We start from the raw sequence: 62,616 nt of genomic DNA on the forward strand, positions 1-62,616 counted from the left end.
GACTTAGACAATGTATATAACCAATCTAATTGACTTAGACAATGTTAAAGTTAGATATGAAAAGTGGTAGAACCATTAAATAGAATTGTATGATTCTTGTGTGAGCCATTTTGGCTAGATTCTTAGAGTGCTTGTGTGATTGACAATTAGTTATTAACAACGACCAATTCAAAGGATGAACCAGTGGATCGTGGATCTCGAGGTAGGCGTGGCTTGTCATCAAAAGAGGTGGGAATTTATTTTAACTCTTTTGTGATTATTGTTGTTTTCATTTACAAAAGTTTTTTTTTTAACAAATTCATGCATTATCGGATTGTGTATTCCTTGCATTGTTTTATTTAAATTCCGAAAGTATATAGAATACGCTCCTTCTTTTTGGTGTGTAAGGAATTGGTCGACACCAACATTGATGTGTAAGGAATTGATCGACATTAATGTATAATATTGGATGTGTAAGGAAGTGATCGACATCCAATATATTTCATTGTCAATGTATACAATTGGATGTGTAAGAAATTGATCGACATCCAATAAGTCATTGTTTTGTCGAAGGAGTTAGTTTCATATACCATGGTTGTTTATTTATGTGAATTGGTTGTTTTTTAGTGGTTTGGGAAAACATGAATTGTTTTCCAAATCATTCCAATGATTACTTGAAACTTAGATGTTATTTTCCTACTGGGCACCGCTTTTAGGGATGATGTGCTCACCCATTCCCACTTTCAGTTTCAGAGTCAGATCAGAGTTGCGCAGCGAAAGCTTTAAGGGTTGAGTTCGCTAGTTGATTAACTTCTGCTATGTTTATTATATTGCATATTGTATTTGTAAACCAAATGACTGTTATATATGTATCATTTGAGAGGAGTTCTTGTATATTCGTATATTCCATAGCGGGGATAGTTTTTGGGTTAATCCTTTGTAGTAGTTTTTCTTAATTGAATGCTTAAGGATTAGTTTTTGGGATCATTAGTGCCTTTTTATTTAATTAATCTCTTGGATTAGTCAGCCGCTAGCTTTGGGGGCGCTACACTATCAAAGAAACAAATAATCCCAAACTCAAGTACTCGAAATTCCTTATCTTTTTAATAATGATTTATACAGTTATGTGTCATGTACCTCATACTTGGATGCCTTTACCTAAATAAGAGTACTGTTGAGTTTAGGGTCACTGAGTAATTGTGTGTCTTCCTTAATAAGGGCCAGGTAGTTTAATGATTGGAAATTAATATCCTAGTAGATCGTCGGCAGGTGTACGACTAGGACTATTACTTCTATAGGGTTTCCTTTCAATTCCTGTTGCATTTATGTTGTAAGAGAAACCTTGTTTTCGGGATAAGTTATGAATTAATGAAATTGTAGTTGGCTGCTCCGGCAGAGTTACTTAAAATCCGTTCTATTTCCGTTCAAATTAATCCTCAACCATACTAGAACAATATAATTGGAATTCAGAGATGTTCTTTCCTACCTCTACCATGGTTGTTCCCACTTGCAAAGAGCTACAGGATACTAACAACAAACATCAAACTGAGATCGATTCTCTACATGTTAAGGTCAAAATCTAGCTCTGCAACTCAGCAATACATCAACAAAGGATGAATTACAATCGCAAAAGGAGAACTATAGAGTATGATGCATAAAAAAATTTCTTCTCGAGAAAATAACATAGAAAATTCAAATGGAGCTCAGGGATCTAACCAGGGGTTTGTTTATGAAGCCAGTGGATATATTTTTCAATCTCATTCAGGGGGTAGAGATTTTCATTCTCACTGTCGTATTCCTAAACTTGATTTCCCATGCTTTGACGGAGAGAATCCAAAGGGCTAGATCCAAAAGTGTAACTACTACTTCCATATGCACAGTACTCTGTAATACAACAAAACCACGATAGCAGTGATCCATCTTGATGGTAAAGTGAGCAAACAGTATGACAATTTTCTCTTAAATAGAACTCAAATTCCTAGGCAACTGCTGCGTGAAAATGTTTATTCACGCTTCGAAAATCCTTCTCATGATAATATTGTGGGATTATTTAAAAAGTTGATGCAACTTACTACAGTTGATGAATTTTCTGAAGAATTTGAGTATTTGAAGGCCTTGTTATTAAGTGTTCATAAAGATTTCCCTAAACAATAATTTATATTCATATTCATTGGAGGGTTGAAGGAGGAAATTAGAGGGTCAGTGTTAATGTTTAATCATAGCACTTTGCTTAATGCTTTTCCTCTGGCTAGAATGCAATAGAGAACACTAGCCATCTAACAAAAAACCACTAAGCTTACTCATAGATCATTAACTCACTCCTTTTGAACTACAATAGACGGTATCTTTATGTATTGATAGGTGAGGAAGCTGAAGAAATTCCTAAGGAAGGGGGTGAAACTGAACAAGAAACAGAGGAGGACTCTCCTGTTGAGAGTGATATGGAAATCTCCTTACATGCTGTTACTGGTACTATCTCAGGGGAAAATCCCACTTCTGGCATTATTTTTGTGACTTTAGTTTTGTATTGCAAGCTATCAAAAACCCAGATTTGGTTCCTTGGTCTCTTTCTACTCACTGGAAAAACTGCTTAAAATTTGTTTCTTCTATTCAGTTTGAGTGCACTCATATATACCGTGAAGGCAACTCGGTGGAAGACCTCTTAGCTAAACATGGTGCGGCGATTGTTTCTTGCTGGTGGAGTGATCCTCCAAACTTCATAAGGCGGAAACTTCTCATTGATAACTCTTTTCTCCCGGTTTACCGCTTTCGAAATATGTAACTTGGTTATTTTAGTCTTTTACTTTTATTTTTTGTTCCTTTCTTGTGGGAGGTAAGGCCTAGCCCTCCTCTTTATTTCTTTCTGATTTTTAATAAATTTCACTACCTAGTGTGCCTTTGCCATGGGTAGTTTCCTAAAAAAAAGGTACTATCTCAGGGGAGACTATTAGGATACTAGGATTTATTAAAATACAAGCCATCTCAATCCTCATAGACACTGGTAGCACCCACAACTTTATTGATTTTGAACTAGCAAAGAGTTTACACACTGCCTCATTGAACAAACTGCTAGTCTATTAGTCACTGTGGATAATGGTGAGAAAGCATTCATCTCTGGAATTTTTTCTAAACTTAATTATTCTATGCAGGGTCACAAATTTTGTGGTGATATCAGATTTTTTCCATTAGGTAGGTGTGTTATGGTTTTGGGTGCAGATTGGTTAAGAAAGTTGGGTGATGTCTTATTCAACTTTTATAAGCTATGTATATCCTTCAGGCACAAAGGAAAGAAGATCACCTTAACTGGTATTCAGCATAAACCTTCTCTTAGTAAGATGAGTGGAACTGCAGTTAAGAAATTTCTTCAGAAGCATACTCATGGACTGATGGGACAACTCTTCTCCATATCCACCACCACTATCCAGTCACCAACACACCCCCAAATCACTAACCTTCTTGACCAGTTTTCTGATGTCTTTTCTGAGTCATATACTCTACCACCCCCAAGAAGTTTGGATCACAAAATACCCCACAAACCAAACAGTGAATTTGTGAACCTTAGACCCTACAAATGTCCTTACTTACAAAATTTAGTTGTTGAGGGTTTGGTAAAAGAAATGATTCACTCTGGTATTATCCAACCAAGCAATAGTCCTTTACTTCCCCTATACTTCTTGTCAAGAAAAAATACAATTCTTGGAGGTTTTGTGTAGACTACAAGAAGCTCAACAACCTCACTGAAAAAGCGGGGGTCTAACAACACCACCCAATATTTCTCTTAGCAATCTGTATGGACAAACTCGAATATAATTTTAAGAGAATCAACAAGACTCAATCAATTAAAAGTATATCAACGAGTTTATATCTCTCTTCTTGATTTGATTTACTCAAGCAAGTACTGCGAGTTCTAATCAAATACAAGGAATAACTTGGATGGTACCAAATACCAATATCCAAGGATCAATCAACAACAGAAGGTCGGATTTCCAATTGATTGATTCAAACGCACAACCTGTATTATTTCAATTACATAAACAAATATAATGCGGAAATAGAAATAACATAGATACCAGAAATTTTGTTAACGAGAAAACCGCAAATGCAGAAAAAGCCCGGGACCTAGTCCAGATTGAACACACACTGTATTAAGCCGCTACAGACACTAGCCTACTTCAAGCTAACTTCGGACTGGACTGTAGTTGAACCCAAATCAGTCTCCCACTGATCCAAGGTACAGTTGTACTCCCTACGCCTCTGATCCCAGAAGGATACTGCGCACTTGATTCCTTAGTTGATCTCACCCACAACTAAGAGTTGCTACGACCCAAAGTCGAAGATTTGACAATAAACAAATATGTCTCACACAGACAAGTCTATCAAAGGATCAATCTATCTCCCACAAATAAACCCTAAAAGGTTTTTGTTCCCTCTTTTGATAAATCAAGGTGAACAGGAACCAATTGATAATCCGGTCTTATATTCCCGAAGAACAGCCTAGAGTTATCAATCACCTCACAACAATCTTAATCGTATGGTAGCGAAACAAGATGTTGCGGAATCACAAACAATGAGACAAAGATGTTTGTGATTACTTTTTATATCTTGCCTATCGGAGATATCAATCTCAAGCCAATCAATCTGATTGTACTCGTACAATAGAAGATACAAGATCAGACCACACAACTACGATAAAAGTAGTACCGGTCTTGCTTCACAATCCCAATGAAATCTTTAAGTCGTTAAATTGGTTTTAGAAGAAGAAAACCAAAGGTTAAAGGATAACCGACTCTAGTATGCAAACTAGTATCACTGATGAGGTGTGGGGATTAGTTTTGCACAGATACTAGAATTCCCCTTATATAGTCTTTCAAATCAGGGTTTGCAATTAAGTTACCTTGGTAACGAAGCAATCAATATCGACCTTTAGATGAAAACCTGATTTAGATTCAAGATAATATTTCTCAACCGTTAGATGGAAAACTTAGCTTGTTACACACACTTGACAATGCACGCTTCTAGGTTTATTAACCGTACCCAAACGTATGCACTTGTTGGTTCAACAATAGTTAACCAAAAAGGTTATCCATATGAGCATTCCATATCAACCACATTCTTATTCACCATAACTAGTTCAAATGACTTCACATGAACTAGTTAGAGAGTTGTTCAATTGCAAGGAAATATTATGTATCTACATAAGACACAATTGAAGCAAAGATGATTTGATTCACTTGAATCGGTTCATGAACTTTTATAGCCACGGTTTGCAAACTGCATTCCTTAGTCGTCTTTAAGTTTAAGTTCAGAAATCATCTTCAGATATATAACCTTCTCAAGTTCGCATACTAGGTTCGCGGACTTAAGTTACCGGGCAGAGTTTACAAACTTCAGCAGAAATTCTCGGGTATGAAAACTTCGCCGGTTCGCGGACTGAGTTCGCGGACTTTGTTTCACGCAAGTAGTTTGTCAAATCCAGCAAAAATTCTCGGGTTTGAGAACTTCGGCAATTCGCGGACTTGGCTCACACCATTCTTCCGGTTCTCTTGATCAACAAAGTTCGCAAACTTTGGTTCATAGAATAGGACTTATACATAAATGTGTTTCCACAACAATGCTTATGTCCACCATCGGTTATGTAATCTAAACTCTCATTTCAATCATTGAAACATTCTTAGAGGACGTTATACAGTTGTTACACAATTTCTCGTCAAAGCAATTTTCAAGATGATTGAAACATATCATGACTTTCGTCACATGGTAAATATAAATTTGGTTAAAGCGAAAAGCTTACCAACTCATATTTCGAGATATAGATAGGCGAGGTATACTCGGCTCGAAATACCAAATGTGTATAATCAAAGTCTATATATATATAGCATACGACTTCTTGTCTCAAAGAGTAGGAGATAGAATAGATAGACTTTTGAGTGATAGATAAGTTCAAGTCTTCACATACCTTTTTTTCGGGAAGTTCCACCGGTTCCTTGAGTAGTTCTTCTACTTGTATGATAAATCGCCATGAAGTCCTTGAGCTCAACTACGCTTTCTATCCTAGTCCGAGACTTAGCTACAATAGACTAGAAATCAAGACTTATATTTTTGATCACTAACATTGACAAACATGCTTGAGATAGCAACGCATGCGAGTTCGACCGAGCAATGCTCTAACACTCACCATTAAAGATAAGTTTCCAATACCAGTAATAGATGAGATTTTATATGATTTACATGGATGTAATTTTTTTTACCAAAATTGATTTGAAGTTTGGATATCACCAAATAAAAATCTATCCTGCTGATATTCATAAAACTGCATTCAGAACTCATCATGGGAATTTTGAATTTAAGGTAATGCCATTTGGCCTCATAAATGCTCCGGCTACATTTTAAGCTCTTATGAATGATATTTTTCAAGACCATCTTAGTAAGTTCATTCTTGTATTCTTTGATGATATATTAATTTATAGCTCATCTTTATATGACCACTTACACCACTTACAAACTACTCTAGAGATACTCAGGGAACATCAAATTTTTGCGAACTTTTCTAAATGTTGTTTTGGAAAATTTGAGATTGAGTATTTGGGTCACATCGTTTCAGCTAATGGAGTTAAGGATGATCCTGCAAAAGTTTCTTCCATGGTAGAATTCCTTTACCAAAAAACATTAAAGGCCTTAGAGGTTTTTTAGGCCTCACTGGTAATTACAGGAAGTTTGTGAAGGACTATGGATTAATTAGTAGGCCTTCAACTGAACTCTTGAAAAAATATGCTTTTTTATGGTCTACTGCTGCAACTGAGGATTTCACTCAACTTAAGACAGCTATGTCCACTACTCCTGTATTGGCCATACCAGATTTTACAAAGCAATTCATTCTTGAGATAGATGCTTGTGATATGGGTATTGGAGCTGTGGTCATGCAAGAGGGAAGAGTTATTACATTCTACAACAATCCATTGGGTCTAAGAGCTGCTGCCTTTTCCACATATGAGAAGGAATTACTGGCAATTATACAAGTTGTGTCCAGGTGAAGACATTACTTACAAGGCTAAAAATGCATCATAAAACAGATCATTAGAGTATAAACTACTTCTTGGAACAAAAAATATCTACTGTTTTACAACAGAAATGGCTCATGAAGTTGCTTGGATTTGATTATAAAATCAATTACAAAAAGGGTTCAGAAAACAAGGTGGATGATTCTAAGGCCTCATGCACCTGCTACATGCAATTTCATTTCCTTGTCATAGCCTGCTTGGTCCAAGGAGCTCATTGACAGTTATGCTGATGATGCTAAAGCAAAAGATCTTACTGCTCAACTTACGCTCACCCCATATACTGCTCCTCAATTTTCTTACATAAATGACATCCTAAGATATAAAGGTTTACTATATGTAGGATCTTCAACAACCATCAAAGCATAAATCTTAGATTACATTCACTCTTCATCTGTTGGGGGACACTATGGGATGCAAGCCACTTACATGAGGGCCAAAACATACTTCTTTTGTCCTTCAATGAAGAAAGATATTATATTATATGTCTCACCTTGTAAGAATATAAGATTTTTAAGATTAACAAATGTGAGCACACTTCTCCTTCTGATTACTTCGTCCCTTTCCCATTCCCGGTCATGCTTGGAAATACATTTTAATGGACTGCAGTGAACGTTTACCAATTAATGAGTGAGAGAACATATGTTATTCTGGTGGATGGGCAGAGTAACTAAATATATCCACTTCATTGGACTTCATCATCCACACATAACTTCTTCTATGGCTAGAGAATTTATCCAGCATGTCTTCAATCTTCATGGTCTACCTGCTTTAATTGTCTCTGACAGAGATAAAGTATTCACCAGCAACATTTGGCAGGATCTTTTCAATGAAATAGGCACTCAACTGAACGTGAGCACAGCCTACCATCCACAGACTGATGGCCAAACTGAAAGAGTCAACCATTTCCTTGAAAACTACTTGAGATGCATGTGTGGTCACCAACCAAAAAATGGCATCTCTGACTTCCACTTGCAGAATGGTGGTACAACACCAACTACCACACTAGCTTGAAAATGATCCCTTTTCAGGCTCTTTATGGCTATACTCCCCCACACATGGAATTTCCATCTACTGCCACAACCTCAGTTGCTGTTGTTGAGGAGTATTTAAGACAAAAGGATGCAATGATTTCTATTTTGATAGACACCCTCCATCACTCTCAAGAGATGATGAAATTTTTTGTTGTGACAGAATCTTTGAAGTGGGTGATAGAGTATACTTAAAACTCCAACCATTCATGAAAGCTTTTGTAGATTTAAGGAAAACTTTTAAGCTTGCAGCTAAGTACTAAGGACCATTTACTATCCTACAAAAGATTGGACAGGAAGCATACAAGTTACACCTCCCATCTGAAGCAAGAATCCATCCTGTATTTCATGTATCCCAACTGAAGAAAAAATTGATGTTCATACTTCTCCATCTCCTACACTTCCGGTTCTTGACACTGATGGACATGTACTTTTCATTCCTGCAGATGCTTTAAACTCCAGAACCATCTCTAGAAATGGCACCTCTGCACCTCAGTTACTCATCCATTGGAAAAATGCATCAGCAGAGGATGCTACTTGGGAAGATGCCAGCTATATTACACACCACTTCCCCAAATTTCATCCTTGAGGATAAGGATTTGGTGATGGGAGGGTATTTTCATGTACCTCCTACTTGGTTGCCTTTACCTTTACAAGAGTGTTGAGTTTAGGGTGCCCTGAGTAGTCATGTGTATGTCTTAAAGGACGCCAGGTAGTTTAATGATTAGTAATTAATTTCCTAGTAGATCGTCGGTAGGTGTACGACTAGGATTAATTACTTATTTTAATTCCTGTTACATTTATGTCGTAGGAGAAACCCTGTTTTGGTGATAGTTTATGAATTAATGAAATTATAGTTGGATGCTCCGGCAGAGTTACTTAAAATACGTTCTATTTCCGTTCAAATTCATCCTCAACCGTATTAGAACAGTACATTACACCGTTTCTCTTCATCTAAAAATGCCTTTTTTTTAGGTCTTGATCTTTCTGATTTACGCTTTGGTTCGTACTGAACAATGTCCTTGATTAGATGAAGATATTCGTTTTCAGACGCACACTTTAATACCCACGAATAAGATATTTAGTTGGTGTATATCAGAGAGGTAAAAATGGATAATTTAAGCATCTCTAATTGAGTATGCTTTCTAAAAATACAATGTCACCTAAGGTTTTAGATCACTCTGAAGGATAAAAAATCTCTGCGGTGGTTGTTGGATAACTAAAAGTTAATTTGATATATATCAAAGTCTTAGTTTTTATTTTTGTTTTCATTTTCTTCTTAGATTTTCTAAATTAATTTTCCTACAAAGAAGTGACGATTATATCGGAATAAACAGGGATACAACTACCAGTGGAGATTGTTATGTAGAGATTGTTATAAAAAATGATGCAGGCGAGACCCGACTATTTTAAAACAGCCAGACGGGTGTCTATTTTGATGGGAAACGTCCCAATAATCACGACAAGGAGGTCTATGACTGCCTTGGTCTTCAAAATTTAGCCATATTCCATTGTCTCGAGCATCTAAGACCCATTTTTCCCATTTTAGGAAACTTCTGTTTTGCTAATAACTTCTTTGTTTGGATTGCGTTTGAGTCTCCATTTATGACCCGTAGTTTCTTTTGATAAATAGTTTCATTATTTAGGAAAATCTCAAATTTTCCAAAAATAGCAAATCTCAAATTTGAGTCGGTTTTGGGTTGTTTTCATCCTCTCTTGTCGCACAAGTTAGGGTTTTCTCCCAGGCATATTTAAGAGTCTTTTGGTTATTATTTTAGTCAGTTGATTTCCCTATTAAAATTATTTTTATTGAACTTGTTCAAATTTAATTCTGATTTTTAGTTATAGTCGGGAAACCGAGGTCTAAATAATTATCTTTGTTCATAGTCATTATTCCTAGGAATAATTCGAGGTCTGAACAAGTTGTCCCCTTTCTTTGTTTTCAATATATCCGCTGCATTAAAAATAATTTTTTTTTATTATCTTTTTGTATTATGTGTTATTAAATACACAAAATTGGTTAAAAAGACCAAAATCAACAATTCCTGGGTGAAAAGAACACTTAGATTTTGATACTGTTTAAATGGAAAAAATTGTAAAAATAGCCAGGATGTAAACAGTTTCATCCTACCCATTTTCAAATACTTTTTTTTTTATTTTTAATTTACATCAGGATGCATCCAGTTTCATCCTTGCTATTTTTTAAGTTAAAGACAGGATGAATCCAGTTTCATCCTTGCTATTTTTTTGGTGTCCATTTTACCCATACTAATTTTAACTCGTCCATTTGAACCATATTGTAAAAGTGAAATATCGCACATGTTAGTAAGCATGCGAAGTGAAGACTATATAACTTAAACGAGAGGAGATCGCACACAACGAGGTTGAGATGACGCACCGGATGATGTCATCAAAGTCACGAGTAAAGTGTGAAGATCTATTCGAAGTATATTCTGTGCGAGAACGAGTGATTGTATATGAGCGAGTGTATCGCATAGAGATTCCGAAAATAAAGGATCTCTTAGCTATCATCCACTACGTAAACACCTATATAAAGAGAAAGGTACGAGAGAGAAAGTATGATCAAGAAAGGGGACACACTTTTTAGACACAATTGTAGAGAGAGAAAACAATATTTTGTATTATTATTATCTCATTCTTCTTCTTTCATCAACTTAGAACTCCAAATACTCATTAATGAAGTCTCCATGTAATCCTTATGTAATTTTAATAATCATAGTGAACCCTAACCTTGTGGATGTAGATCACATTGATCGAACCACGTAAATCTTGTGTCTTATTTTACAATTCTAGCACTTTAATCTTTATTTTGATTGTGATCATAGACTTAGATCTAGAAAATATCATAAGGGGTGTGTTGTGGGATTTCCTGCAACTACACATATTTTAAAAATATTTGGACAAATGACCCATTTTCCGAATTAAATACCTTTTTTTAGGTCTCCACATAGGATATATGTGTATACAGTACCATTAAGGATGCTCTTAGAGCATCTCCAACAGTGGGTGTGCTAAAAATCCTACGTGGAGTTTTTATTTAGGTCCTTATTTATGGGGTTTTATATATGTGGAAAAAATATCAATATTTTGCTCGTGTACCATCTCCAATGGTGCAGGGTCTTATTTTTATGATTAGTTTTTTTGATGAAAATAAAAGTGATTTCTTTTTTCCTATTGGTTTAGAAAATTTATTTGAAAATAATAATTAAAAAAGTTGTTAAATTGATGACATGGAGGTTATTCTCAAGGTCTAAATAAGACTTTCTACAAGACCTTCTTATTTATTTTGACACCCTTCCTTATTCGTAGGACCTACTATTGGAGATGGATTTATGGAAAATGGGGTGTAAAATCCTACATGTCATGAAAAATAAATAACTTCACCCTCTATTGGAGATGTTCTTATGATGTTAATTTTATATTTGTGATTTATTTATTGAAAAGAATATTTTGTTAATTTTTTATGCAACAAAAAATTCTCCGTAAGATCCTGGGAACCCTTCTTTTCAAATTTATACCAGTTAATTAAATAATTGAAGAAGATATCATGGATTTCAAATTAACTTGAAACGCGACATTCAGAATATGATTTTCAATTCCACGCAACAAAAGAAAAATCAAATTTTTTAGAACTGGTTTGATTTTTTAATAATAATAAAATTTCCCCTTTGCCTTTCGACTCGCGGATTCATTTTGATGAGTTTATCCTTGGATTTCTCCGCGAGACGGAGAAATTCTTTTGGCCATCGACCTACATAGTGACTTCGGACAATTTCGATCTTCATGACCAAAATTATTACATTGGAAGGATATATTCTACTTATCTTATATGATTGAGAGTATTCTACTTATCTAACATGGCTGAGAGAATTATGTTTTCATCCCTAGTTTGAGACCTAGGTATTTTATTTGAGACCTGCCACTACGTACGAGACAAGAACAAACGTATAGAAGTAAAACTGAGAAACCGCTTATCCAACTATTTTACTTAATGGCTAATTTATTCATGATTAATTAGTATTAATTCAGGTGATTAATTGATGTTTAATCACGTTAATCTACAAATCAATTAATCTGAAATCATCATCAAAACATGTAAAAACTTTGATTTTTTTTTTTAAATCTCAACTCAGAATCGGTATATGTTCATGCACTTGTAAACCGATCCGAAGAATCGGTTTATAAGACTTAGAACATAAACCAATTGTAAAATTCAAGAGTTTTTCTGTGATTTTTTTCGCTAAAATCGGTTTACCTAAATGCCCACATAAACCGATTATAAATCTGGGCATTTCTTCGACTGTTTTGCTTATAACTTTTTCGTCCGATGTCGGAATGATCTCATTCTTTTGCGTTCAACTCGTATTTCATACTCTATAATATAAAAATAAAAATTTCAAGGTTTGTGCAAAAATTCAAACACGGTTGATATATGCATTAACCTATACTGATTGTTGTTGATGTTCATCGCGCACGAAGAACATCAAAACCATAATCGGTTTAGATCCACGGATTATGGGAAACGTTCTTCGTGTTTGATGAAGATCAACAACCATCGGTATACGTACATATAACAACGGATTGTGGTTGATTTTAGAAAAAATTGATGAGAAAGTTTTAGAGTTTGATACTTCAGTAGTTGATGAATCTCTCTTCAAAGGAACGGATTAAAGAGAATTAACTAAATCAATTGAATTGTTTTTCGCCGAAAATATTGTGTGAAAAACAAAAATCAAAAAATTGAATTATTATTTAAGACTAAGTTTTAGTTTTTGATTTTGATGGATTGGGTTTTAGTTCTATTAAAGATTGTTAATAGAAATGATTTAGGTTTTTGTATTTGTTTTAGATAACTAGAACACCGCTGGCACGGTGGGGAGGGCCAACCGAAAAAAAATGAGACACCGATGATTGCATAATGCATTATACATCGATTTTTTTTTTTGCAATGTTATTTTTGAGGCATATACATCGTTATTTAGTGGTTGCTTAACCGAATTAGTGGATGCATGATCCAAAAGATGACTGCGTAAAATTTTATGCATCCTTTGTGGTGGCTCCATAATTCGTTATGTATCTTTTTTTGTTGAGATAATATTTTTAGGCATGCAATGCCTTTGTTTAGAAAAAAAAAAGAGATATTTTCACAGTTTCATTTTTGCCTACACATGCCAAATTCAAAAAGTGAAAGTACCACTTTTCCTGAAACGGGGTGAAAGTATCACTTTTCCTGATACGGGGTGAAAGTATCAGTTTTCCTGACACGGTGTGAAATAGGGTGAAAGTATCAGTTTTCCTAAAACGGGGTGAAAGAATGACTGGTGAAAATATCACTTTTCCTAAAACATGATGAAAATGTCACTTTTCCTGACAAGGACTGAAGTATCATTTTTCCTGACTACATAATGAAAGGGTATCATCATCAAGTAAAGAAAAATAGGATATATAAGAAATTACGTGAAAAATAGGATAATAAAGAGTTTTTAATACTTGAACCAAAAGAGAGGTGTATTTTCGATTTTTAATAGTAACCATTTCCAATTGCATATTTGGGTTCGGTTTTATTTTACAAAAATGCGGCCACAAAACAAATTTCCTTCTTTCCTTCAGTCAATTGGCCCAATTACAATTACTAAGTTTATGTAAACAATAATTTAGTATTTTAAGATATTTCAGATATCATTTACTTTTTTCTATTGGGTTTAGAAAAAATCATAGACCTCAAAAGGTAGATGAAGAAATTCATAGGACTCAAACAAAAGCCTTGGACCTCGGGGAGGTATATTTTCATAAGAGAAATGTGGAAGTGAACATGAATTTCACCCCGGTATAAATAAAGAAAAATGCTGCTTCAAAATAATAAAAAAATAATAAAGAAAAATGCTAGTTTGAAAACTCCAACCAACCATGACGCAACGTGTTCAATCCACTTTCATTGAACAGTGAACATTTGACTTTGATAGACCAGTTAGTACATGTAGCCGACCATACTCAACAGCTACCCACCAGGCACTAGCCATCAACATAAAATATGTCACCACTTGCCACGAAACAGCTTCACTTTGATAAAATACAAGAAACTGTGAATTGGCACACCTAGATTAAACATTATCCTGCCTATCTCAACAAGTTAAACCTTATATTTATGCTCTCATGTGGAATCTTTTATCCGTCGTCTCATCATTTATATCGGATAACCATTGAGGACCTTTAGTTGGTCAATAATGGTTAGCAAGTATGACAATTAACATGTATTCCTCATATTAATTATTCAAGATATGAAACCCCTAATGAGTTTCTAGGCAAAGTGTTCAAGACGTTGAAAACTATAAATATAATGAACCACAATTGAAGCCTAAAACTTTCACAATCAAACTCTGCAAGATCTGAAAAATCCTTCCAAACTTACTAATCAGTCGTAAATCACAATCACAACTACTTCAGACAATATGCGCGGCCACGTAACCAACGAGATGGATGTCGTAGGAGCATCAGCTGATGAGATTTGGGCAGTCTACGGTTCCAAAGATCTTCCTAAGCTCATCATCACCCTTTCACCAGGTGTTTTCGAGAAAATCGATTACATCGAAGGTGATGGAGGACAGGGTACCATCTTACATATCGTTATGGCTCAAGGTAAATTAGCACACCTACATTCTCTGTCTCCTGCTAAATACATTTTCTTGGTTTTATATAAGCTTTTCTTTATCAATAAAGAACGGCACCGGAAAACTTCAAATTCAGGTCTGATACAATTACCAGAGTTCATGGACTTTCCTAAATTCGCTATATGATTGACAAATTTTAATATTGTGATTTGACACAGGAATTCCAGAGCCACGTGAATGGAGAGAAAAGTTTGTGAGAATTGATAACTGTAGAAGGGTGAAGCAGCTTCAACAGATTCAAGGAGGATATCTTGATATGGGATTTTCTTTGTACAAAGTTACATATGAAATCCTACCCAAGGACAAGAATTCTTGCATCATTAGGTCAACTGTCCAGATTGATCTTGATGACAAGAATTTCGAAGCAAATGCTCGTCTTATCACCGTTGATGCTATGTGGGGTATGGCAAAAGCAATCGTCAAATACGTACTTGACAACAAAGCTAAGCAGCAGTAAAATCTTTAATGGAATTTATGGTCGCCGTTTTGGTGTTTATCATGTATTAAAATGGAGTATGTTATGTTTGGGGCATGTGCCCCTTCCAAACATCTTTCTTTTTTGTTGTATTATTATTTTTTCCTGTTAAATAGTGAAAAATGTAATTTCTATGCTGTTGTTGTTAATGCGAATCGGCTTCAGGTAATTGCATTTTGCTTGTGCATTCTTGGATATAATTTAACAACACTACGAGAAACCACGCTATAATAATATTTGGAAAAAATAACTATAAAATGAAATGTTTGTCGAAATTTATTTGATTGATTAAATGATGTTCCCGTTTCACCGTGGTGATGCTGCCGGATCAAACACACTTGCAAAAATCGTATACATATATACATGCAGAGCTCAAAAGATGGCATGCCTGCGTTCGCAAGTGGCTATTATTTTAGTAATTTACTCCATATTCCCACATAAATAGAGGCTCCCTGTCTGCTGAATAATCTATTATTTGTCTGCACAAAATTGATTTAATAACGTGAAAGTTCGAGGCTTTCGATGAGCATTCCTCGTGAAATACGCCTTGGCGAGCATCCGTCCAAGACGGGTTTGAGCTCTAGTTGAGAGGTGTATACCGTCTGGTCCCAAAGGGAGTCCATCCGCATCAACCGTCAAGACATTTGGTAAATCCATCTCCAGCTGAGGTTTCCTTACAATTCCTTCATACGGCCCTTCTGTTGATGCCAAAGCAACCTGAAATAAGACGAGCTCCGTTCAAACTAGTGCAATGGTCACCGAGTTAGCTTCATACTCATATTAGCCTGAATTGCAATACCTACCTGAATGAAAGGGAGCAAGGGACGATGAAGATCTGCGCGAAAATTCGATATAAATTTCTTCAAATTATCTCCATAAGATTCAGCATCTACTGGACTAACTGTATCACTCTCCCCTTGATACCAAAGAACAGCCAATATCCTTCCACCTTCCATCAGCGATAATAGAGATCTCGTTATCAACATATTATAGAGTTGACGGCCCACTCGCTAATCCATGTTCCACCAATAGCACAGGGAACCAAACCGATGGTTCTGGAATCCATCATCGGTAGTAGTGTATTTGCAAATGCCATACCAGGACCAACACCACAAGTCTTGTTGAAATCGATATCTATGTGTAATGGTTCTTGTGCTTCAAGCCATTTATGATGTGAATTGAATCTCATAATCGACGGGTTTGGTTTACATTTGGATGGAATTATCCCGTCCCAAACATCATTAAAAACACCTCCACGGCCTGCCATATTACTTTGTCCGGCTAAAATGAATATATTCTTGTCCTGGAACGATCTCGATCTGTAGGAAACTAATAGTTCCGCCGATGACTTTGACAAATTAAATCCAGTGCAGAAAGCCAAAAGAAGAAGCAGAGGAGAGTACCAAAGAGAGAACATGCTTTCAATTCTCTCCCTCTCCCTCACCCTCACCCTCACCCTTTCTGTCTGTTGGTGAGAATGAGAGTAGCTAGTTTTGAATGATTAAATTGTTCGTTGAATGTTTATGAACTACTCCATTAAAATAACCAGGAAGTTTAGCTGCAGATGGTTGAAAGCAACGTATTTTTTAATTCTTTTTTTTGTTTTGTTTCTGATACATAGCATAAAATTGGTTGATTTTCGGGACAGGTATATAAATAAATTTTTGCGCAGCTGGACTTTGGAAAGGGAACCGGAATCATAATGACATTGTATAAACGGTAACATATAGAGATCTAGAATCTGTATGTTATTGTTGTGCGTAAAGACTCCAACGTGGTTGATCTACCGGCAAGTGAAGGTGTTTACTGTTTAGATATATACTTTGCAAAGTTGTTTCCGCGGAAAGCTTTTTCTGAGATTATAATCATCCTGATAGGCCAAACTCAGCAACTTATTTCATTTCAAAAAAACAAAAAAAAAAAGAAAAAGAAAAACTCAGCAACTCCCCACCGCCACTTGCCATTTAAAATATGTCACCAGCAGCCACGAAATAAAAGTAGTTTGGTAAAATACTGAAATAGTGAATCGGCACCCCAAAATTAAGACTTTACCGCCTATCTCGATTACTTAATTAGACCTAAACTATATTCATTTTTGCAAAAAATTACGTCAAAGACCTTTTGTACTACGTTACTTGATTTATAATATTACATCTTTTCATTAAAAAATAAAATAAAAAACACTATATTCACATTTGGAATCTTATCATCTCTCTATACACGGTTAAGGACAAATAGTAGGTCAATAGTGGATAGCAAGAATGACAATTGACAGGTCTTCCTAGTATTAACATTGAAGTTATTAGGAAAGGCTTTTAAAGGTGTTGAACAACTATAAAAGAAGCACAATTGCAGCCTAAAACATTCGCACTCAAAATCAGCAAGATCGGAAAAATCCTTAACATATTTGCTAAACAGTCATAAATTACCTACAATCATATATACTCTGGAGAAAATGCGCGGCCACGTAACTAACGAGATGGATGTCGTAGGAGCATCAGCCGATGAGATTTGGGCTGTTTACGGTTCAAAAGATCTTCCTAAGCTCATCATCACACTCCAACCCGGTGTTTTCGAGAAAATCGATTATGTCGAAGGTGATGGAGGTCAGGGAACTATCTTACATATCGTCATGGCTCAAGGTACGCTATATCTGCTTCAGTTAATTAGTACTTCTACTTCTCTTTCCCTCCTTCAAAATATATTGGCTTGACAAATCTTGATGTCTGTGGGATTGAAACAGGAATACCAGGGCCACATGAATGGAGAGAAAAATTTGTAACAATCGATAATCGAAGAAGGGTGAAACAGCTTCAACAGATTCAAAATGGATATCTTGATCTTGGATTTTCTTTGTACAAAGTCACGTATGAAATCTTACCAAAGGACAAGAATTCTTGCATCATTAGGTCAACTGTCCAGATTGATCTTGATGACAAGAATTTCGAAGCAAATGCTCGTCTTATCACTGTTGATTCTATGTGGGGTATGGCAAAATCAATTGTCAAATTTGTACTTGACAACAAAGCTAAACAGTAGAAAGATTTAATGGGATTAATGGTCACCCTTTTGGTGTTTTTCATGTAATAAAATGGAGCATGTGCCTCCTTCTAAACATCCTTCTTTCGTTATTTCTATTAATTAATCAAGAACGTATTTCTAGATTATTGTCAATTAAACTTTTCAAGTTTTAGTGACTGTTTGGGTACTAGAGTCTGAAGAAAAGCATAAATCAACCTCAAAATCAAGTCAAAAAGAATCTGCTTTATAAAATGTTCATTTTCTTAATTTTAAAAGCCATTTTGGAGAGTAACTAATTTTTCTTATCTGCATCACAAATGGTGCCAAATAGATACAAAATACTTTGACTTTAGTCAATGATGATTGAAAAATCTGGTCAATGATGATTGAAAGATAACTACAACCTCCACTCATTCATGTTCTACATTAAATCTCATCTCCCTCGCTTTAAGCTCATCCAAAGTTGAGCAATAGTCATGGCTATGGGATCCAATACAGAGATGAGTAATAGAAACAAGCAGTAGAACTTTGATACTTCCTCTGTTCTTTTCTAATAGGCCAGTTTCTATAAATAAAGGTTTCAAAAAAATAGGTCAGTTTCTTAATTGGGAAAGTTAAATGTTATTTTAATTTTTGGGACAACTTTTTTCTTAACTTCTTTTGGTGACAAGTGTCATGTGGACCACTTCACTTTACTTCTTTTGCTAACAAGTGTCATGGGGACCATTTCACTTCACTTTTTTTATTGACAAGTGTCATGAGGACCACTTTCAATGATTAGTTCTCTTAATTTCCTTAAATTTCGCTAAAAATAAACGGAAAATGGGTCATTTGTCCAAATATTTTTAAATCACGGTTCAAATGGACGAGTAAAAAATAGTTTGGGTGAAATGGCCAAAAAAATAGTAAGGATGAAACTGGTTTCATCGTAGCTTAAATTTAAAAAATAGCAAGGATGAAACTGGATACATCTTGTGTAAATTAAAAATAAGAAAAAATATTTGAAAATCGGCACGATGAAACTAGTTACATCCTGCCTATTTTTATATTTTTGTCCATTTAAACAGTATCAAAATCTAACTGTCCATTTCATCCAGGAATTGTTGATTTTGGTCTTTTTAACCAATTTTGTGAAAAATAAAAGTGGCCTATTAAGAAGAACGGAGGGAGTATAAAAGTTGGTCACAAAAACATTTATTTATAGAGTTTCAATGGTATGTCTCACCAGCCGCCGAATAAAACCTTGGCTTGGTAAAATACAAAAAATCAATTAGACTTTAGCGCCGACCTCAATTACTTGAACCTAAACAACTAAATTCACATATATGAAACATTATCATCTCTTTGTACCCGGTTAAGGACCAACAGGAGGTCAATAGTGGATAGCAAGAATGACCATTGAGATGTCTTCCTAGTTTTTTTTATTTTTGATTGAGAAAAGAGAATTTTATTAAAAAGATGGGAAAGAATTACAAGTAAAAATTACAAACATAAAGGAAAACTGAAGTACGAAAAGAGATAACAATGGGATACATTCCAACCAGAGATGGGATGGACGTGAGAGGAACAATAGTATTACAACTATGTGTTAACGAAAATGCTATCCCAAGAAAAGATGCAGTGGTCTAACCTGAAGTTAAAGTTTCTTTTGAAGGCTAAACTCCATGCAAGAAGAGACGCTTTGACATCGACACTTACTTGAAAATAAGACTGGGATTTTTCCTGAAAAATTCTTGCGTTACACTCATTCCAAATTTCCCAGAGCACGACCGCAAGAACCGAGTCCCAAATCAGTTTAACGGGTCATGTGATGGTTCTTGACCAGGTTTGCGCCAATTGCATAATTGATAATGGTGGGATCCAAGGCAAATGGCTAGGGAGAATAAGGGACCACAGCTTGCGAGAAAATTGACAGCTAAAGAGCAAGTGTTCAGTGGAATCACATTGAGAGAGACAAAGAGGGCATCAACTGGCTAGTTTGAAGTTCCTTCGCTGAAGAGAGTCTTGAGTGATAATTTTATTAAGGGATGCAGTCCAAAAGAATAGGTTGATTTTTGGGGGATATGAGGATTCCATATTGTCTTGTATGTGAAATTAGGAATGAGTGGGGATTGAACAGGTTCCATTAGGTAGTTGTAGGTGGATTTGACGGAAAATATACCTGTAGGTGTAGGCTTCCAAGTTCCATTGTCGGGCTGATCCGAGAGCAGTGGTGGAAAGTCACCAATGACTGCCAACATAGATGCGAGATGATTTACTTCAGCTTCTTTGAGGAGTCTCTTAAAGTGAAAAGATCAGCTAGATCCATCTAGTGATACATGATCTTTGAAGGAACCATGTTTCAGGCCAGCAATTTTGTATAAGGCAGGAAACATGTCTTTCAAGCATTCAACCGTACCCCAGCTATCAAGCCAAAATGAGATTGTGAAGCCATCGCCAATAAATATCTGGGATAGAGATGCTACCAAATGTGCATGAGAGGTGATATGTTTCCACAAGGAACAACCGTAAGGAGAAGAAGGAATCTGGGGAGTCCATACGGATTGAGGTCCGCCATACTTGTCTCGAATAATACGATGTCATAGAGTGTGCGACTCTTCACCAAATCTCCAAACCCATTTTGCCAGCATAGCTTTGTTCATCATCCCTAAACTTTTGATTCCTAGCCCGCCTAGTTTAAGAGGCTTGCACAATTCCTCCCAGTTAACCAATTGTATCCGCTTAGTTCCGCCACTGTCCCATATAAAGTTTCGCATGATCTTCTCCAATGACTTTATTACTGAAACAGGAGCAAGGAATAATGAGAAGTAAAATACAACGAGACTGGAGAGTACCGATTTAACTATGGTGATTCTCCCAGCCCTTATGAGAAAACCTTTCTTCCACGAGGCCAACATGGAGTCAAATTTTTCGACAACAGGGGCTCAAAGTGACTTTGCTTTTCCTTTATACCCAAGAGGCATCCCTAGGTATGTGAAAGGAAGTGCTTCAGTTGTGCATCCAATATTAGAAGCCCACTGATGCAAGTCTGGAACTTGATCTACTTGAATTAACTTGGTTTTCGAAGGGTTTACTCGAAGTCGAGAGACTGCTTGAATGCACTTAAGTATGCTCATTAGATTGCATAATTCCTCCCATGAGGGGTTGATGAAGAATACCGAGTCGTCATCATAGTGTAAATGCGAAATATGGGGAGATCCTGGTTTCACCGAAAATCCACTGAATAGGCCATTGTCCACAGCCTTGTCAATTATCCTCGAGAGACCTTCCATGGCAAGAACAAAAAGAAGAGGGGAGAGTGGGTCTCCTTGTCGTAGCCCGCGAGAAGCCGTGAAATTTCCAAAAGGACAACCATTTAGGAGGATTGAGAAAGTTGGAGAGCCATGGCAATATCTCAGCCAACTTAACCATTTTTCTTTGAAGCCTATTTTCCGTAGTACATCCTCAAGAAAAGACCAGCTCACTCTATCGAACGCTTTTTCTAAATCCACCTTGCAAATTAGTCTGGGAGCTTTATCCTTGATTCGAGAATCTACCAGTTCGTTCGCAATTAAAATTCCTTCGATGATTTGTCTTTCAGCTATGAAGCCAGATTGACTTGAATCAACTAATTGAGTCATTAATGGTTGCAGACGAGATGATAATATCTTCGCGATGACTTTGTATGCACTGGAAAGGAGGCTAATAGGCCTAAAATCTTTGACTGTCTCCACATGATTCTTCTTTGGGATCAATTCGATGAATGTGTAGTTGTGCCTCGTATCCATGTAGCTAGTACTAATGTGGAATCTCCTATCACGGAAAATGAGATCTTAATTGCCTTAAAAAGCTTGTCAAATGATAATGTGTTCCTAGTATTAACAATGACTTGGCAAAGCTTTTCAAGATTCTGAAAACTATAAAAGAAGCACATTGCAGCCTAAAACATTCACAACAAAAATCAACAAGATCTAAAATAATCCTTTCATATATATCTGTTAATCAGTCATATATACTTGAGACAATATGCGCGGCCACGTAACAAACGAGATGGATGTTGTTGGAGCATCCGCCGATGAAATTTGGGCCGTGTACGGTTCGAAAGATCTTCCTAAGCTCATCGTCACTCTCCAACCTGATGTCTTCGAGAAAATCGATTACATCAAAAGTGATGGAGGTCAGGGTACTATCTTGCATATCGTTATGGCTCAAGGTATTGCAGCTACTATTGCTTCCTTGGTTTATATAAAAAGAAATTTTGATGCATATATTTTTTTGGTGCTAACAAGCTTCACATTCAGGTCATTGTTACCTTTCTCGAAACAAAACTACTCATAAAAATCCAAGGTGACCAAACTTGTGATACAAAAACCCCACTCAAATGTTGGGATTCATTAAAACTCCATCTTAAACTAAATTGATACAAAAACTCCAAATTTTACAAAATTGATACAAAATCCCAAAATTCAAAATTGGTTTCATCAAATTTTATGATGAAACCAAAAATTGGTTTCGTCAAATTCTATGAGGTTTCATCAAAATCTTTGGAGTTTTTGTGTTACTTTTGTTTTTTGAGGTTTTTGTGTTACTTTTATTTTGACGGGTTTTTTGTGGATATATAATGACACATTTGGGGTTATAACTCGCGGACTGTTCTCGAGTATTTTCGGGTATTATCCAAACCCCCATCTGCTTTTCTGTTAATCTTAACCAAGAATGTATTTTTAAGTTTTTTTAGTGAGAAATTGATTTTCCTGCATTTTATTCTTAGGACGGACCTATTTTAAAATCAAGTTTATTAAAACCATTATTATTTAAATCTATAATCCCAAAACCTGCTAATTTAATCAAGTTCTAGAAAGTGTTTGCATACCAGAATAAAAATCAATTCAAACAATTATTAGAAAAAAAGATAAAATTATTTTTTATTTATTTTTAAAAGTCCTTATGAAATAGTTTTCCCAAAATAACTGCCATCTCTTTTCTATGTCACAAGTGATGTAAGAAATACTCCAGTCTCAGTGAAGCAATTCTTAATCAAGAAAAAAAACTATCAAATGATCAGATTATCCCTCGAAGACCATCCCTTGTTTAATTTAATCAGGTCTATCATACTTGTTTAAGGTAGGTCTTTTGATTTTCCTTCTCCTTAGCTTGAATTATTTCAATAAATACTATATATTTAAGTCAAGTTTTTTGATGTCAGTGGCTTATTGGGTGGGCTTGAGTTTTTTATAGGCCTGGCATAAAAAATCTCGTTTTTTGGGTACCACTCTTTTTTTTGGAGGGGACCATCATTTTATTTTGGGCAAGTTACTTGAAGTAGTATGAGAACATCCCTTATCCATATATTTATTTAAATACCAAAACTACCATCTTGATTATTTTTGTGTAATGATTAGTATAATTAACCATTGATTAAGGTTAAATTAATAAATGATTTTTTTTTAAAAATAAGTAGAATTGTTGAGTGATTAAAGTAGTAGCAGAAGAAGATGGAGATTTTTTTTTTCTTTTGAGATCGGTGAATATGGAGAAAAAACATCCTTTTGGTATTGAGGTATGCTTTTAACTTAGTTAATGTTGCTATAAATGGCCCAAAATATCTTCAAAATGAAAATCGTAAGAAAAAATTTCAACTAGGTCAACATAGTTCGGTTATATTATATGAAGAACATGTAACCGAACTTTCTGCAGACGTAGTTCGGTTAATAAATCCAAAATACACAGGAAGCCGAACTCGCTTTTAATGGAGGTTTTGATGAGTTCGATTAACAGGTTCCGTGTTAGGTAACTGAACAATTATTCCAGAGTATACAGAGTAATGTTCGGTTTCCAACATTAATTTTCTACTGAACCGAACTCAATATTAGAGTGAAGTTCGGTTAGAAAACTTTTTATTTGCAAACTAACCAAAATCAACATATTAATTTGGGCTTTTTGATAAAGTACCTCTACTTTTCACATTACACTAAAAAAGTGTCCCCGTTTTTTTATAAATTTGTTAAAGTGCCCTTCCCTTGACCGTTTTATTCAAAAAATGGTAAACAGCAGTTAACAGACGTTAATGCTTAGGTGGCAGCGTCCAAAAGTATAAAAAGCCCTTCCTACGACTAGGTAGAGCTGAATCGCCGAGTCGAATCAAGGCCATGCAGTATAACTTCCTAGATGAGCTCCACTTGCATTCTACCTGTCTAATCATTCCAACACAGACCCATACTGAATAATCAACAGCAACAGTAACACCTCCACTTCTTTCTTATAATCTTGAATCAGTACTAACCCTAAAATTCCCTTCTTCTTCCACGAGCTCAAACATCATCAATTCAATACTGGAAGATGAAATCGACCTAGATTCTTCTTCTAAGAACCTTAAATTGTCATAAATTGCTCCAATTTCATTCACCATCATCACAATCATCACAACCCCATGAAGTTCTGCTCAAATCAAATCAGACCCCAACTCTGTAGTTCTGCTCAATTCAAATCCTCAAATTGAATTATACAAACCCTAATTAAACAATTGTTTCAATTCAGGTTTAAAACAAACATTCACACACAAATTAATACAAACCCATATTTTAAATTGAATTAATTTAATCAAATCAGAAAAGAAAAAAGGAACTTAAATACATAGAATCAAGATGCTCTTCAATCAACTCAAAATCAGAATGAATGAATAGAATAAAATCAAAACAATTAATATCTCATGAAGAACACAAGAACCTAATTTAAAAAATTCCCAAATTAAATCATTAGAAATCATCCATTCATGATTTTGTCTTCTTCTTCCTGTTGTTGTGGACTATCTCTTCATACGCTGCTTCAACTCATCAAGGCCTACAAACATGTTGCATCGACAGTTTCAGAGAACCTCATCTTCCAACAAACCCTAGAATCATAATACCTGTATCAGAACAGTACCCCCAACAACGACGACAACAACACCTTCATTCACTAATTTTATCCAATCGATTTCAATGCCAATTAAACTAAAACCATCATATCCTTAATCATACTAAAATCAAAAACAACAAAAGGCAACAAATTTTTTTTTTCACTGCTTCTGAAAGAGGAAGAGACTGAAGGAATGAATAGAGAGGCGTGTTGTATTAGGGTAGTTAAATATGATAGGATAGTGAGGTAATTTCACTCGTTTTTTTGACTTGGTAAACGCCAATTGACTCAAATGTGGGCCCAAGCCGTGAAAGTTAACTGTAAGGAAATTTTAACAAGTTTTAAAAAAACGGGGGCATTAATTATATGGGTATCAAAAAACGGGAGTACTTTATCAAAATTTCCTATTAATTTTCATAGAAGGGTTCGGTTAGCAATTTTTCTTTTTTATTGCGAACCAACAGAACTCAACATATTGATTTTCAGAGAAGGGTTCGGTTCGGTTAGCATTTTTTTTTTTTTGCGAACCAGCCGAACACAACATTTGTTGTTCGAATACAAGTGTTCGGTTAAAGGAAAAAAATCCAATTAACCTAACCAACCGAACACAATATATTGGTTTTAAATGAGGAGTTCGGTTAAAACTAGGGGTGTACAAAATGCCCGGAAGCCGGCGACCTGCCACGTACCGCCCGGGTCCGAAGGAGCCCATGGGCGCCCGACAATCTGTCATGGCCTTGACCGGCCTGCCCGATAATTGGAGTCCGGCCTGTTAGCCTGCCTGATAGCCTTTTTAGTTACCGGCTTTTCTGACTGCTGATAGCCTGAAATAAAGTTTTCTAATAGTGTGATGGATTTTTCAAGAACTTAAATTTCAAATTTGGATAACGTATTAGGGTTAGAAATTTTTTTTAATTACATCTCACTGTAATGAATATGAATTGCTTGAACTATCATTTGAACGAGATACAGATATATCATCATTCATCAAGCCAAAAAAACAAACCTATGTACTTATAAACTTTTGAATTATTTCTTGGACCCGAGGCCTTCCCGGCCAGACCTGGCCTGGCCTGTATTGTTTCACGGGTATGGACGGGCCATGGACATTAAATTTTTGCTACTTTCTGGCCCGGCCTGGCATGTTAAACTTAATGGGTAGTAAGGACTATAAGCCCGTCCGGCCCGGTTTGGGCTGGCCCGCCCGGCCCGATGTACACCCCTAGTTAAAACAATTTTTTGCATGCGAACCAACCGAACTCGGAGTTCGTTATGAGAAAATTAAATTCGTGATAACCAAAGTGTTCTCCGTGTTCTTGGTTTCAGAATGTTCGGTTACGAAACTAGTTTTTTTTAACCAATCCTAACCGAACATGCCACTATAACTTCCATTTAAACCATATTTTGATGATTTCTACTCAATTTTCTCAATCAAAAAACGAATTAAAAAGATTGATGGGTTTTTCAATCGAACGAGGAACGTCAAGGAAAGAGAGAAGAAGAAGAGAATAATTTTTTTTTCAAAACTATTTTTTTTTATTCCCCTCCTGTTTTTGTTTTTGATTTCGGTTAATAGATTCATTTAGATTACATGTATATAATTAGATTTATATAGTTATTAGGTTAGTTTTAATTTAAATTAAAATAAAGGATAAATATGTATTTACCTAATTTTAGGACACCCCTTATAAATATAGGGAGGTTGACCTAATAAGATCATGGTCCTCCAAAAAAAACCATGGTCCCTAGAAAATGGGTTTTCATCTTGTTGGGACTGGCTTAAACCCTAGACATAGTATAGTTTCGACCCTGCTTGATATACATGGTTTCTATGTAACATTTATCTGAGATTATTAATAGAAAATGGAGATTATCTATTAAAAAAAGATATAGAAAAAAAATAAAATAAATAATCATGCGAAACTATATCAAATTTTTCATTTTTGACTGTGGTCAATGATGATTGAAAAATCTGGTCCGATGAATATCAAAATTTGTCCCCCTTATAGCAGCTACCACAGTACAAATAATTGAGTAGTCTATGAAAACACGTGGTTGTGCGTAGTCCTCATCAAGTTAGGTCCATTGTTGAAATCAGAATTCATCATTATATACTTCTCTTTCTAATGTGTTAGACTAGTAGTATAAGCACTCATAAGAAACCAAAATCAACTTGGAAAAATTTCCTCCATAGTTTCTTCCTTGTCACATTCATCATGACTTATTTTAGTTTTAATTACAGTCAAAGAAGACTACTACAACCTCCAATCAATATCCATCTTCTATATTAGATCTCATCTCCCTCACTCTAAGCTCATCATCAAAAGTGAGCAGTAGTCATGGCAGTGGGGTTCAATACAGAGATGAGTAGTGAGTACAGAAACAAGCAATATAATGGGAGAGTCACAAAATATGTGATACTGTCATGTATCATGGCTTCCATGGGTGGAGTTCTCTTTGGTTATGATATTGGAATTTCAGGTATGTTTGTATATAGACATGAATTTATCAATTTTTTCTTGCTTGATGATTCTTATTTCTTAATAGAGTTCTCATGTTTTATCTTGAAAAATGGCGAAATTTCGTGCTGTTGATTGAAATTGACACAAATTATTTTAGGTGGAGTGACATCAATGGAGCCATTTCTAAGGAAATTCTTCCCAAAGGTGTTTAGAAGAATGAAAGAAGATAAAGATATCAGCAATTACTGCAAATTTGATAGTCAACTCTTGACTTCATTTACATCATCTTTATACATAGCCGGTCTTGTGGCTTCTTTCTTTGCTTCATCAATTACACGAACCTATGGCCGAAAGCCTTCAATACTTATTGGTGGGGCTGCTTTCCTGATCGGCACAGCCTTTGGTGGCGCTGCTGCAAACATTTTTATGCTCATACTCGGCCGAGTCTTGCTTGGTGTGGGCGTTGGATTTGCGATTCAGGTAAATAAAATCCTCATAGTTATCCGACCATCTTTTGTACCTTGGAAATGCTTGCCAAATCTTACCTTATTCTATATTGGTACAGGCAGTCCCGCTATATCTATCAGAAATGGCGCCGGCTAGATACAGAGGAGCAATTAGCAATGGTTTTCAGTTAAGCATTAGTCTCGGAGTTTTATCTGCTAATCTCATCAACTTTGGGACAGAAACAATTAAAGGTGGTTTAGGATGGAGAATTTCACTTGCCATGGCGGCAGTTCCAGCATCAATTTTAACCCTTGGATCATTTTTCCTGCCTGAAACCCCAAACAGTTTGATTCATCGTGGGAGTGACCAAAAAGCAAAATTGGTACTGCAGAAAGTAAGAGGAACTATTGATGTCCAAGCAGAGCTAGACGATTTGATAAATGCTAGTTCTACGACAAAGGAACCAAATCATCTTCCATTTCAACAAATCCTGCAGAAAAAATTCCGGCCTCAGCTCGTAATGGCAATTGCCTTACCATTCTTCCAGCAGGTAATTGAAATTCGGCACAACAACTTTTGACACACAGAATAAATCATAGAAAACTGTGGTTATATCAGTTCTTTCAATGTTGTCATGCAGGTAACTGGAATCAATGTGATTGCGTTTTACGCTCCACTGCTGTTTCGAACAATTGGCTTAGGAGAAAGCGCGTCACTCATGTCAGCTGTATTGACAGGTCTCGTTGGGACATGTTCGACCTTCGTATCAATGTTTATAGTCGATAGATTGGGACGACGAGTACTCTTCATATTTGGAGGCATTCAAATGTTCATATCACAACTTATAGTTGGAGGCATAATGGCATATAAACTTGGCGATCATACTGAATTACTGACTAAAGGATATGCATACTTAGTACTAGTTTTCATCTGCGTTTATGTTTGTGGCTTCGCGTTCTCTTGGGGTCCATTAGGTTGGTTGGTTCCAAGTGAAATTTTTCCGTTAGAAATTCGGTCCATCGGGCAAAGTATAACTGTGGCAGTGAATTTCATACTCACTTTTATAATTGCTCAAACATTTTTATCAATGCTTTGTCATCTCAAAGCTGGGATCTTCTTCTTTTTTGGTGGTTGGGTATTTGTAATGACAGTTTTTGTATACTTGTTCTTGCCGGAAACTAAGAATGTACCTATCGAAAAGATGGACGAGATTTGGAGGGAGCATTGGTTTTGGAAGAGAATTGTTGGAGAAGAACTTGGAGAGTAAATATGTATAGCAGAATGTATTGGAGATGAGAGAAGTGATATGTAATCATGAAAACTCATTTATTTATATAGTAATTGAAATTCCTCATGGAAGTCTCTGTTCCAAGCAAGCAAACACGAGCTTTACTTGTCCTCTTAGTATAGTTGTAAAGTCATTGAATGACGTAATCATGATTTGATTTCCAATAAAATATTTAAAAGAGCATAATAATGATATAATAATGATTTGATTTCGAACAAAATATAACTAAAAAAGCGTAATTATGAAAATCCTCAACCTTAAACCGGAGATTTTTTTCTTTCTTTTCCTTCTTAAACAACCCTTTTTAATAGACCGTGCAAAAAAATTGTGTGAAAACCGTCACTCACAGAGAAGTGGATCCCTGGAACCGAGGCCATTTTAGGACCTCACCTTTGAAAGATTATGACAACGACAATTTTCTTTTAGTTTAATTTGGCGGTCATGTTTATAATTTATGTTTCTTAAATCCCACTAAACCTCTTTTTTTCCAAGGACCCACCGTTGTACTACAGTAACGTGGTGGCTCGTGGGCCCGTCTTTGGGTCCGGCCCTTCCCGGAAGGGCTTTGTCCATAAAAAATTTAGGATGGGGAACTCAACTTAGAAAATGTTCTTTCGGGATTCCAAAAATAGTCAGTTTCCAAGTAGGAGTGTGGTCATGTATTATTCACCGACCATCTCTTTCCATAATTAGTTTCTCTGTATTGCTTATAAAGAGATTCAAGGATTTTCAAGAGAACATATTACACTACAGGAAAACAGAAAAGATATTGTACTACAGGAAAAAGAGAAGAATATCATCAAGTATTATAAATCATACAGAAGAAGATGACAACTACTTCAGATCTTTCTTATGAAGATCGACTCAAAGATCTTTCTAATGAAGATCTACTCAAAGTAGCAGACAGACTCCTACAGATAAAAAACATCTCTGAATTTAGTTGTAACCAAAAAAGAAACAGACTGTTGATTCAGTTTAGTAGGTTGTTAGGTAATACGTACAAGAGATGTTTTTTTGAGAAGAAGAAGCTTCCTTTGGTTCTTGACTTGGATCACACCTTACTCCACTCCGTGAGAATTTGTACTGTATTAAAGGATGATCAAGATTATCTCAACAAGAAAGCAATTGTTGTTTCGTCCGACAATGATATCAAAGGTCTCGGTAGCAGTGGAGATAATTTGTATAATTACAGGGGAATGTACACAAAATTGAGGCCTCACACGAGAGATTTTCTTAAACAACTCAGTGATAGGTTTGAAGTATTCGTGTACACGTTAGGCACAAGGGCTTATGCACGAAATATGTGTAGATTGCTTGATCCAGAAGGTGTATTCTTTAAGTCAATAAAATCAAGGGATGACTCCACTTTTGAAGACAGAAAAAATCTGGATATATTGGCTGGACCTGACGAGAAGAACACAATCATAATCGATGATAACAAGTATGTCTGGGAAGAGCACAACAATAACCTGATAGAGATTGATGAGTATAAATTCTTTACTAATGATAAAGGTCACATATTAAAAAAGGGTGAAGAAGAAGTTGGTTTTGATGATAAAGATGAAGCCCTAAAATCAATCTCCGAAGTTCTTCAAGGTGTTCACAAGAATTTTTTTGAGTTGTTCCCCGTTCCACAGACTGATGTTGAGCTTCAAGAATATACCAAGTCTGTAGATGTAAGGCCAATATTAAAGGCGTATCGTAAATAGAAGTCTGGTAGAAAAGTGGAAGAGTCAAGGAAAATTCAACCGGATAAAATTGCAGGTTCAGATATCAGTGAAGTTCCACAGGATAACAGAGTGGAAGACTGACGCAGTATCTTGATACCTTTCCTAATTTTGGCCTTTTTTTTAGATTTCCTTTTCTTTTATGATTTCCTTTTTTAGATGCTCGACTTTTAGGAAAGTTAGGTTATTATAAATACGGGATTGTAAGATAGTTTTTGTCATTCAGTTTTTAAGAGATAATAAACTAGAGTTTTTCTCTAAAGCCTTGCATTGATTTGATTCTGTCATCAACTCGAGAGTCTTGCATCGAATCTGATTCAATTCTTCGATTCAAGAAGTCAGGTCTCTGGAAATTTTAACCTAAATTTCAAGATTGAGCTGAGTTACCGTTGATACGCTGCGCCAGGTTGGTATCAGAGACAACTACGTTCCTTGTTTGATAACACGATGCCAAGACCTCGTCGTGCACCATTGCGTACTGAAACAGAAATCACCCGAGATGCAATTGCTGAGCTACAAGCCCAGATGGCCACGATAACTACCACTCTCCAAGCCCTTGCTGTTCAGCAACAACAACCACCAGTTCGATAAAATATTGAACATGAAAATAATAATGACAGTAACGATGGTGACAACGAAGAAAACCCGTTTCAGAAATAGATAACCCCTTTGCAAATCTATGCAAGTCCCCTGACACAAGACAACGTCCAAATTGCAGCAACAGATAATCATTGGGAAACATGATTCAAAACCGAGATACCAGAGTTTCATGGAAATTCTTCGGCTGAAGAACTGCTCGATTGGATAGTCACGGTGGAAGAAATTCTGGAGTTCAAACGAGCTCCAATGGATCGATGTGTTCCTGTTTTAACGATGCGTTTTCGTGGAAGAGCAGCTGCATGGTGGACACAATTGAAGACAACTCGTGCACGTCTCGGAAAACCGAAGGTCATGTCATGGGATAAACTTACATCGAAACTTAAGAAAACATTCTTGCCTTACAATTATGACCAGCTTATGTTTCAGCGTCTCCATACCATCCGCCAAGGCACCCGATCTGCGGCTGATTACTCCACTGAATTTTTTTTACTTCTCAATCGAGTTGATATACAAGACTCTGAGCGTCAACTGGTAGCACGGTTTACAGCAGGATTACGACAACAGATTCAACACACAATCAATCTCTTCCATCCATTGACACTATCAGAAGCACATCAACAAGCTTTAACTATTGAGGGACAAACTAAATCATCCTTTTCATCCTGGTCTACTGTTCGTTCTTCTCGACCAAATCACACTCCGACTGCGACAGATGACGCTATTTCTGTCAAAGCAGACACACCCATTGTTCCAGCTCTTGACAATCGGCAAACTCGACCAAACTCACTTCGTTGCTTTTCTTGTGGAGATATAGGTCACCGACAGTCTAACTGCCCCACTAGAAACAGAAGAGGCCTCCTCCTTGACACTTATGGTAATGACGTTGAAGTAATTTACGATGAGGAAGCTGCGGAGCCACAAGATGAAGTGGAGGTTCTTACAACTGATAGTGAACCAGCATTAATGTTACGACGTGTGTGTTTAGCTCCGCGTGGAACAAATATCAACCCTCAACGACATAATCTTTTTCATTCAAAGTGTACTATTGGAGGAAAGGTGTGCAAATTCATAATTGACTCTGGAAGTAGCGAAAACGTCATTGCTGAGGAAGTTGTAAACAAGCTTCAATTATCAACAGAACTACATCCTAACCCTTACAAGTTGGCATGGCTGGATCGAAAAACCGATGTACTCATAACTTGACGAGCATTGATTTCTTTTTCGGTGGGTGATTCATATAAGGATCAGATTCATTGTGATGTTGCTCCGATGGATATTTCCATCTACTCTTAGGACGCCCTTGGTTATTTGATCTTCGAGTACAACATGATGGCTATCGTAATACCTACAATTTTCGTTACAATAATCGCAATTTCACTCTACAGCCTTCTTTTCCCGAGAAACAGCATACACCATCAGCCCCAGTCCTTCTCTTGCAGCAAAAGGCTTTTGAACAAACACTTCGAGAAGAGGGATGTGTTCTAATATTGATCAATTCGGTTGTCAGAGAGCCTTTACCATCACCTCCAGAACACTTTCAAAGACTATTGGAGGAGTTTCAGGATATTTTTCCCAATGAGTTACCACCCGGCCTTCCTCCCCTCAGAGACATTCAACACCATATTGATCTAATTCCAGATGCTGTTCTTCCTAATCGAGCTCATTATCGTATGAGTACGAGTGAGCATGAAGAACTTAGACGTCAAGTTGAGGATCTTGTGTTGAAGGGATATTTACGTGAAAGTCTGAGTCCGTGTGCAGTCCCAGCTTTGCTTATACCAAAGAAGGATGGATCTTGGAGGATGTGTATCGATAGCCGTGCTATAAATAAAATTACAGTACGCTATAGATTTCCCATTCCCCGTCTCGACGATCTATTAGATCAAATTGGAGCTGCAACGATTTTCTCTAAACTGGATCTTCGAAGTGGTTATCATCAGATACGAATCCGTCCAGGAGATGAATGGAAGACGACTTTTAAAACTGGAGAAGGACTTTTTGAATGGCTTGTCATGCCCTTTGGCTTGTCCAATGCACCAAGCACCTTCATGCGCGTTATGAATCAATCTCTTCGGCCCTTCATAGGTAAGTTTGTAGTCGTTTATTTTGATGATATTCTCATATTTAGTAAGTCCTTAACAGAACATCTTGCACACTTGAGAGAAGTACTTCTTGTTCTCCGTCGAGATCAACTATTTGCCACACTAAAGAAGTGTGAGTTCGGCTCTCCTGAGGTTCACTTCCTTGGATACATCGTCTCAGCAGAAGGGCTAGCCGTCGACCCAGGCAAAGTAGAAGAAATCAAATCTTGGACTACTCCTACTACTTTATATGAAACTCGAAGTTTTCATGGTCTAGCATCTTTTTATCGAAGATTTGTGCCACAATTTAGCAGTTTGATGGAACCTATCACTGATTGTATTCGTCATGATAGTGTCTTCACTTGGACTACCGAAGCAACTACAACTTTTGAGATCATTAAAACAAAATTGTTATCAGCACCTATACTAGCTCTTTACTCAAGTTTTTGAGCTACATATTGATGCTTCTAAGTTGGGCATTGGTGCTGTCTTGAGCTAACGCAACAGGCCTATCGCCTTCTTCAGTGAAAAGCTGGCTGGAGCTCGTCTACGTTATAGTACTTACGATGTGGAATTTTATGCAGTGGTTCAAGCAATCAAACACTGGAGACATTATCTTTTCCATAAAGAATTTGTTCTCTATACAGATCATGATGCTTTAAAACACCTGAATAGTCAAGATAAAGTCTCAGCTCGTCATGCATCATGGATATCTTACTTGCAACAATTTACGTTTGTTATCAAACATAAGTCAGGTGTTTCCAATCGAGTTGTTGATGCCCTGAGTCGTCGCCATTCTTTGCTGAGTGTTCTTCATATCTCAGTTCCGAGATTTTCCACCTTTGCTGATTTGTATGAGTCTGATGATTTCTTTGGTCGAGTTCTTCTTGACGTTCAGAATGGTCTTTCTCGAGATTTCACTATGCGTGATGGCTTTCTTTTTCGAGACAGTCGTCTTTGCATTCCAGACTGCAGCCTCCGTCTTAAACTTGTTGCTGAAACACATAATGAAGGTCACATTACCGGACGTTGCATTTACTTTTTCAGTCTTATTTTTGGCGTACATTGAGACGTGATGTTGAGCGTTTTATAGAACGTTGTACAGTGTGTCACACATCAAAAGGTCATGCCACGAATGCCGGTCTCTACCTTCCTCTCCTTATTCCAACACAACCATGGACAAACATCAGTATGGACTTTGTGATGGGTCTTCCTCGTACACAAAAGGGTTTCGATTCAATATTTGTCATTGTTGATCGTTTCTCCAAGATGGTACACTTCATTCCATGTAAAAAGACAACAGATGCAGTTCAAGTCGCAACACTTTTCTTTCGAGACTCCATGGATTGCCAACTTCCATCGTTTCTGATCGGGATTCTCGGTTCTTAGGTCATTTTTGGAGGTATTTATGGAAATTACTAGGAACCAGCCTTGACATGAGCTCCGCTTATCATCCTCAAACGGACGGTCAAACAGAAGATACCAATAGATCTTTGGGGAATTTGCTTCGCTGCCTTGTGGGTGATTCTATTAAAACTTGGGATTCAAAACTTCCTCAAGCAGAGTTTGCTCATAATCATTCACTAAATAGAAGTTCGGGGTTCAGTCCATTTCAGATCGTTTATGGTCTTCTCCCTCATGGTCCTTTGGATTTATCTACTCTTCCAGACCGTACACGTTTTCATGGTGTAGCTGATGATTTTGTAGACAACATTCATAAGGTTCATACGCAGGTTATTGCCAATCTCGAATCATCCTCCTCAAAGTACAAAGTTGCGTCTGATTCTCGTCGCCGTCGTGTTCTCTTCGAAGTAGGTGATCAAGTTTGGGTATTTCTTACTAAAGATCGAATGTCGGCTCATGCTTATAATAAACTCAAGGCAAAGAAAATAGGTCCTCTCACGGTCGTGGAACGAATTAATGACAATGATTATCGCCTACAACTTCCAGCAAACATCAACACTTCGGATGTCTTCAATGTTCGTTATATATCACGTTTTGTTCCACCAGACCCAGTTAAAGATTCGTGGTCGAATCCTTCTAACCCGGCGGGACCTGATGCAGCATCTTGATACCTTTCCTAATTTTGGCCTTTTTTTAGATTTCCTTTTCTTTTATGATTTCCTTTTTTAGATGCTCGATTTTTAGGAAAGTTAGGTTATTATAAATAAGGGATTGTAAAATAGTTTTTGTCATTCAGTTTTTAAGAGATAATAAACTAGAGTGTTTCTCTAAAGCCTTGCATTGATTTGATTCTGTCATCAATTTGAGAGCCTTGCATCGAATCTGATTCAATTCTTCGATTCAAGAAGTCAGTCTCTGGAAATTTTAACCTAAATTTCTAGATTGAGCTGAGTTACCGTTGATACGCTGCGCCAAAGACTTAAGAAAAGAAGAAATCAGAGTCAAGTATGCTGATGAAATCTGAATTTGAAACTGACAGAGAGGGTAAGATATCTCGAGATGCAGACACGGCAATTGGGAAAGTAAAATATCTCGAAACAAATATTAGTAGGATTCTAATTACTAGTGTTCAAAATATGGGTAGACTTTTGGAGGACACTGCTTTGTTAGAAATCTCCAACGGAGGTAGGGAAGTTGACATGAAGAGCGTTTTCAGTTGCATACCCGCATAGTTGACGAACATCAGAAATCTAAGAAGGAAAGGGAGCTTGAAAATTAGGTTGGAAGGGTGAGTGAAGCAATGACCAATTGGGAGGGCTATGAGCTTCAGCAAAGAATGATAAGGCAGATTCCTGCATGCTTCGGCTTGTTCTTTCGTGGCAGCTTGTTTTTTTAGTTTGCTCGGATATGTTTAGCGCTGTTGCTTTAGTTTTCTCTTTTGTTGAAGTTGTTGTTGGCTTTTGCCGTAGATATTTGGGGCACTATAATCGAATAATATCTGACTTATTTGCTTCCATAAAAACACGTGGTTGTACATAGGCCTCATCAAGTTAGGTCCATAGTTGAAATCAGAATTCATCAAATACTGCTTCTGAGTTCTCTCCCTAATGTTTGTTAGACTATAATAAAAGCACTCGAAAGAAACCAGAGTTCTGGTAATAGGGGGGAGAAAATAGATTTAAGGAAGGAAAGATTATGGGAGGGAATTGAGATTTTAGAGGAGGGATTGACTATTTTATATGTCAAAAAGTTTATAATATCCATTTTCCAAGAGAAATTCAAGTTTATAATATCCATTTTCCAAGAGAAATTTTTTGATGGGCATAAAGAACCAGTAGAAAATTACCATTTGCCATTAAGTTTTCTAACTAATTAGTCTTTTCTCGTGTGTCTCGTTACACGAAGAATGTTCAGGAAAATATGGGTATAAAATAAATCTTATAAAATAAATTTTATTTTATTTTTTACTAAAGAAATCCGAAGAATACCTCTTGTATAACATACCACGGGGAAGAAGTTTAAAGAGGTCAATTTTTTTGTTGGATCTAAATAAAATCTAAGACTAAAATTTATGTTTATGTCTGATGTGGATTTTGTTTATTGACTTATTATTTTTACTAATTTTGGATATGTTTTTTTCTTTTGATTAGATTTTTGGATCCCGTTCTTTGAAGTACGGATACTGATACGGGGATACTGATATGGGGATTCGTCAATTTTCCAAAAATGGAGATACGGGATACGCTGGAATACATGTATTAATAAAAAAAATTAATATTAATGGTGAAAATAATCACATAAAATAAGAAAATTTTTAAATACTATCTAAACTCTCGCTCACCCATCACTCATCAATATTGTCTTCATCAAAGAGCACTGCTTCTAGTTCTGGCTCGTCAAGTGAAAGATTTGAAATTTCAAGTTCTCCCACCCGTCAAGTGAAAGATTTGCAATTTAACATACTTTGTATATAAATATCTTATACTATAAGAAGTGTCCCCTCTAAAGTATCCGAGAAGTATCCCCTACTCTTTTCGTAATTAATAAAAACAGACACTTTAAATGGGTTGTCCGACACGTATCCCCAAGTATCCGACACTGATACAGTGTCCGACACGGATACGTCACCCGTTTTGAAGTGTCCGTGCTACATAGATCCCGTTTAATTAGAGAAAAATATAATGTAACATTAAAAGATCAAATTTAAGTAATCATGCTTTAGAGAAAAAATCATTACCAAACCTAGTCTTAGGTTCATAAGCCGAGATGATAGCAAGGATAAATTTGGAATTTCTGAAAAAATAAAAAGTTTATCCAAATTTTGACCCTGACCAGACATTTACCAGGATAAGTCAAAAAGAGTTTCCTCCTAGAATCCGTTCTTTCCTACTAACAAGAATCAGAAACCAAGATCAATTTGGATGATTTTCCTTCATAGTTTCTTCCTTGTCACATTCATGATTTATGTTAGTTTCAATTACGGTCAAACAAGACTGCTACAACCTCCATGACCAGGAGAGAAAAAAATACAGAGAGAATACATGTGCAATATTTTTTGTTTCGGGCCATTTCTTCATTTTCTTGTGATCTACAAGTATGAGGTAGATAATCTTGAATTGATTCGAGTTTGGAGGATATTGATTACCTTCTTCAAATAGTCATGGTTCACGATGAATCTAGCTTGAGATTAACTGATTCCATCATTTGACTGCTTCTAATGGCAGTGAATGTCAGAAACTCATCCATAGCTCTACGAGTGATGCTGATATTGAAGATATAATAAGAAAAAATGGTGGAAAGTTAGCGATGGTGATAGTTCTGATTAGGTTCCCGACAAGATAGATATTGTTCTTTATGGAAAAGCAGCTGTAGATACCGATCCAAATGGAGCAGTTAATTCTTCAGCAACTTCGAATGGAACAGTTGATTCTGCTGCATCAATTGGGAGTATGTCTAACCCTAAATCTAATAATTGGAGAATGTTGTTTCCATCTTCAAAGCATGTATCCCCTCAAGTTCCAATGAAATTTACTCTGACAGCGGAGCTAAATAGTCAGAGGGTGGTGGATTATGCATATGTTGATTTCTCTGCAAGAATCAAAAGTTGTGAGGACTATGCAGTTTGTTTATGTATAGTTAAAAGACTATCTTTTCTAGCAGTCAAGGAAGTTTTAACCAAGAAATAGAAGCTTAAGACTGAAGTGAGTACCAGACGACATAGTACTTGTGGTTTCATATTTGAATTCAAGGAAGATGAGGACCAGAGAAAAGTGCAAGAATTGGGTTCTTTTTACATCTAAAAGTGTCTTTTCCCTGTGAGACCATGGTCTAGTTTGATTGAATCTTCAATTACCAACATTAGAAATATTGTTCCAGTATACATGTGGGGAAATGAAGGACTCACTCTAATCTCTATTTTCTAGGAAAACCTTTATTTGTTGATCACTATACTTTAAATAGAACTAGATTATCCTATGATCAAGTTTGTATTTAAGTTGATGTAGAGTTCAACTACCCTGAGAGTATACCTTCAATAATTGATGGTATGATTGATTTGGAAATTCCGGTTGAATACCAATGCAAACCTCCCAAATGTTATTTGTGTAAGGTGTTTGGTCATTCTTTTAAAAATTGCACTCAGAAGCTAAAATCAATATGGACATCAAAGAAGCATGGTAAGGCTCTTAAGAAAACTCATGAAGAAACTCGGTCAAAAGTAAGGGAGAGTACAACCTATGAGAATCAGAGAGAAAAGTTCAAGGACTCACTTGGCATCCTTGTGAATGAAACATACATTGTTCCTCAAATCGATAGGAACATGTAGAATTTTAGTATGGTAGAAGTCGCAGTTTCGCAAGCTAGTGTTGGTTGCACAATCTGTAGAGACTCGATGCACTGGTTCGGCTGATACTACCACTGAAGTAAGCATAATGAACAATAAAGGTACCAATGAGGAACTGATGGATACAATTCTTGATCCATAGACCACCAAGCCTTTTTAGATGAGAGATGAAGGAGTGAAGGGGAAAACTCTGTTAGTTATTGAAGACTAATTATTATTTCTTAAAGTTAGCCGTGGTTATTTAGGGAAGGGGTTTCCTAAACCGGTTAGGATTATTGGTGGCCAAGTTTATAACCTATATAAATAGGTAATTAGGCCTTGTAGAATTGTATTGTGTTGAAAAACGATTAAGAGACCGGTGAGAGATTTCTTGTATAGCTTTTAGGGCTAAAGCTAGGATTTCGTTGTGAGAACATATTGGTGAGGAACAAGAGACAAGGTTATCGTTTCAGGTAATTGTTGCGGTGTAACCAAGGGTTTGCTGGGATTCACACGACGTTGTAATCGTTTTTCTTCATAGTGGATTTGAGTCGGTGCGACTCAAAGTGGACGCAGACAATATATACAAGTTGTATGTATTGGTCGAACCACTATAAATCTTGTGTCTTGTGAGTTGATTTATCTTTCTCGTATTATTATAGTTGCTTGTTCTTGGTTTACTTATTATTCATCATAATATCTCAAAATCCGTTATTCCGCAGTTGTCAGTGATTCCATAAAAAATCCTGAAAACTGGTATGAGAACTCGGGTTAGAGCTTTAGGGTTCATAATACGATTGGAGTGGGAGTTATGGGTGATAATAACGAAAGTATGGTAGCTAGGGTTAAAGTTTTTGATGGGAAGAACTTTGCGTTTTGGAAGTCTCAAATGGAAGACTACCTATATGAGAAATATCTTGCTGATCCATTGGGTGGAGTTGCGAAAAAGGGAGCACGCAAAGACGATGAATGGACAACTCTTGATCGCAAATGTGAAGACGTGATCCGTAGATGTCTAACGGAGGAAGTCTACAATAACGTACAAGAGGAAACTAGTACGAAGGATCTTATGGATAAACTTGAAAAGTTGTATCAAAAGTCATCAGCCTCGGGGAATATTATGTTGTGTGAACAATTATTTAATCTGAAGATGCAAGAAGGCGAAGCGATTTCAGCACATCTTGGGAAGTTTAAATCAATTATTTCTCAGCTTTCAAAAGCGATTTAAGGTTGTTGTTGTCATTACCAAAGAGTTAGGAAACCGCAAGAACAACTATTAGTAATTCTATAGGGAGCGAGAATTTGAAGCTTGATGATGTGCAACAAAGGTTAATTGTTGAAGAAGAAAGAATAATAGAACAAGGTTATGGTTCCAGTACTTCAAGCTCGGCCTTAAGTTTACAGGAAGAATATAGAGGCAGGAGTTCAAATCGGAACAACAACAAAAAATCTAGATGAAAGTCTAGAGGAAAGTCTAGGGGGACATCTCAATCCCAGACTAGAGGTGTTAGTTGAGTGTTGGGCGTGTAATAAAGTAGGACACTTCAAGCACGATTGTACGGAAAACAAAGGTGCTAATAATGGTGGAAACAAAGGAAATCAAAAAGAGGTCAATGTAGTTGCAGCTGCGGAATCGGTGAAGGTCCATGTTGATAACAAGAAGGGGATTACAGAAGGTTTTCTACTACTCTCTGAGGACAAGCAAGATGAGTCTTGGATTATAGACTCGGGAGCTTCTTTCCATGCAACGGGTGATAAGAGTATTATGATCTCTTATAAAGAATGATATTATGGCCAAGTATTCTTAGGTGACGGTGAAGCATGCGACATCATTGGTTTGGGTGATGTGATCTTGAAAATCAACGGTTCGACATTGAAATTTATGGATGTACGACACGTTCAAAATTTGAAGAAGAACTTGGTGTCTGTGGGCCAAGTTTGTGATGATGACTGTAAAGTTTTGCTTACAAAACAAAATTGGAAAGTGAATAAAGGAGTTATGGTATAAGCTCGTGGAGTTAGAGTCGGAACTCTATACCGTACTTCAAATGGAACTACTTTAGCAGTGACTAATAGTGGTGAAAACACTAACTCGTGGAATAGAAGATTAGGGCATATGAGTGGGAATAACATGAAGACTTTATGTTCGGGTGTTCTTAGAAAGCAAAAACAGGTTAGTTTTAGCAGAGGCGGCAGATCCTTGAAAAGTGAGAAACTTGATTTGGTTCATACTGATGTACGAGGACCAATTGATGTTGCATCTCACAGCGGGTTCCAATATTGATGATTATTCAAGGAATGTGTGGCTTTACTTCATGAAGAATAAGTTCGAGGTGTATGAAGTGTTTAAGAAGTGGGAAGCTTTGTTGGAACAGAAAATGGTATGAAGTTGAAGTGTCTAAGGTCAGACAACGGTGGTGAGTATGACTAAACATAATTCTTACAGTTATGTGCTACAAATGGAATTCGTTTGGAGAGGACAGTTCCAAGGACGCCACAGGAGAAGGGAGTAGCAGAACGTATGAATTGTACGTTGAATGCACGTTCTAGGTGTATAAGGTTGCAGTCTGGTTTTCCCGAGACCTTCTGGGGACATGCAACAAAGATGGCTGCTTATCTAATCAATAGGACACCTAGTAGTCCATTATATATGAAGATGCCAGAGGAGGTTTTGACCGGAAAAAAGGTAAATCTTTCATATTTGAAAGTCTTTGGTTGTGTTCGTTATGTTCATATTTGTCCCGTTGAGAGGTCTAAGATAGGTGCTCAAGCAAAGAAGTGTATATTTCTTGGTTACAGAAATGACGCTTTTGGGTATAAACTTTGGGACTACGTAGGTCAAAAAGTTATTAGAAGTAGAGACGTCACTTTTAATGAGAATGAGTTGTACAAGGAAAGGAATAAAATACAAGTTGAAGATGTCAGATCAATAAACGTCGATAAGGAGTTGTATATCGATATTGATGATGCTTCTGGAAAAAGTGTGGTACAAGAAGGGAACGGTGTTGCTGATGGCAGAGAAGTAAAAGGTGAAGAGATTACTGTTGCAGTGGGAGTTACTCCTATAGATACACAAGAAGTACGAAGATCATCAATAACTCCAAAACCAAACCCAAGGTATGCTCTGAATTATCTATTACTTACGGATGGAGGTGAACCTGAAGATATTAAATAAGAACTAGCGGCTGATGATTCATGCAAGTGGCAACTTGCTATGGAAGATGAGATGAATTCAGTTGAAGAGAATGGCACTTGGGTGTTAGTAAAATTACCAAGAGGTAAGAAGGTGTTGCATAATAAGTGGATTTTTCGGATGAAGTCTGAAGCACATGGAGATATTCTCTACAAGGCGAGGTTGGTTGTGAAAGGTTTCCAGCAAAAACCTGGTGTTGATTACAACGAGATATTTTCTCCAGTTATAAAGATGACTACTATTCGAGTAGTGTTAAGTCTAGTGGCTTCTGAAGATCTCTACCTTGAACAATTGGATGTAAAGACAACTTTTCTTCATGGTGACCTTGATGAAGAAATTTATATGAAGCATCCAGAAGTATTCATAGTAAAAGGAAAGGAAGAGATGGTGTGCAAGCCAAAAAAGAGTTTTTATGGTTTTAAATAAGCCCCGAGACAATGGTACAAGAAATTTGATAACTTCATGCATAGAAGTGGCTACTCACGGTGTAATGCAGATCATTGTTGTTACTTCAAAAGGTGCGGTTCTGACTACATCATATTATTACTGTATGTGGATTATATATTGGTTGCCGGAACATCTCTACAAGAAGTTGAGAATTTGAAGAAATAATTAGAAAGTGATTTTGCTATGAAAGATCTTGGTGAAACAAAGCAGATTCTTGGTATGAGGATCATAAGAGACAGAGATAACGGTGTACTTATGCTTAGTCAGGCTGAATATATTGAACGAGTGTTGAAAAGGTTCAATATGGAGAATGCTAAACCAGTTAGTTCTCCACTTGGAAGTCAAATTCGTCTTTCAAGTATGCAGTGTGCAAAGACAAATGAAGAAAAGGAGTACATGGCTAACGTACCATATTCTTCGGCTATTGGGAGTCTAATGTATCTATGGTGTGCACGAGACCGGATATTGCACATGCAGTGGGAGTAATGAGTAGATATGCAAACAACTCAAGAAAACAACATTGGGAAATTGTGAAGTGGATTCTCAGGTATTTGAGAGGTAACATAAACGTACCATTGTGTTATGGAAAAGGTGGTTTTATCTTGAGGGGTTATGTGGATGCAGACTTCGTAGGTGATGTAGATAAAAGGCGAAGTACGACCGGGTTTTTTTATACTATGGGGTCAACTGCAGTGAGTTGGAACTCACGTTTACAGAAGTTGGTGAAACTGTCTACTATGGAAGCGGAGTACGTAGCAGTAACATAAGCGAGCAAGGGGATGATTTGGTTACGAGGTTTATTAGATAAGTTGGGAAAGGAACAACGAGATAGTGTTCTGTTTAGTGACAGTCAAAGCGCTATACATTTAACCAAGAACTCAGCCTATCATGCTAGGACGAAGCATATAGATATTCGTTATCATTTTATTCGGGATCTCTTAGAAGAAGGAGAGTTGAAGATTGAGAAGATTCTTGGTTCGAAGAATCCGGCGGATATGTTTACCAAGAGAGTTACATCGGAAAATCTAAAGCTTCGCAAGGCTTTAGTTGGTCTCTCAGAATGAGGATCGGGTAGGGGAGCTGCAGTGACATGAAGATGTTTTAGCACCGTCAAATCCAAAGTTGAAGAAAAGAAGAATTGAAGACAATCAATGAGTCTTCAAAGTGGGATATTGTTAGTTATTGAAGACTAATTATTATTTCCTAAAGTTAATCGTGGTTATTTAGGGAAGGGGTTTCCTAAACCGTCTAGGATTCTTGGTGGCCAAGTTTGTAACCTATATAAATAGGTAATTAGGCCTTGTAGAATTGTATTGTGTTTAAAAACGATTAAGAGATCAGTGAGAGATTTCTTGTATAGCTTTTAGAGCTAAAGCTATGGTCTCGTTGTGAGAGCACATTGGTGAGAAACAAGAGACAAGGTTATCGTCTCAGGTAATTGTTGCGGTGTAATCAAGAGTTTGCTGGGATTCACACGAAGTTGTAATCGTTTTTCTTCATAGTGAATTTGAGTTGGTGCAACTCAAAGTGGACGTAAAAAATATATACAAGTTGTATGTATTGGTCGAATCACTATAAATCTTGTGTCTTGTGAGTTGATTTATCTTTCTTATATTATTATAGTTGCTTGTGCTTGGTTTATTTATTATTCATCATAGTATCTCAAAATCCGTTATTCCGCGGTTGTCAGTGATTCCATTGAAAATCCTGACAAACTCAGCCGAGTGGTGAACCTGCAAAGCCAGCAAAAGAAGCTTTTGCAGAAGAACAAAGACAAATGTAGAGAAAAATACTAGGAAATAAGTGACACATAATCCTTTTATAATGATAAGTCACTTCCATATACATAGGAGGAGGGATGATCCTGATAACAATACTAGCAAACAAAGCGCAAATGACAAGAAATCAGGTTTAACATGTGACATCGATGGGAATTGGAAGAAATTTTCGGGAATGAAATCCCTTGCTAGGAATGAACCAATTGATAAGGCGGGAATTCATAACACTTTCAAAATGTTGAGTGAAGAAAAAATTACAATTCAAGAGTGTGAAGAAGAGGGTTTTCAGACTTTGAAGCTGACAGAAACTCTCATCACACGAATTTGGAGGACAAGGCTAGTAGAAGGACATACAAGATATATCTAGGCTCAAATAGAATGGACAAACTCCAAATAAGGGAAGCTACGAAGACCTCGGAAGATGATATGGATATTCTACAAGGAAACACTAGGAGAGTCACAAAATTTGTGAAAATGTGATCATGGCTTCTACGGGTAAAGTCCTCTTTGATTATGGTATTGCAATTTAGGTTTGCAGTAATTTTGAGGCATACATTTGGGGCATGTAAAATGATTTACTCAACTAAGGTTGGCTTTTTAGGGGTGTCCCAGCCGTGAGTACATGACCATGCTACCCTTAATCAATTAAACTACAAAAATGCCATTATACTGAATTAAAATGAAAATTAGAAATCGTTTTCATTCGTTCTCTTCTTCACATGAAAAACGTCCTTTTCAAACGGCGATAACTTGTTGACAAATAAAGTTTCGATCAGCAATTGAAATCACAACTATTAACTGAGTCGTGTGAGGCATTGCACAAGAGATTTAGTTCCAAATCCGGATGCTAGAAATAACCCAAATCTTCGTTTTTTCGTTTTAGAAGAACACGATAGAGAAATATGATGTTTTCACCTGAACCGGGTTTGTAATCAAGAAGACTTAATAGTTAGGCTGATTATGTAACATGTTTAATAAATTATGGGTATCGAGGTTTCATAGATCGATTAGAGAGACAAATTAAAGTGGTTCGACACTATCGCCTACGTCCACTGACAAAATCCCGAAAGGTGAGATAATATTATTGATGATCATCAGAACATTCTGTGATGATTTTACATGTACATTAGGATTCATATTTATAGAATTTACTAGATGAGTAGTAAACCTAAATCCTAGAAGATAATAACAAACTTATCTTGACAAACCTGACTATACAACCAGATTTACTAGCTGGACTATAATGACTTGGTCTTCCTATGACTTTATCTTCACTCCACGTGAACACATGCTAGATGAGTAGTAAACCTAAACCCTAGAGGATAATAACAAACTTATCTTGACAAACCTGACTATACAAACAGATTTGCTAGCTGGACTATAATGACTTGGTCTTCCTATGACTTGGTCTTCACTCCACGTGAATACATGCTCCACTTTCACAGTCTTTACGGCCACCTATGCTCTTGTATAGGACGAGATATTCCAACACTCCCCCTCAAGTTGGACACGGAAATTTCATGAAGTGTACAACTTGAAAATCTTTTCGGAAAAAGGACTTCGTAACCTAAAACTGTATAGGTTGAACGTTGAGCTTCAGTCACAGACCAGGCACTTGCACAGAGGTACAGAAGCAGAAAAACCTTCATAACCGTGGATAATGATGGGCTTGTACAAGATCATGAGACGCACAAATGGGCATCTGTTTGAGTGAGTTTTCATGAATGAAGACTATTAGTGGCAATGAGATCGGAAAGATCATGTATTTAGACTACCATATGGCAGGATATTCTCGAAAATCAGAGATATTTTCGGAACTAAATTCTCAGAAAAGAAGGAAAATAGAATTTAAGATTTGCAATAAGCAAAATATTTTGACAAACAATGGATGTAACCGTATCACAAAATGATACAGAAGAATAATTATAGATAACTTAACTTTGTTAAGGACTAGGGTTGTGATGCAAGTATCCAAATTAGACTTAATACCCTGTTAAAACTGTAAGGATATCTGAAAAACCCTATGCCTTAATAGGCCAGACAAAGACTGCTTATCGATGGGAACACGATCTTCTTACTAAGTCATAATAACCACTGCAATGGCTATAGATGCGAACCATTACTGATCTATGGTGGAACACCATGAATGGAAAAATAGCAATTAGTTACTGAGAGTTTGCAATACATAAAAGACAATATAAATCTATGATAGTTCAACGTATTAGTTTCTGAAGAACACCAAAAAAGATATTGACGAGTATCAAACCAAAACAAATGGAGAGAATATTATTGTAACAGAATGATGATACACAATGTGAAGAGAGAATATTTTCTTATAACAAAGGGATCCCTATAACAAACTGTCGTTATCAAATCCGAAGAGTGAATATATTTTCTGAAATTTTCGGAGAGAAAAGATATTAATTTTCGATTACGATTGGAAATATGGAAAATATTCCAAAAGAAAATAAAATGAATTGATTACCAGATTTTGGCAAGAAATTTCGAAAATGGAGATATTTGAAAAATAAAACATCTTTGATTCACAGAAAAGATGCAGAGATGATCACTACCGACGCAAATGATTAATTTAGTTTATAACCACATGAAGAATTAAACAGATATAAAATGATCATATAGAGATTAAAAGATAGATTAAATAGCTCACAGGAGCAAGATGGGATATTGTCATATTGACATGAGATCACCAAAGATGGCAGAGGAGAATTTTCAATAGAAAATGGTGTTGGGAGTTAATGATTTGATTAATAAATTATCAACCTTATAAGGTACGAAGACTTCATGTTCTGTCATGAAAAATCAACAACAACGTACATCACTTTAGTTTTGTACCAGTAATGATTGGAGCAGTTCGTAATTGGACTTGCAAGTACTGGCAAGTTTTACAGTCAATGATTATTGCTAAACATGAAACATCTACTAATAACTCCGAACAGTAGATGTGAGAATATTAGCAACACGCCACTAATGAGTTGAAAACCACACTTAGAGGAACTAAACCTTGAATTAGGTGTTCTTTTTTTTTTAATTGGGTGTTGATAGAAAGCGAAACAACCTTAGGTTATGTTCGATACCCCAAAAAAATCAGATAATGAGTTTGGCTAGAAAATAAATAAAATAACAGCTAGTCACTGAGATATGTTGTAACTGTTTAAGAGAGTTTTCTTGAATGAAAACTGATTTTCGGAAAGGTTCCGAGAAAGTCCATAGAAAATGGATTATGATTGTGATATATATATTCCCAAAAATATGGAACACGAGAAAGACAGAGTCGTATAGTTGATAACAACCGTGACCCATAACAAAAGTTCAAAAAAAAAGTTTGACTTCGCGAAGAACAACCAAGGTTGTATGACTCATCTGGCTTAATGAGTTAATGAATTCCCATTAGTCATGAAAAGAGATGAGAACTTATAAATCAATAGATTTATATATTATTGCATAAACTTGAGAGCATATATTGATACGGTCAATAGTTTTGCAAATAAGATAGCATTGACTATTTGAGGTTGACAAAGAAAAAAAAGAGAAAAAACGTTTGTTGATGTGAAAACGAAAATTTTAACTTTGTTGCGGAAACGATTTGAGAGACAAATTTAAGTGAAAGCGAGGGTTCATAGATCGATTAGAGAGACAAATTAAAGTGGTTCGGCACTAACGCCTAGGTCCACTGACAAAACCCCGAAGGGTGAGATAATATTATTGATGATCATCAGAACATTCTGTGATGATTTTACATGTACATTAGGATTCCTATTTATAGGATTTACTAGATGATTAGTAAACCTAAACCCTAGAGGATAATAACAAACTTATCTTGACAAACCAGACTATACAAACAGATTTACTAGCTGGACTATAATGACTTGGTCTTCCTCTGACTTTATCTTCACTCCACGTGAACACATGCTCCACTGTCACAGTCTTTACGGCCACCTTTGCTCTTGTATAGGACGAGATATTCCAACATGTTTGACCTTTAATTCATCTGCAGTGATTGTATGTTAATCACTACATTCCCTATTCTTACCTATGGAGAATAACTTACATATACAATTTAATATAGCCAAACGGAAACACCGAAACTCATTCCAATGCCGGAACGGATGATAAATGTTTGGATCAATTAACTTTGAGAAATGTTATAAACTTAATTAAGCTGCATCATAGTAAAATGAGGTCCTCATCATACAATTTGGTAATGGGGTGCGTATGCACCAGGTTAAGAGCCTGTTTATATAGTAATTGCCTTTTGGAAACCTCAACTCCAAGCAAACAAGAGGCTTAATTTTTTACATTTATCAAATACAGTGGTGCTGTAATTTAGTACTATAACAATGATTTGAGTTCGGACAGAAACTAACTCAAAGAGCATAATTATAAATGATGAACCCTAAACAAAAAAAAAAAAATTCAGAAGGCCCTCACCGTTCTACAAGTAGCTGTTACAGATCTACAGTGGTGGCCCCTTATTGGGTCCGCCCCTTTCAAGAAGGGTTTTGTATTTTTGGGATTCTAAGAATAGCAAATCATTTTCCGAGTAGGAGTAAGATCATGTATTCACCGACCATCTCTTTCCATAATTAGTTTCTTAGTGTTGCTTATATATATCATCGATGCATCGTCATACAGAAATACTCGTATCAGAAAGAGATCCAAGGATTTTCCAGAGAAGACATTATAATACAGGAATACAGAAAAGATATTGTACTACAGGAAAAAGAGAAGAATATCATCAGGTATTATAAATCATACAGAAGAAGATGGAAACTACTTCAAATCTTTGTTATGAAGATCTAATCAAACAAGAAGACAGAATCCTAAAGAGAAGAAGTTGTAACCGAAATATAAACAGACGGTTGGTTGGCTTCCGTAGGATTTTCGGTAATACGTACAAGAGATGTTTTGTTGAGAAAAACAAGCTCTGCTTGGTTCTTGACTTGGATCATACCTTACTCCATTCCGTAAATGTTTGTGACGTATCAAAGGATGGTCAAGATTATCTCAACAAGAAAGCAGTTGTTGTTTCGTCCAACAACGATATCAAAGGTCTTGGTAGCAGTGGCGATAATTTGTATAATTACAGGGGAATATACACAAAGTTGAGGCCTCACACGAGAGAATTTCTGGAACAACTCAGTGATAAGTTCGAACTATTCGTGTACACCTTAGGCACAAGGGATTATGCACAAAATATGGGTAGATTGCTTGATCCAGAAGGTGTATTATTTAATTCGATGGTATCAAGGGATGACTCCACTTTTGAAGACAGAAAAAATCTGGATATATTGGCCGGACCTGACGAGAAGAACACGATAATAATCGATGATAACAAGTATGTCTGGAAAGAGCACAAAAATAATCTGATAGAGATTGATGAGTATAAATTCTTTACTAAAGAAAACGGAGGTCACATATTAAACAAGGGTGAAAAAGATGCTGGTTTTGATGATAAAGATGAATCCCTAAAACCATTCTCCGAACTTCTTCAACGTGTTCACAAGAAGTTCTTTGAGTTGTTCCCCGTTCCGAAGACTGATGTTGAGCTTCAAGAATATATCAAGTCTGTAGATGTAAGACCAATATTAAAGACGTGTCGGAAGAACAAGTCAGGTAGAAAAGGGGAAGAGTCAAACCAAGTGCTACCGAATAGAATTGGAGGTGCAGATTTAAGTGAAGTTCCCCGAGATAACAGAGTGGAAGACTTACGAAAAGAAGAAAACAGAGTCCAGGATGCTGACAAGACATGTGATCAAGAGCGTTCAAAAGAATCCGAACTTGAAACTGACAGTGAGAATAAGATCTCTTCAGATGAAGGCATCGCAACTGGGAAAGTAAAATCTCTCGAAACTATTCTTAGTAGGTTTTCCGTGAGTTGTGTTCAAATTATGGATAAACTTTTGAAGGCCACTTCTTTCCTAGAGGTTTCCAATGGAGGTACCGCAGTTGACATGAGAGCGTTTGCAGTGGCTTACAGACATAGCTGATAAAAATCAGAAATCTAAGAAGGAAAGGGATCTTGAAAAATTAGTAAGAAGGAATGTTATTGGAATTTCATAGAGCATATATATGTGCAAGAGATCGAGGTGACTCTACACGGGAAGTGAAGACGAAGCCAACGTGCCATTCGTGCAGTGAAGTGAAGACCACATCTACCGATTGTATCTAGTTTCAAGATATACATTACCTAGTCAAAGATATATATGATTTGATATCATTATCTAGGTTTAATCAACTCTATAAATTAGAGTGAAATGTAATTGAAAAATCTCTCTCAGATTATTCATCATCAATATTATTATTTACCCTACGGGGTTTGTGTGGATGTAGGCCATTAGAGGTGAACCACATTAAAATATCGGTGCCGTTTTCTCTTCTACGATCCCTCATACCCATAGTTCATTAAAAGGGAACTTGAAAAATTAGGCTGGAAGGGTGAGTTAATTCGGTAATCAGCTGGGCAGGGGACAAAGAGCTTCAGCAAAGAAGAATAGGGAATATCCCTGCGTGCTTTGGTTTTTTCTTTTGTAGCAGCTTGTTTTTGTAGTTTGCACGGATATTTAGCCTTGTGGAGCAGTGCTGCTTTAGTTTTCTCTGTTCTTGGAGTTGTTGTTGGCTTTTGCCACAGTTTCTTGTTTGCTTCTGCAAAGCTGTTGTCACGTGTGCTTATATAATAGGGGCTTAATTCAAGGAAACATAATTTAATTATTAAGGTTTTTGTTTCCTTATTGAATGCGAGAGTGTCTCTCCTTATTTTAGCGACCCCAACTTGTTTCCATTCTCCAAACAGAGATTGACTTGATAAATGTTTCGCAACATTTTTCACCTCGCTTCTAGTACCCCGTAACTTCCATTTTCATAAAAGTTCTGTTGTGCCTCCTGATAGTTGATTTGACCTTTTGAGTACTTTAATAAATGCTTTGTCTAAAAGTTTGCTAGAATTTGATTGATTTGTTTTGCTGTGACGAAGAACTAGTCGGGTCGACTAATTTTATGCTTTTAAGAAACTAGTTAATTGACATTGGAATTTTATATTGTATTAGAAGATGAACTTGTCGTTCATGAAAAGACTGTTTTTGGTAATACAGTAGGAAGAACTACCCATTCATCTATGAACAACTATGGCTTAAGTTGTCGTCCAGGTCTAGTGGACTAATTAGAGTTCTCGTGGCTCATACGTGACCGACTAGAGAGAACTGTAGTCGTCTGTATCGGGGCGACTACAACAGCAAATTATTGGTTATCTTGAGCCGACTAGTTAGATGTATCATATTGTTGAGTATTCCTCGATTTGCGAATATGTCAACTATAACATCTCATATACATGAGATTTGCTATTCCATTAAATGAAGAAAATAAAAGAGAGATATAGAGTATAAGAACTGATGTCTTGTATTTTTCTTTTATGAATGAATATGATTTGTCATTTGTTGATGTACTTGATCTTACAAGAAGTAAATTACACAGTACAAATATAAATCAAGAGGAAGAAGAAAATTTAGAAAACAAGAGAAAAGAAGTAGAAATAAAATGGAAGAAAGAAAGAATTAAATGGAAACAATAAAAGACCGTGTAAAATGAACACAAAATTGGTTAAAAAGATCAAAATCCACAATTCCTGGGTGAAATGGACAGTTAGATTTTGATACCGTTTAAATGGCCAAAAATGTAAAAATAGGCAGGATGTAACCAATTTCATCGTGTCTATTTTCAAATATTTTTTCTTATTTTTAATTTAAACAGGATGTAACCAGTTTCATCATTGTTATTTTTTAAATTTAAGCTACGATGAAACCAATTTCATCCTTACTATTTTTTTGGCCATTTCACCCATACTATTTTCGGAAAATGTGTACTATTTTTCACCCGTCCATTTGAACCGTGATTTAAAAATATTTGGACAAATGACCCATTTTGCGTAAAATGAACTTCTCAATTCAAAGTTCACAAAATTGGTTAAAAAGACCAAAATCAACAATTTCTGGGTGAAAAAGACATTTAAATTTTCATACTGTTTAAATGGACAAAAATGTAAAAATAGACAGGATCTAAACAGGATCTAGACAGGATCTAAACAGTTGCATCCTGTTAGACAGGATCTAACAGGATGCATCCAGTTTCATCCTTATTATTTTTTAAGTTTAAGTCAGGATAACACATTTTTCCGGGTTTACCTTTATATTGAACTTTCGCATCTGTTCGAATATTTCCTTCAAGTTATCTACATGATCCCTTGCTTCTTTACTCTTTACTAGCATATCATCCACATATATTTCCAATGTTGTATGTATCCACTTCGCAAGCACTTTCTCTACCATTCTTTGATACGTCGCACCCGCATTTTTCAATCCAAATGGCATTTTCGTATAACAGTATAATCCTCTTGGTGCGAAAAAGGCAATATTGGTCGTCTTCAGCTAAAGGAATTTGATTATAACCTTTATATCCATCCAACAACGAGAGTCTGTCGTTTCCTGATGCTGATTCCACCATCTGCGGGATGTCTGGCAAAGGAAAACTATCTTTCGGGCACGCTTTGTTTAAGTCACTGAAGTCTATACAAATCCTGATCCCCTTATTCTTCTTTGGCACCACGACCATGTTTTCTATCCATTCTGGATATTTTTCCGGTCTTATAATCCCTGCCTCCAACATTTTTTGTAACTTTGCTTCTATTTGAGGATGATATGTTGTTGCGATCTTCCTTATTCTTTGCTTAAATGGCTTTGCATTCTTTTTAATATCCAATTTATGGCATGCGACAGTCGGATCTATTCCTGACATCTCCTCCATACTCCATGCGAATATGTCATTATATTATCGCAAGATATTTATTGTTCTTTCTTCTCCTTCTTTATCCATTGTGGTTCCTATTTTTAATATTTTTGGTTCTTCTTTCGTTCCAACATTTATTTTTTTTGTTGGTTATGTTGCAGTGAAATTCGCTCTTGGTTCTTCCATTGGTGTTGATTCCTTAATCTCTTGAATTGGTTTACCTTCCTTCTCTGGTATCTCTTTTAGTATTACTTTTCCTTCCTTCGCTGTAATCATGTATATCCGATATTCTTCTTCCTTCTTCAATTCCTTCATTTTTCTCCAGCGATTCTTTCGCTTTTTTGCATGTCCTTCATAATTTCTTACATCTACTTGATGGAGAATCATCTCCTTTAATTTACCCTATTCCACTTGGAATGTGGAATCTAATGCATTATGTAGTGTTGACGTTACAACCTTTATCGCATGCACCCATGGTCTCCCCAATAACATGTTGTATGGTGATTCTATATCAACCACACATAGTGTTATCTTCGTTTATATTTCTCCAACAGTACTTTCATCGTTATCTCACCTTTTGGTTTTGTCACTGTTTTATTAAATCCATGTATATTGTAAGTTTGATATATCATATCTGGATCTTTGTATCCCATGGCTTTGAACGCACGATAAAATAAGATATCAACAACACTTCCTGTATCCACCAACGTTCGATTAATCTCCCATTCTTCTGATTCTTTCGTCTTTTCACCATTCTTGCTTCGCTCAGCCGTTACTGTAATCACTAACGGATCTGTTCGTTTTAAATTTTCTTCCGGAATTTCATCTGCTGCAAACATTATCTCCGCCTTCTCCCATTCCTTTAGAGGAGATTCCTTTTCTACTGTTGTCACCTTATTTCCGTTGTGATCTCATTTGTGTATTCTTCCTGTTATTCCTGTTTGAAATTCCACATCGGAGATTGACGTTTTAGTTATGGAATTACACTGTATACTCCTTACTCTTCCTCGTATCGTCATGATTCTCGCTTTCTCTATAAATTCTTTACTTTTCATATTTATCTTCTCCAAAATTTCCAGATCCAATTTTCCAAGATTCTATAAACTAACCAACAGGATTTATCACCACAAGCTGTTTTTTGCGCCAAAATGTAGTTGCAGGAAATCCTACAACCACATCCATACAAGAATCTAAACAATACACTAAGAAATCATGGTGAAAATCATTCATTTAATCATTAAAATCTTAAGTTGCATACAAGATAATACAAAGACTTTACTTGCTCTCCAAATAAACTTTTCTCTCTCCTAATTTCTTGTCTAACACACACTCTGAGATATCTCTCATTACATGATAGCCCTTGCCTTTATATAGGATTTTACATGGTGGGTGACACCTAATAGATCCCCTATTTTCGGAATCACTGTGCGTTACAATGGCTCATATACATTCACTCAACTTCGCATACTTTATACTTCGCACAAATCATCACACTTTACTCGTGACTATGCTGACATCATCAAATACGTCATCTCAATTTTGCTATGTGCGATGATCTTCGCTTATATTAGATGATCTTTGTTTCGCATACATAATGAATGTGTGATATTTCACTCTGGTTTACTGAAATTGTCGTATAAAATACTAGATATATGGACAAGTATAAGATTAAAATTCGCCAATCTTAATTACGAAAATTGATTGGAGAAAGGAATTTATGGTTTATAAAGAAAAATGGGAATAAATGGATGTGACAAAGAAAATTTTGTGTTTCAAACAAGATCTAGGACTAAAAGTTAATTATGCTACAACTACAAGAATTAATCCTATACAGAGGAGGGTTAATTACTAATAGGGGTGGGCTAATCATTAATTATGAAACAATTACTAGTAAAAAAAATTATCAAGCTAAAAATAGGGACGAGATATAGCCCGGGTTAGCTCCTTGCTAGGCCCGTCCCTGGTTTTTTATATATTACTATTATATTCTCTTGTTTTTAAAATAATAGTTGTAGTTTTTAAATCTTTATTTTAAAATATAAAGAATTGTAAGAAAATATTTTTATATTATTTTTTATTAAAAACTAATTATTTTAGAAAATTTCAAAATATGAATTACATAATTTTGGTTGGTAACCTCGCAACAAGTTGGGCTCCAACACCTCTTTGAATAGCAATACCTAATCTAAGAAAAATAAAGCTACCAACACCACTACTAGCATCATTACAAACCAAGCAGTTCTTCAGAAGCTTAAAAAAACATAAAAGTATCTTCACCTAATTCCCCCAAAGTAGAGAAAGCTAAAATGCCAAGACCATATCCAAGTGAAACACACTTATGCAAGTATTTAGTGCGTTTTCGTGCAACAACATTAGAAATAGCTTTGCCAGGAACGAAAGAGCGAATGCCGTCACCAGTGAATGGAGAAACCCAACCCCTATAACATCCATGGAAACATCCTTACCATTTTCCTAGTTGAGGACGAGGATATCAACCGGCCGTAGATCTTTGTCGTCATCTGACAAGAGCCCAAGGGAAACTTCCTTGCGCAGGCACACTAGCTTTGTAACAAATGTCGACAACTATATCACGTACAAAGTCATGTCGAAATACATCCTATCACAATGAATCACATGATCTCCATAAATATCCATAGATTTGTTACAACTAGAGCATAAACCATTCTCAACAAACAACGGAATACCCAGGCGACATCGAAGGACAACTCTGAACTGTCTAGGCCCGAGGCACTGATTAAGCCCACTAATAAGTATAGCCAATAAATAATCTTGTGCATGATTAACTTAGTTACACTGCCACAAAATGGAATCTCTTGTAGACATAGGAAACTGGTCTGGGATTTTCCTCTTAATTGCATCAAAATAAATAACTTCTGGGAATTCATGGAGGGGGGGGGGAGTATTATCAACGCAAAAAGAAGAAGGTAATCCATATACCTGAATAAAATTCTGCAGAGACAACTGAAAAGCAGAGCATTTGTTTGTTGGGAATAGGTTACCAAGGATCACCTTTTGCACTGAAGTCGTCTGACTCTGAGAAGCAAGGTAACAGTAGGCGCGGGTGTCAGCCATGGTGTAAATTCCCAAGCCACCATCTTTGATAGGCAAGGTAGCTAATCTCTGTTGTAAAGGTCCAAAACCAGAGCCATCACCAGTGATAAGAAGTCTCAAGTACTTGATCAAATGATCGTCAAAGATCTCGGCAGCTTGATGAAGAGTAGCAGGATTGGTAGTGCGCAATGCAAAATATAATCTAGAAATCCCAGAGTTGCGAAGTAATAGCATATCGCTTTGAGGATACTTGAGTTTTTTGATGGCAGACATAAGTTGAACCGTCTTGTTCACTCTACTCAACATCATATCACTAATAAAATTCAAATCCAAACTCACAGAACCACCCAAAAGTTTTGCACCATTAGACGGTCTACCAATGTCAGGCGGGAAAACACCATCATCAATACTTCTGGGATCCAAAGACGTCCAGAAGACTTCCATTTTCTTAACATTGAGATGTTAACCTCTACCCGGCCCTTCAGTTTCTATAATACGCAAGGACTTAGACACCTCAAGAGTATCACCAATGATTTTACTGTCATCAAGGTACCAGGCGTGCAGATCGAGTTTACAACTTGAAGCAATAGTCTTCGCTAGAAAGTGAAGAGTCAAAGAAAACAACAAGGGACCAAGAGGGTCACCCTGTTGGACTCCAAGGGAAGACGACAAAATTTATTTATCATAGTAAAGTTCAGCAGGTCGCATATAACAGAATTCTACCCATCGAGAAATACCTGGACAATGGAGACGAAGCTCCTTGATGAGCTGAGATCTGCCCACCATGTTGAAAGCGTTAGAGAAGTCAATAAGCAGAATTGACATCTTTTCCGAGTGACCTTTCAACTCAAGGAGATCATTTACATCATGTAAAATACTTTCCCATCCAGCCGAAACACCAATCCCGAATTGGTAATCTCCTAGATAAGAAGCCATATCCTTTCCAACAGAAAAAGAAGCCACTTTAGAAACCAATCTACGCCAAACCGTGCCAATTGCAATAGGCCGTAGACCCCCTCCAGGATTGAGTAACGGAGTTAAGGGCACACTGGCTATAAACTCTCCCAACTTCGCAGGGCATTTTCCAGCCAACCAAAGATTGACAACTCCTGTAATCGAAGCGAGTAAAATATCTGCTATAGCAGCCGCAACCCCACTCATCGCATCAAGTAAATGTTGTGCCCTCAAACCATCTCGACCGCTTGATTTTCCTTTACGAAAACTCTTAATAGCTCCAAAAACAGCACGACAATACACAATAATTGGGTCCGTAATAATGTCATCACCAAAAACAACCGGATTCATTTTCGTTAGAAAGTGAAACTCGCATTCATTTTCGTGTTTGATTATTAGCCGAACTGTTCATTGACACCTTTAGAATGAAGAATAACAAGCAAGACTGATAATTCGTTTTAATTGTTGGCCGAAATCACTTTGTAACTGTTGAAAAATCCTGATTTAAACCTAATATGTCAAACAAATGCAAGAAAATAAGACAATGGTTCGTGGAAAATAATTTCTATCGTACATTTCTTTGCAATGATGATTTGGCTCTATCTCTCTCCAACTTCACTCAATTCAGATTATGCTTCAACTCCTTTTTTTCCATTACTTTGTGGATTTAAATAACGATTTCAACCTCTACCTTTAGTCGAAAATTATGAAAACCTAAGTCGAATTAACGTCCGGCCGGTGTAGAAAAGAGAAAAGATAAGAAAAAGTTTAAAATTTAATAAAACTTAAGAACTTTTTCAAAAAAAAACTTGAAAAAAGGTTTAAAAAGTATAAGAAATCAATTATAATTCCTTTTAAAAAGTAAATAATTGCTAGTTAAGGGTAACTAAGTAATTGAACTAGCATATGAAACCCTTATCACCTGACCATAGTTAGTTAAATCATTTTGTATGTCTCAAAATAGCGTTCTATAAAGGCGCGATAGCGTCTCGGGCCCAAGGAATTGGCCAGTTTGCCTTTAGCTGCTGGTACGGCTTTGGATGAGACTTGGGTACTAAACCGCACCCGGCCATTGTTGAAAAGAGGAAACTCTATTTGGGTATGCCGGTGCAACGTCAACCCATTTCCTAGTTAAACAGTGATTACTCAAACATAGGAAACAATCCAAAATACAAGTGTATTCGTGATCTGGAAGCACCGGCATCGAAGAAGGTATGCCGGTGCCACGTCAACCCATTTGCTAGTCGAACTGTGATAGACAAACTTAAGGAAATAATTTCATTGATAAAATCCCACTCCAATTGTATTTTGTGTTCGTGATCTACAAGCTTTCATCCCCTATATATTCATTCAGTATAGATATTATCAAACCATACTTTTGCAATCTCTTTCTCTCGCTCTCTGTCTCTTCAAAAACTTTAGTTCCAAGTTCTTCACAATGTCGACGACTACTGTTATACCGCAAGTTCAGCAGAAGAGAAAGATGATCAACACTCAAGATTGTGGATTCCAACAAGCACAAAAAGTAAAAAGAGTCAGAATCAGGTACACACCTTATCTTGATCAACCACCATTGATTGATTTCACCAAAAATTTGAGTAGTTATAAGGACAAACAAGAATCAGTAGAGAAACCATCTACAATGAAAATCAGGATAAAGTATAATCCACCTACTGCTGTTCCACCATTGATGGTCCGTGAAGAATTAAGTTTCAATAAAAAGGAAAACGAGAGGTTAATCCGAGTAAGCAAATTATGTGGTAATACTTTTAGAAAAGCTTTCTTTGGTCGGAAGAAACTCTGTTTAGTGTTGGATCTGGATCACACCCTACTACATTCTGTGAGAATTAAAGATGTTTCTGTTGAAGACCAAGAATATCTGAATTTGAGAGTTTCATCCATGAAGGATTTGGATGGAAATAATTTGTACAGGCAGTTCGGTAGATACACCAAACTCAGGCCACACACCAGGGAATTTCTCACGGAAGCCAGCAAATATTTTGAACTTTTTATATACACCATGGGAGGAAGAGATTATGCACGAGACATGGGAACATTACTTGATCCTCATGGGGTACTCTTTAAAAAATCAAATATTGTTTCAAAAGATGATTCTACTAAGGAAAACAGAAAGAATCTGGATATTTTGGCAGGCCCCAACGAGTTGAACACAATCATAGTTGATGATACAAAGCGAGTATGGGAAAAGAATAGAAGGAACTTGATACAGATTGAAAAGTATAACTACTTGACTGAAGGAGACTATCGATTGAAGAAGGACGACGAACAAAGGTCTGACGATGAAGATGGAGCGCTAAAATCCATCACCGAAATACTTCAAGGTGTTCACAATAGGTTTTTTGAGCTTTTCCCGGTCCCTGTTGAGCTTCAAGAATATATCAAGTCTGTTGATATAAGACCCGTACTTCAGGGGTTCTTGAAATAAGTTTAAGAAAGAAAGATGCAGAAATTTGTTGAAAGTAGTAATTCGTTATGTACTGAATAGTTCGTTATGTACTGAAGTTTTCAATTAAATTGATTATAGTGTATTTTTTTTATTGAACAATCAAGTAAAAAAATCCGTTGATTTTGTTTTTCGGTAAAGCTGCCGTATAATATTAACATCTTTTCTTATAATTTCTTTTGATTTAATATGCTTTGTTAAGCGAATATACATCACTTTATGTATCAGCGTCTTATTTCCCCATTGAGTTTTTTGAGTTGGGATACCTATTTTTGTTTCCTGAATATATGCGCCAATCCAGTTGTTATTGACAAATTCTCTTTGTGCGGATATTCTAGGTTTTGGTAGTGACTGAGAACTAAGAAAATCTTCAAATGGCCAATATTTTGGCATCAAAAAGCATTGAACTTTACTTTCTCGTGTGTTATCAGATAAACATCATTTCAACTGAAATAGAAAAACCTCCAAAAGAAAGCACATACTATCATGGTTACCAGAAGAAAACATTGAGAACATGGTTACCAGTAAAGTCAATTTCGAGGTTCAGGTATGTTTCCATAAACTGTTTTAATAAACTTTTTCAAAACCCTAATTTTATAAAACTTCAACTTAAATATGCTATTCAAATGAGCAACTATAATCTTTTCGTTATCGACTATGCAGCCACTGAACTAAAACGTAACTCGACTCTACAGCTATCTAAAACCATTTTTAGGTCAGCCTGCCGGATTGCAGTTTCTCAAGTTAGAGTACATATATTTAGATCGACTATATGGAGAAGTCTTGGTTTGGATCCTTGTTATTTTTCTTCTTATTATGGAAAAGTTGAAGCCTATCTTTCTTTATAATAAGAGACCCCAAAAAAAGCTACATGGCGCAACCATATTCATTCTACGACATTATGAAGCCATGTCAGCATTACTATACATGTCATCGCCATGTCATTGCACACTTTTTCACCCTAATCGGAAGCAATGAACAGATGCATAATCATAGTAGACCATACTACCATAGGTATTCCACTGTTTGGATGGACAAAGAGGAATGAAGTTTCCCTTTTGTTAATGAACGTACAAAAATTAATTCACACCTATCTTCACTTTTTACAATTTCGGCGATCAATCCCTACGAGTGTACTATCATGATGATGTCAATAAGTAACTCCTTTCCACTTACAAAAATGAAGAGTTTCATTTCGTCTACAAGGAGACATATTTTGAGTTAGGATGAAAATGAAAAGATACAAGTTAAAACTACACTGACCTACCATTTCACCAACAGGTGACAACGTTTTGGTCATGAAAACAAGAAACACCATTTCAAATTTCACTTTTGTCTTGGATAGGAATTGCCCTTTCACCAATCGTTTAAAATCCAATCAGTTATGTTCATGACAAACAGGTAACAATGTTTTGTCTACGATAGTAAGATCAATCGTCCAATACCTAATCACCTATGTTCATCACCAACAGGTAATGACGTTTGGGCTACAAAAGTAAGAAACACCTTTTCCGATTTCATTTTTGTATTCGATAAGAAACACCCTTTCACCAATCGTCCAAGATTCGATCACCTATGTCCATCCAAGGTTATAGGTCGGGGAAGTATATAAGTAAGGGAACATTCATTTTCAAAAAATTAAGAGTTCATGTGGACTCACGCTCGAAAAAAAACATCCATTTTTTCACCGTGTTCTTTTCGTTAACAATGGTTAGGTACTCAAATGATTACAGGCCTTCTTACATATTTTGCGATAAAGAAGTAGGTCAGAAGTTTTCATTAGTCATTACAAAAACATTTCAATTAATTGTTTAATATTCAGAAACGAGATAAAGACAAAGCATCAGAGAATGTTCAGGATGCAGTGTGGCCTCGAGGATAACACTATTGGGAAAATGAAGAGACAGAACAAGCGGAAGCATGCATCACATATTTTTTTCATCAAATGATTCTCGAGAATGAAACGGTTATAACTAAAACCACATCACAAGAACCCGACAATTACCAACACAACACATACCAACCAGTTCATGAAGACGAGATGGCATAATATCCTTTAAGGATTTACCGTTTCCATTTGCTGAAGATGTATAGATCATAAATATACCAAAAAGAGAGTCCCTTCAACCGAAGGAAAAAAATATCATAAGCTTACAATGGGGAGTATTAAACGAATAAATGCAGGCATTACTATAATCCAGGGAGATTGTTTGTTCCAGCAAGATTCTGAACTGAGATGGGTCGGACAAAGACAAAATAAATCATATCTAAACTTTAAAAATGGCTTGAAAGATGGAGAAATGTCAAGCGAAACATCACAAAAAGTGAAACATTCAGGAAATGGTAAATTAAGTTATCTTTATGAAGGATAAAACAGGTAATAAGTATGAGAGCTGAATATCCCCATATATTTTCGATGGTAAATTGTTTGTGTTTCTGATTGTGATTTTTAAGCA

At 36.3% G+C, this 62,616-nt stretch overlaps 6 protein-coding genes and 1 pseudogene across 6 annotated transcripts; 6 read left to right on the top strand and 1 right to left on the bottom strand.

Annotated features, from left to right (window-relative positions):
• The first annotated feature begins 14,329 nt into the window (after positions 1 to 14,329).
• Positions 14,330 to 15,398, top strand: LOC113330245 (S-norcoclaurine synthase 1-like). Its single transcript, XM_026577114.1, has 2 exons — positions 14,330 to 14,722; positions 14,913 to 15,398. The coding sequence occupies exons 1-2, from the start codon at positions 14,536 to 14,538 to the stop codon at positions 15,209 to 15,211; spliced, it is 486 nt and encodes a 161-aa protein (XP_026432899.1). The 5' UTR covers positions 14,330 to 14,535; the 3' UTR covers positions 15,212 to 15,398.
• A 105-nt stretch (positions 15,399 to 15,503) lies between these two features.
• Positions 15,504 to 16,685, bottom strand: LOC113330199 (annotated as a pseudogene).
• A 906-nt stretch (positions 16,686 to 17,591) lies between these two features.
• LOC113330200 (S-norcoclaurine synthase-like) lies at positions 17,592 to 18,403 on the top strand. The gene is made up of 2 exons (XM_026577045.1): positions 17,592 to 17,871; positions 17,973 to 18,403. Exons 1-2 carry the CDS (start codon positions 17,685 to 17,687, stop codon positions 18,266 to 18,268), a joined length of 483 nt encoding a protein of 160 aa, XP_026432830.1. The 5' UTR covers positions 17,592 to 17,684; the 3' UTR covers positions 18,269 to 18,403.
• Positions 18,404 to 27,281: 8,878 nt separating this feature from the next.
• Positions 27,282 to 29,411, top strand: LOC113329408 (hexose carrier protein HEX6-like). Its single transcript, XM_026576285.1, has 4 exons — positions 27,282 to 27,607; positions 27,746 to 28,068; positions 28,154 to 28,585; positions 28,676 to 29,411. Exons 1-4 carry the CDS (start codon positions 27,466 to 27,468, stop codon positions 29,300 to 29,302), a joined length of 1,524 nt encoding a protein of 507 aa, XP_026432070.1. The 5' UTR covers positions 27,282 to 27,465; the 3' UTR covers positions 29,303 to 29,411.
• A 739-nt stretch (positions 29,412 to 30,150) lies between these two features.
• LOC113329661 (RNA polymerase II C-terminal domain phosphatase-like 4) lies at positions 30,151 to 31,032 on the top strand. The gene has a single exon (XM_026576514.1). It carries the CDS (start codon positions 30,151 to 30,153, stop codon positions 31,030 to 31,032), a length of 882 nt encoding a protein of 293 aa, XP_026432299.1.
• Positions 31,033 to 49,658: 18,626 nt separating this feature from the next.
• On the top strand, positions 49,659 to 50,882 carry LOC113329662 (RNA polymerase II C-terminal domain phosphatase-like 4). Its single transcript, XM_026576515.1, has one exon. The coding sequence runs from the start codon at positions 49,659 to 49,661 to the stop codon at positions 50,880 to 50,882; it is 1,224 nt and encodes a 407-aa protein (XP_026432300.1).
• An 8,252-nt stretch (positions 50,883 to 59,134) lies between these two features.
• Positions 59,135 to 60,142, top strand: LOC113329663 (RNA polymerase II C-terminal domain phosphatase-like 4). Its single transcript, XM_026576517.1, has one exon. The coding sequence runs from the start codon at positions 59,135 to 59,137 to the stop codon at positions 60,140 to 60,142; it is 1,008 nt and encodes a 335-aa protein (XP_026432302.1).
• Positions 60,143 to 62,616: the final 2,474 nt, after the last annotated feature.

Source organism: Papaver somniferum, unplaced genomic scaffold (assembly GCF_003573695.1).
Source record: "Papaver somniferum cultivar HN1 unplaced genomic scaffold, ASM357369v1 unplaced-scaffold_117, whole genome shotgun sequence".
Classification (NCBI taxonomy): Eukaryota; Viridiplantae; Streptophyta; class Magnoliopsida; order Ranunculales; family Papaveraceae; genus Papaver; species Papaver somniferum.

What these genes read in the sequence shown, in the direction of transcription:
- LOC113330245 (XM_026577114.1), top strand. Translation starts at nt 14,536, where the DNA reads ATGCGCGGCCACGTAACCAACGAGATGGATGTCGTAGGAGCATCAGCT. An exon ending in ACATATCGTTATGGCTCAAG is followed by an intron (nt 14,723 to 14,912) that starts GTAAATTAGCAC and finishes GATTTGACACAG; the next exon opens with GAATTCCAGAGCCACGTGAA.
- LOC113330200 (XM_026577045.1), top strand. Translation starts at nt 17,685, where the DNA reads ATGCGCGGCCACGTAACTAACGAGATGGATGTCGTAGGAGCATCAGCC. An exon ending in ACATATCGTCATGGCTCAAG is followed by an intron (nt 17,872 to 17,972) that starts GTACGCTATATC and finishes GGATTGAAACAG; the next exon opens with GAATACCAGGGCCACATGAA.
- LOC113329408 (XM_026576285.1), top strand. Translation starts at nt 27,466, where the DNA reads ATGGCAGTGGGGTTCAATACAGAGATGAGTAGTGAGTACAGAAACAAG. An exon ending in TTATGATATTGGAATTTCAG is followed by an intron (nt 27,608 to 27,745) that starts GTATGTTTGTAT and finishes AAATTATTTTAG; the next exon opens with GTGGAGTGACATCAATGGAG. An exon ending in CCTTACCATTCTTCCAGCAG is followed by an intron (nt 28,586 to 28,675) that starts GTAATTGAAATT and finishes GTTGTCATGCAG; the next exon opens with GTAACTGGAATCAATGTGAT.
- LOC113329661 (XM_026576514.1), top strand. Translation starts at nt 30,151, where the DNA reads ATGACAACTACTTCAGATCTTTCTTATGAAGATCGACTCAAAGATCTT.
- LOC113329662 (XM_026576515.1), top strand. Translation starts at nt 49,659, where the DNA reads ATGGAAACTACTTCAAATCTTTGTTATGAAGATCTAATCAAACAAGAA.
- LOC113329663 (XM_026576517.1), top strand. Translation starts at nt 59,135, where the DNA reads ATGTCGACGACTACTGTTATACCGCAAGTTCAGCAGAAGAGAAAGATG.